The sequence below is a fragment of the Nelumbo lutea genome, chromosome 1 (genome assembly GCF_056320005.1).
Source record: "Nelumbo lutea isolate HS-2025 chromosome 1, American lotus-T2T, whole genome shotgun sequence".
NCBI classification, from domain to species: Eukaryota; Viridiplantae; Streptophyta; class Magnoliopsida; order Proteales; family Nelumbonaceae; genus Nelumbo; species Nelumbo lutea.
Window position 1 is genome coordinate 126,177,964 of NC_142684.1, and position 72,089 is coordinate 126,250,052.

The 72,089-nt window shown below is 38.4% G+C and overlaps 2 protein-coding genes and 1 long non-coding RNA gene across 15 annotated transcripts in view; 2 read left to right on the plus strand and 1 right to left on the minus strand.

Moving 5' to 3' along the window:
• Nucleotides 1-519: 519 nt before the first annotated feature.
• LOC148877394 (uncharacterized) lies at nucleotides 520-2,649 on the plus strand. The gene is made up of 2 exons (XR_016105288.1): nucleotides 520-707; nucleotides 1,872-2,649. It is a non-coding gene; the product is annotated as an uncharacterized LOC148877394 (long non-coding RNA).
• Nucleotides 2,650-5,403: 2,754 nt separating this feature from the next.
• LOC148877395 (DNA/RNA polymerases superfamily protein) lies at nucleotides 5,404-49,763 on the minus strand. Of its 9 annotated transcripts, none has more exons than XR_016113295.1 (15): nucleotides 49,523-49,763; nucleotides 28,105-28,277; nucleotides 25,365-25,538; nucleotides 25,060-25,183; nucleotides 24,859-24,959; nucleotides 24,635-24,721; nucleotides 23,265-23,360; nucleotides 23,025-23,145; nucleotides 22,457-22,585; nucleotides 10,607-10,698; nucleotides 10,226-10,337; nucleotides 8,137-8,480; nucleotides 7,825-7,992; nucleotides 7,521-7,717; nucleotides 7,018-7,152 (listed from the first exon to the last, which is right to left on the minus strand). XR_016113295.1 is itself a non-coding variant. In XM_088986316.1 (14 exons), exons 1-14 carry the CDS (start codon nucleotides 49,599-49,601, stop codon nucleotides 5,537-5,539), a joined length of 2,088 nt encoding a protein of 695 aa, XP_088842442.1. In that variant the 5' UTR covers nucleotides 49,602-49,758; the 3' UTR covers nucleotides 5,404-5,536. The 9 variants fall into 9 exon arrangements, 6 of the variants coding, with proteins under 6 accessions (XP_088842442.1, XP_088842436.1, XP_088842483.1 ...); XR_016113294.1 differs by having other exon boundaries at nucleotides 7,521-7,708; nucleotides 49,523-49,762; XM_088986316.1 differs by lacking the exons at nucleotides 7,521-7,717; nucleotides 7,825-7,992 and adding an exon at nucleotides 5,404-5,657 and having other exon boundaries at nucleotides 6,815-7,152; nucleotides 10,607-10,695; nucleotides 49,523-49,758.
• A 16,039-nt stretch (nucleotides 49,764-65,802) lies between these two features.
• The window catches only part of LOC148877396 (adenylyl-sulfate kinase 1, chloroplastic-like), a 21,703-nt gene continuing 15,416 nt past the window's right edge, over nucleotides 65,803-72,089 (plus strand). For 3 of the 5 annotated variants that reach the window (XM_088986368.1, XM_088986375.1, XM_088986392.1), the window contains exons 1-2: nucleotides 65,822-66,441; nucleotides 68,194-68,334. In XM_088986368.1, the coding sequence (XP_088842494.1) occupies nucleotides 66,144-66,441; nucleotides 68,194-68,334 (439 nt within the window). In that variant the 5' untranslated portion in view covers nucleotides 65,822-66,143. Of the gene's footprint in view, nucleotides 66,442-67,031; nucleotides 67,225-68,193; nucleotides 68,335-72,089 lie in introns of those variants that run through there. The other 2 variants (XM_088986384.1, XM_088986394.1) reach the window with 2 other exon arrangements.

Here is a 72,089-nt window from a genome sequence, read left to right on the forward strand (position 1 = left end):
AAAATTTTTAAATGTTTCATTTTGAAAATTTAAAATATTCATTTTGTAAACAGTAAGGTTAGAGTTATTCAATTTCCTAAAACTTAGGAGTAGTTTAAGAAATTTTTCCAAAGTAAAACCAACAAGAACTTTCCTTTGACCAAGCCACAAATCAAAAGGTAAAAAACCATTTTGAGCATTAGATCGTAGAATATTGTTGTTGTCAAATATGAGGTCGAGGGCAATAAGGGAATTTTGTTGGTATTCAAGATTGACGGGTCTGACTTGTAAATAGAGAAGAATACATGTCAAAGGCCCCAAGTGTTATCCTAGGAGTGGAGATTCTAATGATCAAATTAGCCAAATGCCAAAGACCAGTCGAACCAGATTAGAGACAAGGGCTTAAAGCTTAGTCCTTAATAGACAAGGATAATTCTTTTGGAATTCTAAATGCAGTGTCTTTACCTTGAAATGAACACCCCTTTTTTTAAATGACATTGCCTTGAAGTGGTTGGAGGTAATTGGTGATATACAGCCAGGATTTGATCTAGCTGATGCCACATGACGCGATTTAAGGCCTACAAGTATCCCTATATTAAATATTATAATAAAACAATTATCCACCATGAATTAACTCACATGATGATACTAACCCAGCAGTTATGGATTGGCTCAGTACTAGTGGGTTCCCTCTCGCCATGCGAGAGGTTTTCCTCTCACCCGATGAGGTAAGTTTTCCACTCTCGCTTGTGTGCGAGGTTTCTCACTCTCCCTCTCTCTCATTTCTTTTTTGTTTTTTTTTTTTCTATTATTTTGTTTTTTTCTTTATCTTCTTTGATGTAGTCGGTGAATCGGAACCACTCTAAGAACGGAGTTGAGCAGGTTTTTATTATAAGTAAAATACAAAAACCTTCCTAAAATTTCTGACAATCATTAAAACCTTTCCTATAGTTTCATTATAACAAATACCTCTCTCACCTTTTAAGAAAATCAACAAAATCCTTCCCTTCCCCCTTCCATTACTGACACAAATGGAGAACATTAGCTGATGCATCAATTTTTTCAACTGTCTTCCTATCCTATTTTTTACATATTAAAGGAGATAAGGGTTTCTGTCTTGTTTCTTTTTCATTCAGAGCTTTTTCCAACAAACTAAGCACACCTGAGAGGAACCGATGGGGATAAGGGTTTCTTCTTCCTCTTTAGTTCAAAGCTTTCCATAACAAACTTAGCACACCTAAGACGAACCGACGAAAAACCGCATGCTTGAGCACAGCATTGACGGAGAACTGAATGGCTGAGACGAAATACGCCCCTTTTTCTCTTGATTTCATTATGCAAATAAGTAACGACATATGCCCCTTTCCAAATTACCTGGAGAAAATATTGAGAAAGGGCTTTTGTCTTAATACGCCATTTTCCTCTTCTTTATGAATCTAGAGAAGATTGTGAGGTTTTCAAGTTTTCAAATTACCTGCTTGTTTTTTGTTTTTCAATTTTGTGTTACTATTTGTTAAATCTTGTTTGATTTTTTTTATGAAGTGCATGTGATGTTGTTTGTTTTTTGAAACATCATAGAGTATTGCCTATGAATGTTTTCAATATTATTGAAAGTTGAAGTTATTGATCAAAAATATATGGTTGGAAAAAAAGAGCTTGAATGGTTCTGTATTGCGAACGAGAAGTTTTTGGCACCACCTAATGCCCATATTCTCTCTCATATTTCTATATTTCGTTGAGGAAAGATTTGAATGAAAGAGGGAGAAGAAACCCTTTCTCAGAAACTCTTATTTGATATATGTTAAAAATAGAATGGAAGGACGTTTGAAACGTCCATTAATCCCACTCGCACATGTCAATTTCGCAGAGGCGTCCTTTGATTTAATGTGCAGGAACATGTCGAGGGATCAATTTGCAGGAGAGACGGAATCCATTTCGCAATTGTAGTTGAGACAAAAGCAGCAAGATAATGAGGAATAGAGCTAGCTAGAGTGATGATCACAGCAACAGTAGTGAGACTACCAGATGGGTTTCAATCTTCAAAGGTTATGAATCGAACGCTTAGAGCTTGTATTCGACGAAACCACTGGTCTAAGAACAGGTGAGTGACGTGAAAAGAGTAAAAAATAGTAACCTTGAGGTAAGTTTTCAGTTCGAGAATCACAAGCTCAACTATCTGATTCAACGAATTGAAGTTTTCTTCCAAAGTCGTGAATGCCAAGATGAAGGAAGATTGTTTAGGGAGAGTGGAGTAGGAAAGCGAGGAGAAGGCCGTTGATGAGACGATCAGGCATAACAATGTTCAAATGAATATGAACGAATTCAGCTAAGGATCCCCTCTCTCACTAGAGTGAGAATGGTTTGACGGCCATGGCCAGCGCTTCTTCGTTAGCGGAAACGAGGGAAATGGGGAGATTGCTCTATGGTATTTTATGATATCTTTAAATGATGCCCCAGTGATAATTTTGTAAATGTATACATTTTTCATCTGCGCCGGTAAGAGGGGTTTTGTCACATTTCTCAAAAGGTCAGGGGAGATTTTTGTATTTTACCCTTTTATTATTTTGCAAAATGCAGGTGAGACATTCATGTTGCAGCTAAAGTGAATCTCCATCAGCTTTTGGCTCCTTAATGTGAAGCTTCTAAGCCAAAGATAAGCTTGTTTCTATGATACTAAGGGGGTGCTTTTTAGTATGGATAAGAAATTGGTGGGTGTGGATTGATCTACACCACATCCTATGGCAAGACTAATCTACACTACACCACAGACTACAGTTGTTCTGAATTGTGGATAAATTGTGTGGATCGGACCAGTTCACACCCACAATGGCATTCTGTAGTTTTGATTCCATATATTTCATATATACTTATGAATGATCTACATTAACATTTTAAAAAATGACTTGGAAATGGAACCATTCTAACCATCAATTTTCGAGTCGATGATCTGACTGTCCAGTTCAAACGAGTGTCCCGTTCTGACAAACAAATTAAAAAACTAATAAAATAATAAAAAAAAATAAAAAAATGGTAAAAAACCGTTGAACGAATCGACGGTTCGATCGCTCGAGTCAACAGGTTGTTGTCTTTTTCAACAATTTTTGACCAAAAATCAAGTTTGGGATAAAATAGAACCACTTGCCTGGATAGTTCTCGGGCCGAACAGTTCGACCATCTAGGTCAACAGTGGTTCAAAAACCTTGATCTACACAATTAATCATAATTATCTAGTTTTTGCATTTTATATGATAAATATATTGAAAAATGCATCAATGAATTAATATTAACCAATAAATATTATTTTTTATAAAAACAATAGTCAAATAATTAAAATTAATATATATATATATATTTTTAAAATATTATTTTATTGATAAAACATTAAAATTTAAAAAAATAAAAAATTAAGTAAAATAATTAATATTTTATTAACAGAAATATTAAAATGTAAAATAGACAATAGGGTTTCAGCCATTGAGGGAAAGTGTGAAATAGGGGATTAAAAATCAAGTGTGGACGGTCCCTAACCACGAGATTTTGCCATGGATGAGAAATTGGAGTGTGAAGAGGACCGGTCCACAATATAGTTTTGATTGGTCCCATCCATAGCCTTCAGAACGGGTGTTCATCCTATGGACGGGACCAAAACACGGTGCCGAATACCGCCTAAACAGCTTAAGTTGATAACACATTTATTCCTCGTCCAGGATTGATGATCACTTGTTAGCCTATTCATTGTTTCCTTTTGGGTACAAGCGTCATTGATAACGATGGACAGGAGGTTTCAGAAATGGTTGCATTTCAATTTTATTTTGAGAGTATCTATGATGCCAGTGCTACTGAGGATGGGGGTGTTTTTGGGCTTTCTGTTTTCCAGTAATTCTTCTAGATTCAGTTGCATCAATTCCTTTTCTTGTGCTTCAATTAGGGTGGCATTTTGGACAGACATAATTTTAGGCGCAATCCATGGCATTTTGTGAGTTCACATCTCCCCCCCACCCCACATAACGTCTCGCCTCACAGCACATTCTCGCCATGTATTCAGAGCATTTCCTGATGATGACATCATCGGTTCTGGTATATCATCGGAAGATGTTCCAAATACATGGCAGGAATGTGCTGTGGGGCGTTGTGGGGCGGAGATGTGGTCTCCTTTGCACCTGGGAGATTTTAAATTGGCAAGATAGTGGCCTTGCTCCTATTTTGAAGGCATTTTGCATGCACGTTTTCTTTCTTATCTATGCTGTGGAGTGATTTGGTGGTACAATTTGAATTATTAAGCATTTGGCTCACAATTTAAATTGTTGCATATTTAGCCCATATTTGCTAGAGGGGACTTTGGGCCTTCTCCAGCATCCATGTAAGCCCTGGTGTTATGATTTTTCTATGGTTTGGGATTGCCATGGCACTTTGTTTTCTTCAAATTAAGCCCCAATCTTAAGGGCTTTGCATCTTCTTCTACTGTTATTACTGAGAGAGTTGCACTTGTTACTTTGTCTCTGTTGGGGGCTGAATGTCTTCTTTTTGGCGTTTCTTGAGTTTATGCCATTTGCAGAGATTTTCTTGAACTAATTCACTCCTGGTGCTCATGGTTACTGCTTTGCACAGCAAGCTTAGTTTGTCTTTTCATGTTTTCTTTAAATCTTCTTGTTATTTGTTGACATTGTAATTGTAATCCGAGCATTTTATGAATGAAACTTTGCCTCTTTGGGGGCAAGGTTCAAAATATCGATACAGGCTGATGTCGGTAGGGCATATCGGTCTGTATCAGTGCCTGTTTCTCTATTTTATTATTATTTTTTTTTAATCTGGTTTAGGGGGTAGGTTTATGGCCCATCTAACCCCTGAACCACCACCTGACCCAAAACATCCCCTGCAGGAGCATATCAGGAAAGCCCAAATATGATACGTATCAACCGATACGGCCTGATACATAACAAAATTTTGAACCTTGCTTGGGAGTACAGATCACCTGCAAACAAAATAGGTTCGAACACTACCAAAAACATCTGTTACCACACATCTCATACATGACAGGTTCCACTTTTATGGTGGATTCCAATTTTATAGCGAGATGTGTGGTGTTAGATCAAGTTGTTAGGGTATTGTAACTTGTAACCCTCGTCAATTTTCTCACTATTACCATTCCGTCAGTTAATTATATGAAATATTCAACACCTCTCCCAGAGTCCCTGTAGCCTTGCATTGGGAATATCTCCCATAAAAAAAGCATACAACTACGTAAATATTCCTAATGCACAGTTGTAAAAGGTATGCGAACCGTGTGAACACAGTATTGTGAGCACTGAAGCCGATCTACTCTATTTGCAATGAATGAATCTCGACTTTTGCTCCTGGGTCCTGACCACCATGAGCAACCTGACTACCATGAGCAAGAAAAGAAACGTGAAAGTCTTTTCTGGAACAAATCCCAATACTCCAGTTATTAACATAAATAATTAGCTTTATTGTTAGAAGCCAAACATCTGAACAGGCTAAAGTAAAAGGCTTTGCTACCATTTACACATAATTAAAAAAAAAAAAAAAAGAGATAATGCTACATGTTTTGATTTCTCCTATCGAAGAATACATCGATGGGTATGTGTTTGCCATCTTTTGGATGAGACTTCTGCTTCTTACGTTTTCCGACTCCAGAGCTCTTTGCCTTCTGGATAGACCTGGTGAAAAAACAAAAAGAATTGGATTAAAACACGAATACAATGGCATATTTAGATGCTTCAGACATGATTCACGGAGAAAACATATGAAAATCACGGCTGAGAAATTCAGCCAAGAAATGTAGTCACTGTTGACTTCAAATTAGCATGCAAAAAATGGAATAACTCATGCAGGTCTTGGGTAATGATATCCAAGTAAGCAAAAATATTAAGACTAATGTAAACTATTATCATACACTGAAAAAGGTAGCCTAATTCTTGGTTGGTCACAAATCCTACCTCAACACAATCTTACAAGGTGGCAAGAATGAGACCTACAAACTAGGAATTGATGTATTCTAGAAAATTAAGGAGCAACATCAACTAGCAATAAGGTTGGACAAAGTCAACTAAGTCACTTGCGAAACAAAAGCCAAACAGTAAAGTGAACCTCTCATATATTAAATGTTACAAAAGGACAAGAGATGGTTTAAGCGGTAGGAAAGATATCACAATTGATTCCATCAACACAAAAATTAACACCAGATAGAATGCAAATATCGAACATAATTTATTTACATGACCCCTACATGGGCAGTACAAGCCAATTGAGGACTGGTTGAAACAGTCCCCAAGGTTTAAAGATTCAGTCAACACATGCTGAAACAATCAGACTCTTGACTTTGGTATGTATTAAGTACTCGTGGATCTTATTTTGCTTGACTCAACCATATAAAGATCACTAATATCACTCACAAAAGCACTTGTAGATAACATGGTAATATAAATTTTTAGAAATTTTTTATGTTATATTCTTCAAAGAATATATAGTACAGTAAATATAGATAAAGAGAGCTTAATGAAGCTTATAGGTGAAAAATAAAGAACAATATTACTATGCAAAAGCTCAAATCATTTATACTGCCCTTATTTCCTTTTAAAGTCTTTTGATGTGCATACATCTCAAGTATTTCTTTTTATAAAAGTCAAATCATATGGTCCATCCAAATAGGAACTCAAATTCAACTAAGCCTTGTCCGAACTATATGAGCTTGGCTACTTGTAGCCAAAATGCAAAAAAAAAAATGAATTGCATATGATAAGAATTAAGATAACAACTTAAACCATATAATGAATGATGGATGAGACACATGAAATTGGGAATGAGGGTATCTTACCCATTCACCAGCATGAGATCTCTTGGGTTAGATTCAGATTCTTCCTTCTGTAGCATCTCCGCAAGATGATAATCAGAGTGTTCTTGCCTCTCCTCAACAAAACTAGGGGGCAGCTCAACTCCACATAATGAACACTTATAACCATCCACCCACAGTGTTTGTCCTTCCTGACTGAATGACAATACTGTTTTATCATAAAATAGATTGCCTCTCTTGTTCCTTTGATCAATGCTGTTTCCCTTGGATTTCCCAAAGAAAGCAACAGACTCCAGTTCCACCTTTTGCAATTTATCGGTATCATGGAATTCTACCAAGTCAGGGGTATTAATCTGGGAAAGCTGCACAAAAAAACTCAAATTATCAATGATATAAATTAACATTAGACTTCCTAGATAGTCTTATGTGATTTATAGTTGGTTTTCCAGTACATGTTGCATTGGATGTTTTAGTCAGCACCAGATTAAATAGGGCTGTAAATGAGCCAAGCTAGATTAGCTCACTTGTGAGCTAAATTTACATAACCTATGACTGACACTTCGTTGGGTGTCACTGTCTCACGAATGCTTGTCAAATGGTGTACTCTCAGTACAAAATGGGCCTGGATCCAATGCTTTTCAGCTATGGAGTATGGACTTTGTAATCCTGTCAGCTTGATTCTAGAGAAAAGAAAAGAACTATAATTAATGTGGGTGCAAAAACATAATACCTGAGGTCATAACATGCCACAATATATATTTATACTGTGTTGCAAGGGACAAGTCTCCCAGTTGAGTCATGTAATAAAGAAGGCTACACAACCCAGGAATCTTCCATGTTATAACGAGTTTTGGCGCTCACAAAGACCACTAGTTAATGTTTCACTCTCCACCCTTTATCTATACAGTGAGCTTCAGCCTGAAAAGTCTTGCCCAAAATAAACTCCTCATTATAGCACTTTCCAGATCAAAATTGGAAGCCCGAACATTATCACACTTCGAAGAAAATACGATACAAGACAGTATAGGGCTGACCTGGACTATGGGAGTGTTAGTGAGCACATGGACGATCCAAAGTATCCTCATCTAATGTAAATCTGGATTTGCCGTAGGATTCATCCACGTGGCAGAAATAGGTAAAGTTATCTAGGGAGCTACCCTAGTTAACCCAATTAGGAACCTAACCAATTCCAATTTAATAATCTTGCAAACAAAACAAAGTAGCAATGTAATTCAGTCATGGGTTACTGGTTCAGTTTAGGAATGATTTAAACATCCCACCAACCAAATAGGTGCAATAATCACTGAAAATTATTAATAAATTAAGATTAGAGCACAAATACACACCTTGGATGGGCACTTACTACTCATCAGTGTATGAAGATTTTTCATTTCACCAGCATCATTGCTTGGTGTACAACCCTCATCATCAGAACATGATAATTGGTTTAGCTGATAAGGTTCCATGGAGTTATAGTTGTAACCTGGATCTAAGAGATGGATCTCATGGTCATCAGTTGAAAGACCAGTTTCAGTCCCACACATGGTACAATTATCACTGGCATCTGCACCAAGGGATCTATTACAACTTGTAGCTTTTTCACAAGTATTCCTTGAGATAACAAAACCTGTGAGAGTCTTTTGCATTGGATCAGCAGGACCAAGTTTGTCAAAATGAGACATTCGCAGGCCTGCCAAAAAGAATCAGATTCCATCATATTGGATTAGTATGCCATAAATAAGGAAATTAATAAAACATCTCTTGACCAAAATATTGTATATGCCACATTGTATACATATCTTAATTTGGATGGTCAAGACATGGAAATCACAACCATTCTAAGCCGCAGTATACAAACTATGAAATCAATAACAAGGGTAAGTTTTTTAGTCAATCAGGAAAACAGACAAACAAAACATGGTCAATCAAAGGACCCATCCTCAGTTGTGGAAGACCATCCCAACATTATACTCCAAAAAAAAAAGATTCATCAAGTAATTATAAGAAGAGATATAGCATATTTAATGTGATGTCACATCTACCAAGATCCCTCCTCACAACTCTTCCAGCTAATAACTAACTGTGAGTAACCTTCCACTTCCAGCCTCCATAAATCCAGTATACATCAATCTCAATCTTTGCAGTAAAGCTAAAACCTCTGCCTTCATAGCAGTTTCATTACTTAATCCTAAAAGGCCCTACCTGCCCCCCACTATCCTTGATTTCCAAAGAGCACCCATCAAAGTTTATTTGATAGCTCTTTGAGACAGAGGGAACCAACTTTGCAAAGGGATTTCTCTCCTGATGGAAGTTCTTGAAATTTCAAGAGAGCCCCTCATAATATCATCAACCAGAAATCAATTAATTTATCTAATCATAGTTTTAATAAACTTTGAAGTCATTCCATCTATAGATCTGAGCTGAAGAGTGATTAGGAGTCTCTAGACCTATACAAGGTCACAAGGTCATATAATTGCTTGTATAGGAGTGTGTCAGTTATCTAATTGAAGTGCCATAAGAAAACAAACAGAAATACATCTATATTAGTTAAGCAAATACCAGATCAGCAATGTGCCTCCACTTAAGGTTCCATGTTTAAAGCATAAAACACAGCATATTAAGTTGGCATTTTCCATAGGAAAAATGGCGTGGACCGCGTAGCAGACAGCATAATAAATAAATAAATATGAGCATAAAGTGAAGCATCAATTCATTCTCAAATTGATTATTCTGGTCACATCCTAATGGGAATAATGGACATCCTGGATACTAATTACTCCAGTTTAGCAGCTTAGCAATAACCAAGGGTGCTGCACTCTTAGTGGAAGTTCTTTGCATTTTTTTACCTGTTAGGTACTGTATCGAACAAGTACCTATTAAAGGGGGTACCTATTAAAGAGTGATAATCAGATAAAATATGCTTTCATCAAATAAGCCACAAGCACCTTATCATATTTGTCATTCATTGGCTCCAAAATATAAAAAGATCGAAATCATTTTGCTGTCCAAATTATCAAGCCCAGGATTTAAAGTATCGATACACCCAATATGCACAAACAGGCGTATCAGGTGCTTTGATGCTTAATAACTTTTTTTGGTTTTTTTTAAATTGCTTCAGGGGATCGGTTTTAGGCATGTCTACCCCTGAAACCACTCAAAATCCAAAACACCCCTTATTTGGGGTATCGGAGACATAGATATACGATACAATACCCCCAATACATGGTGTATCATGTCAAAATTTTGAACCTTGATCAAGCCAATGATTGATAAACATAGTAGAAAATTCACACTTGGAAAAGCGAGGATGTTCATTGAATCATTAACCCATTGTAAAATACTGCAAATACAACAAAATTAAGCAGGAACTATATCCAATTTGATAACAATTGCATGACAAACATAGATCACCAAAATGCAAGTTGTTTACCCTACCAATGAGTCTCAAAGAAAGAGGAAGCTCAGACTTTAGCAACTTCAAAGCTTGATCTAAGATATCCTCACTTGAGCAAATATATTTTTGCAAAGACACAGCTCTAGTTCGAACCTGTGGATTGCAAATTTATCAGCAAACCTGGGATAACATCTGAATAATTAGATAATGTTGATGGAAATTAATAAGAATTTTCAGGAGAAACTTAACAAAGACCAACATGTAATTTGTTATATTTCCAAAATTACACTAGGGTATTTTATTACTCCCTAATGAATTCTGTAGTAACTCTGGAACTTCAACTGCAGCAGTGTAGAATTTAAGTATAAACCATAAGAAGTCACTAGGCGGAGGGGACAAGAACTTAAAGATCAGAAAGGTACCTCATAGGTTGCAGTTTTCAATTTTAGTGTCAATGTTCGACCACGAAGACCTTCTTGCTGCATGTCATTTGATAATGTCTCTGCAATATCTGCTGCAAAAGAAAAGAGTTTTAAGAGTGAGAATAAAAGCACAAGGTGGCTTACTTGACAAAAGAACCTTAAGTCAAGCGAAGGCATGGTGATTGCAAACAATAGTACTAGTGGACTATATAGTACATACTCATTTGAATGAACAAAGCGAAGATGATCTTCAAAAGAACACTATCATTTAAACAAGTTCACCCAATATCTAACCAAATAGATTATCACACCTTGGTTTTAGTGACAGATACTTCACTGACTTGTAGAAACTTCTAAACATCTTAACTTCCAACTAATGGATTTTTTTTGGATGAAAATGGAAGAATTGATTCTCTATAAAGCAAAGAACACAAGTCAATATGAAAAGAGATTGGTTGAAAGAATGATTAATATGACAAACATGTTAACAGATTGGTTGATATGTGTGGCAAAATATAGAGGGGGAAAAGGAGAAAATTTTCTTTATTGATGATAAAAACATATTGAGCATACAACTTAAATAAGAAAAGATAGGAAAGGCAAACCCCTAGAATCTCTCGCAATCATGGATTGAATAAATCTTTCCCTTGATCCTAGGATATGACTTTCCTAAATTTATTCAAATCGATTCCTTCCTAAATTTATTCAAACCTCTTAATCAATCAAATCCTATCTTTCTTAATTTGCCAACACTCCCCCTCAAGTTGGTGCAAAGATATCTATCATGCCCAACTTGCTAACTTGAAGCTCAAATGGCCGTCTCAACAAGCCCTTAGTCAAAACATCTGCAACTTGCTGCGTGGTTGGTACAAACGGAGTGCAAATTATTCCTTCTTCAAGCTTCTCCTTTATAAAGTGTGTCAATCTTAACATGTTTAGTCCTGTCATGTAGAACCGGATTATGAGCAATGCTGATAGCTTCATTGTTATCACAATACAATTTCATAGGAAAACTCACTGGTCTCTTAAGAACTGCTAGCACCCTCTTTAGCCAAAGAACCTCACACACTCCTTGAGCCATTGATTTGAATTCAGCCTCAGCACTACTTCTAGCAACTACACTTTGCTTCTTGCTTCTCCAAGTAACTAAATTGCCCCAAAGAAATGTGCAGTACCCCGAAGTTGACCTTCTATTAGTGACCGAACCTGCCCAATCCGCATCTGTATACACCTCAGCCCCTCTCTTCTCATTTTTCTTGAAGAAGAGTCCTTTTCCTGGTGTGCCTTTTAGATACTTAAGAATTCGATACACAGCTTCAAGATATTCTTCGTATGGGGATTGCATAAATTGACACACCATGCTCACAGCGAAGGCAATATCAGGACGTGTATGTGACAAGTAAATCAATCTTCCTACCAGCCTTTGGTATCTACCCGTATCTATTGGAACCTCATCTTTAACTTCTCCAAGCTTAGCATTAACTTCTATCGGAGTGTCTGAAGGTTTGCATCCACTCATTCCAATTTCTTTTAAGAGATCTAGAATATATTTTTGTTGTGAAACCACAATGCCCTTCTTTGGTCTTGCCACTTCCATTCCAAGAAAGTACCTTAGCTGGTCTAAGTCCTTAATCTCGAATTCCTTAGCTAAGCTCTGCTCCAGTCTACTCAGTCTGCTCATCTCTTCAATATCATCTCTAGTCAAGATTATGTCATCAACATAGACAATTAGAACAGAAACCTTGTCTTTGGTGGATCTCTATGTCAAAAGAGTATGATCAGATTGTCCTTGACTATATCCTTGACTTTTAACGAACCTTGTGAATCTTTCAAACCAGGCTCTGGGAGACTGTTTAAGACCATATAGAGACTTTTTTAGTTTGCATACCTTAGTTCCAAACTTCTCAGTGAAACTAGGTGGAGGCTCCATATATACTTCTTCCTCCAAGTCTCCATTCAAAAAGGCATTCTTCACATCTAGCTGATTCAGTGGCCAATCAAGATTAGCTGCAACAGATAAGAGTACTCGAAATGTATTTAGCTCCGCCACTAGAGAAAAGGTCTCAGAGTAGTCCACTCCATATGTCTGAGTAAAGCCTTTAGCTACTAGGCGAGCCTTGTATCTCTCCAAGGATCCATCTGACTTGTACTTCAGAGTAAACACCCATTTACAACCAACAATTGTCTTTCCATCTGGAAGATCCACTTTCTCCCAAGTAGCATTCTTTTTCAAAGCTCTCATCTCCTCAAAAACAGCTTCTTTCCACTCAGGAACATTTAGAGCCTCTTGGATACTGTTAGGAATGGATACACTAGACACTTGTGAAATAAGGGCACAATATGAAGGTGAAATATTTTTGTGAGATACAAAATTTGACAGAGGATGTTTTGTACAAGACCTAACACCTTTCCTAAGAGCAATGAGAAGATCAAGCTGACTAGAAGAATCAGAATTACCTAGAGGAATCTTTTCAGGAATTTTTGGAGAATTATCATGAATTTCATGATCCAACCTCTTATCAGATTCTTGTTGATGTTGCAGAATAGTGCCTCTCCTTCTCTGTGCTAGATACTCCCTTGAATATACAAGGCCTTTATATTGTTTCGCACGCATCTCTGTTGTTTTAGCTTTTTCATTTTGAGATGGCATTACCAAAGGTTGTTCATTGGTAGACTCAACATTTTCAATATTTAATTCATTTGTTTCCACTAATTTTGTATTTTCTGCCTCACTTTCTTTCAGTGACAGGTTGTGAGGAACATCATTATGGACAAATTCAAACATTAAATCAGAACCATCTAAAAAATCATCTTTACTAGTGCTGCTCTCCCCTTGAAGATGGGAGTTGTTGTAGTACGAGGTTCCTACAAAGAAGGTGACATCCATAGAAACAAACATCCTTTACAAAACTGGATCAAAGCATTTGTAACCTCTCTGATCAGTGGGATAGCCTACAAAAATACATTTATGTGCTTTTGGATCAAGTTTTGAATGTTTAGGATCATGGTTATGAACAAAGGCCACACTTCCAAAAATTTTTAAGGGAATGTTTGTCACTAGCCGAGAGTTTGGAAAACAGTCAATGAAAACCTATATGGGTGTTTTAAAATCCAAAATTCGTGTAAGCAGTCTGTTAATCAAATAAGTGGCTGTTAAAACAGCTTCTCCCCAAAGATACTTAGGAACCTTAGTTTTAAAACATAGAGCTCTAATAACTTCAAGGAGATGTTTGTTTTTCCTTTCAGCCACCCCATTTTGTTGAGGTGTATTATTACACAAACTTGGTGTACAATTCCTTTCTCAGCAAAAAAAATTCCCTAGCACATTGTTAAAAAAATCCTTTCCATTATCACTTCGAAAAATTTTAATCTGAGTCTGAAATTGTGTTTGAACCATGTTTTAGAAATTTTTGAACACAGTTTCACCATCAGATTTCTCTTTTAAAAGGAAAGCCAAGTGACTCTAGTATGATCATCAATAAAAGTAATGAACCAACGTTTTCCAGAAAGAGTTGTTACTCTAGAAGGACCCCAAATATCACTGTGAATCATGGTAAATGGTTTTGATTTTTTATATGATTGAAACTGAAAAACAGCACAATGATGTTTTGCTAATTCACAAGATTCACACTGGAAAACTGAATGATTTTTATTCATGAATAACTTGGGAAATAGATGCTTTAAATATTGAAAGCTAGGACGTCCTAATCGATAATCCCATAACAAAACTTCATTGTCACTAGAAACAGAGATAGAACTGAAACAAGTCTGTCGGTCTTGCCTTCCAAAGGTTGATCCTTTATTAAAGAGGTAGAGACCACCATCTTATTTAGCACCCCCAATCATCTTCCCCGAGGTTAAATCCTGAAATTCACAACGAGAAGACCAAAAATTAACTCGACAATTATGATCAAGGGTTAGTTTACTGACAGACGAGATTGTATGATAGGTTAGGAACATGCAGAACATCTTTAAGGTTTAGAGAAGGAGAAATAGACACAGTTCCTTTCCCAGCAACAATAGCAAAGGAACCATCTGCAATTTTAACCTTTTGATTCCCTGCACAAGGTGTATATGAAGAAAAGAATTGTGAAGTGACGGTCATATGATCAATGGCACCTGAATCTAATATCCGGGAGCCATTAAATTTGGTACAAGCAATGGCTGCAATGAAAAAATTACCTGCCTGAGATAGAGAACAGAATGGGTTAGAATTTCCTAACGACTGAAATTGAAACATTTTATATAAGTGCTCTATCTGTTCCTTTGTGAAAGGAAGAGACTCTGAGGATGATTGCTGCCTTGGATCCGAACTGCTTGCTTGAAACACGTGGACATCTCCCCTGACTTGTCACTACCTGATTTTTTCTTCCAACCTGTCGGTTTCCCGTGCAGCTTCCAGCAGGTTTCCCGAGTATGCCATGGCTTTCTACAATGATCACACCAAGGCCTCTGCTTTCCTCCTCGTCTATCTCCTTCTAAGTCTGCACATCGGGCCACAAGAGCGGACCCTTCATTCTCTGTTTTTGTTTCACTAACATTCTTCAACATCACTTGTCGCCATGCTTCTTCTCTACGCACTTCTAAAAAAACTTCTATTATACTAGACAAGGGCTTTCGCCCTAAGATACGTTCCCGAACCTCATCGAGTTCTTTATTCAAACCAGCCAAGAAAACAAATACCCGGCTTCTTTCTATCTTCTTTTTGTACCGAGCACTGTCACTCGAACTTTCCCATTCTTCTTCTACAAATAAATCCAACTCCTGCCAAACAGCCATCGTCTCATTATAATAAGATGTTACTTCACGTTCACCTTGCTGCATCTTCCACATTCGGGTATTCAGTTCGAACAGTTGTGAATGATTGTCCAAATCCAAATAGGTTTCCCTAATAGCTTCCCACACATCGCGAGCCGTCGACAGAAACACAAATGGTTTTCCAACCACCGGATCCATAGAGTTGATCAACCAGGCGGTAACCATCGAATTTTCATAACGCCACTGCTTGTACTTTGGATCATCAGTGGCTGGCGGTTTCACTTCGTCATTCAAATAGCCGAGTTTCCCTTTGCCGTCGATCACCAATCGCACGGACTGAGACCACTCAAGATAATTTTTTTCATTCAATTTGTGAATGGTAATTTGAAGAGAATTCTCAGAAAGAGAAATAGCCGTTGACTGAATACCTCCCTCCGAAGACGTCACACCGCTGGTAGCATCCAAAGAGGCTGAACCAGAGCCAACCATGGCAGCCTTAAAATTCATGATCGAACCCTAAAGCTCTGATACCATGTGGCAAAATATAGAGGGAGAAAAGGAGAAAGTTTTCTTTATTGATGATAAAAACATATTGAGCATACAACTTAAATAAGAAAAGATAGGAAAGGCAAACCCCTAGAATCTCTCGCAATCAGGGATTGAATAAATCTTTCCCTTAATCCTAGGATATGACTTTCCTAAATTTATTCAAATCTAATCCTTCCTAAATTTATTCAAATCTCTTAATCAATCAAATCCTATCTTTCTTAATTTGCCGACAATATGATATCTAGATATCTGTGTCATATTGTGTCAAGTATTTCAATTTCTTGACAGTAAATCTAATTGAAGGTTACAGCAAAGAGAAGAGAAGAGAAGAGGAGAGGAGATAAGAGAAGAGAAGAAGGAAGAAGAAGTGTTGAGGCAATGGAACAGTACTAGCGGTGCCAATTTCATTATAATATATAGGGCAAAAAAATAAGAAGGGAAATGACCCTTATGCCCCTACTGAGTGATAATGCAATAATAGATTAAAATAAAAAGGCTTTAATCAGCCATACAGACCCAAACAAACATAAAATCAATTATTTTAACACTTTCAACACTCCCCCTCAAATTGGAGCGTAGATGTCAATCATGCCCAACTTGTCACACAAATCATTATGCTGCACATGATAAAGGCCTTTGGTGAGGATGTCTGCAAGTTGTTCTTCTAAGCTGACATATGGGGTGCACACTTCTCCATTTACAAGTTTCTCTCTAATAAAATGCTTGTCCACTTCAATGTGTTTCATCCTATCATGGATGACTGTATTAGATGGAATGTTGATAGCAGCCTTATTGTCGCAATAGAGTGGCATAGGGTTGCTAACTGTAAAACCCAGTTCTCCTAACAGATTTCTTATCCACATGATTTCAGCAACTCCATGAGACATAGCTCTGTATTCTGCTTCAGCACTAGACCTAGCCACCACACTTTGCTTCTTACTTCTCCATGTGACTAGGTTTCCCCCTACAAAGGCACAATATCCACTGGTAGACTTTCGATCATCAACTACCCCTACCCAATTAGCATCAGTATATACCTCCACCTTTAAATGTCCATGTTTCTGGAACAACAAACCAACTCTAGGAAACTTCTTGAGGTATCTAACCAAGGACGCCCACTACATAAGCAATATCAGGCCTAGTCATAGACAAATACAAGAGTCTCCCTACAAGTCTCTGAAACTTCTTCACATCTTTCAAGAACTCTCCCTGACTATCTCCCAGATGATGGTTAAGTTCAATTGGTGAGTCAATTGGTCTCACCCCCAGTTTGCCTGTATCTTCTAGTAGATCTAGTACATATTTCCATTGGGAAATAAAGATGCCCTTATGAGAGCGGGCAACTTCAATTCCAAGGAAATAACGTAAGGGGCCTAGATCTTTCACCTCAAATTGAGTGGCTAAGAACTTTTTTAGTCTCTATATTTCAGCCTCCCAATCTCCTGTGATCACTATGTCATCCACATACACAATTAGAGCTGCAATTTTCCCTTCACCTTTCTTTACAAATAATGTGTGATCTGACTAGCATTGTTTGAACCCCATCTGTTGAACTGCTGAGTGGAACTTACTAAACCAGGCTCAAGGAGATTGTTTCAGCCCATATAAAGATTTTTTTAATTTGCACACTTTCTGTTCACTGCCTTTAGCACAAAAACCTGGAGGTTGGGTCATGTACACTTCCTCTTCTAAGTCACCATTCAAGAAAGCATTTTTTATGTCCAATTGGTGAAGTTCCTAGTCAAGATTTGCCGCCAGTGAAATTAGGATTCTGATAGAGTTCATCTTGGCTACTTGTGTAAAACCTTTTGCCACCAGTCTAGCCTTGTACCTCTCAACAATTCCATCAGTCTTGTGTTTAACTGTGAACACCCACTTGCACCCCACTGGTTCCTTCCCTTCAGGAAGATCCACCAACTCCCAAGTGTCATTTTTGTGTAATGCATCAATCTCTTCCTTCATTGCATCTGTCCTTTCAGGTTTGGATAAAGCTTCTGCCATATTCTTAGGAACCGGGATACTGTCAACAGAGGAGAGGAATGCACGATATGAAGATGAAATATGATCATAGGACACAATGTGAGAGATAGGATGGTTAGTAGTACAAGATCTAACACCCTTTCTCTTAGCAATAGAAACATCAAGATCATTAATGACAGGGAAATCAACATTGAGAGGAGCAGGCATATCAATAGAAGCAAATGTACCTGGCTGATGGGAAGGATCAACCTCCGGTGAAGCCGATGATGTTGGTTGCATAGTGTCAGGTTCCACGGCTCTTGAACTCTGCTGGCTTTTGTGGCGGCGAAAAAAGACATGGAATGGAGGAGGATCAGGTAGAGGAGGTAGTTGAGTCTGAGCCTATTTCTCCTCAACCCTACTCTCCCCCTGAGGAGAAACCAAGAAGAAAGGTTGATTCTCAAAGGACACATTTATTGAGACATAGTACTTATGAGAGACAGGATCATAGCAACAGTACCCCTTTTGAGATAGAGGGTAACCAAGATACAAGGAATAGCACGAGGATCAAGTTTACCCCGAGTAGGTGACAAGTTATGAACAAAGCAATGACACCGAAAAACACGCACTGGAATGGGGAACAACAGAGTTGTAGGAAACAAAAGCTGATACGGTTGATGATGTACATAGCACATAGAACAACATCCATCCAAAAGCGTTTCGGAACATTCATATGGATTAACAAGCCACGAGCTACTTCAAGAAGATGACGGTTTTTCCCTTCAGCAACACCGTTTTGTTGAGGTGTCCTAGCACGAGAACTTCATTGAAGTGATCTACTCGAAGCAAAGAATTTTGTGAGATCACCATGGAAGTATTCATTTGCATTGTTCGACTGGAAAATATGGATTTCAGTTTGGAACTGAGTGAATACCATGCGTTGAAAGTCCTTCACAATTTTAGGCACTTCCTCTCTAGATCGCATAGGGTAAACCCAGGTGTATCTAGAGTAATCATCGATCAAGGTAATGAAGTATTTATATCCAGCCTCAGTAGGTAGAGTAATAAAGCCCCAAACATCATAATAAACAATATGAAACGGAAATTCAGATCTTTTATTTCTCAAAGGAAAAGAGCTTCTACAATGTTTACTCAATTGACATGTCTGACACTGCAACTGACTCACTAACAAAGACTCAAACAACTTTGGAAACATAACTTTTAACGACTCAAAAGAAACAAGACGACTATGCCATAAATAGGCTTGACTCTCACTGGACGAACTCAAAGACTTTGTAGCCACAAGACCAACTTTATTCTCCAACACGTAGAAGCCATCCATCATGCTTCCTCTACCAATCGTCTTCCCCGAGACCAAATCCTGAAACACACATGAAGACGGATAGAAAGTAACTGAACAGTTCAAGGAGTGAGTAATACTACTAATGGAAAGCAGATTTATAGGTAATTTAGGAACATGTAGTACATTAGAAAGGGTAAGGCCGAGTGGGAGAGATATGGTTCCTTGGCCAGCTATGGTGGAGAAAGAACCATCAGCTAGTCTCACCTTATCTCTCCTAGAGAGAAGATTGTATGCCTGAAATAAGTTTGATTTACCGATCATGTGGTTTGAGGCTCCGGAGTCAATTACCCAAGGGGAATCAGATGTACGAGATGACACATGGAAGACAATGGCAGTATTACCTAAAGCAGATGCAAAAGAGGTAGACGGGGTAGGACCAGTATCCATTTGGCGAAGAGTCCTACCATATAACTCCAAATGGTCACGGAAGGAGTTGATGATCTCTTCCTTAGGGTCAGAACTGGGATGCCTTTCCTGAGTTACCATGGGACCAGTCTCTTGAGATGCCATATTAGGTGAGTTATACCTTCTCTGATTCTACTGACTTGGTTTCTTGCCCTGATAGTTGTTGACTTCTTACCCAAATCCTGTGCCCATTTAGGTTTTCCATGGAGATCTGGTGCGTCTTGCCTTCTGGCAGTGAATGCACCAAAGCTTACTCTTATCATTTGTTCTCTTCTGAGAGTCATCCTTCTTAGAACCACCTCTGACATTAGTATCTGAATTTCCCCGAACAGCTAGAGCAACTAGCTCCCCCTCTGTAGAATTCATCACATTTCTTCTACTTTCTTCTGACTGAACCAAGGCATAAACCTCCTGAACTGATGGCAAGTCTTTACTTCCCAAGATCTGCACCCTGATGGACTCATATGAAGGACTCAGCCCCAAGAGGAAGGCAAATACCCGTTGCTGAGATACAAGTGATTTATATGCCTTTACATCCTCATCATACTTCCAGTTAACATTCTGCTAGTGATCAAGTTCTTTCCATATTGATGTCAGATCTGAATAGTACACCGAGAGACTCCTTTCTCCCTGCTTGCAAGTGGACGATTCAGCTTGCAATTGGTATTTCTTGGCATGGTGTCTCTGCTCTGAATAGGTGGACTTTGCTTGTTCCCATATTTCACAAGCAGTTTCAGCCCACATAAAAGTTTTCCTCACCTGTGGTAGCATGGAAACCAAGAGCCAAAACATCACCATACTATTTTCTTGGTTCCACCTATCATATTCAGCATTTCCGCTCTTCAGTTCCTTCACTTTCCCATTGATGTATCTCATTTTTCCCCTAGCAGTGATGTAGAGTTTTATTCCCCTAAACCATCCAAGGTAATTCAGACCATCAAAGGGAATGACAGCCATGGGGAAACTCATATCCATTCCCCCACTTACCCCATTTTGATTTCCAGAAATCCTTGAAGTAGCAGAATTCTCAGAAGACATGGTCAACACAGACTTTTTTTTATCAAAAAACTTCAACTTAGGATCCCTCATTATATCAGAACGAAAAACTCCAAACACAACAAGTGATCAGTCCACCCACACTGCAGTTTTTGGACTTAATCAGAGCACAAGGCCAACACCAATTTCCAGAAGAAACAAGATGATAGATCTAATTTTCAGGCCTGTACAGAGTAGCAGTCCCAGCCTACTAGTTTTCTCAGCAGGTCTACAAGCAATAATCACAAGGGGAGATCCTTACACACAAGGCATCAAGCCAACAAGTAGAGAAAACAGGTCATACGTGACCTACAGCAGCCTTTCATTGGTACAGGATCATATGATCCAAAACAAACAGAGGAAAAACCTCACAAGGGTGTGCCAACATTCAGTGGTTCAGGTCCATTTGTTTTCCTCTTGGTACACGACCAAGGGAAGAGAATAAAAAAAAGAAAAAAAATGGAGCGGTACCAGTTGCAGGTCTGATTCGATCAACCCAGATGTACTCCTCTGTTCCGCCCAGATTCAGCATCTTGGAGAAGACACTTGATCGCCCAGATTCAATGGTCACGCTCTGATACCATCTTAACAGTAAATCGATTGAAGGTTACAGCAAAGAGAAGAGAAGAGGAGAGAAGAGAAGAGAAGGAAGAAGTGTTGAGGCAATGGAACAGTACTGGCGGTGCCAGCTTCATTATAATATATAGGGCGAAAAAATAAAAAGGGAAATGACCATTGTGCCCCTACTGAGTGATAGTACAATAATAGATTAAAATAAAAAGGCTTTAATCAGCCAAACAGACCCTAACAAACATAAAATCAATTATTTTAACACTTTCAACACAATTTTTAGAGTCAATTTCATATCTGATACCTTGTCTAGCAATGTCTTTCCCATATCTGGGTAACATAGATTGGTTGAAAGAATGGTGTACTCAAGATGAAGAGGTTTTTCTCTTATCAATAACAAAATTTATTAAAAGAAAAAGGAATACAACTTCAATAATAGCTGAGAAAAGAAGGATCCAAAGAAAAGAAAATAGCAGAAGGCCAAGGCAAGACCAATAAAAATCCAACCCCATACACCAATAAAAAAGATCCCCAACAAATAAAATGTTCCCTTACTCCCTCTGGCAAGCAAATCAGCAACAAAATACACAATTCTTGGGTTCAGCTGAAATAGGAATTCATCCCAACTGCCAAAGCCTTCACCTCTCTAGTAGATGACTAAGAATTTTTGTTAAGGTAGACTCAAACAATGCTCTTTGTTTGAGGTGGGCAGCTTTCAGGAGTACGAGTTTACTGAAGTACGGATCATCATGTTCAGCTGTAAATGTTATTTTCTGCATAATCCTTGGAAAATCTACTCACAGGATCCTAAAATATGCTAATATTTCCTATCAACGTATAAAATAAAATTGCATTGAACGTTGAAATGTAGAAAAGTTCATTTGGGTTATTTTAGCATTCTGCTTCCCTCAGACAAGTTTTGGAGGCTGATGAGTTTGAGCATAAGTGGGATTGGCTTTAAGCTTGGCAAGAACGTGCCTTATTATAAACATTCCCAGAAGAAACAGATGTGCCTTATTATAAATATCTTTAAGAGACCAAGAGTTTCACTAATTACTTGATTGTTGGCATGCTGCTTTCTATGTTTTGTCCATAAAAAGGACTCAATGACTATTTGCTTACTGAAATCAGAAGTTAAAATTTTGGCAGATAGTTATACAGTAGGCCTTCTTTGAGGAATAGGCAACTTCTTGACTTAGACATTTGATTACCTAACTTCTGATAAAGCAGATCCTTGTCCTCTGTGGCTGAAAATGTTCTTTCACTACTGATACTTTTTCGCAGCTTAACATGGGGGCTGTCTGTTCCCCCTAAGCCCAGTCCTGCAGATAGGAAGAAGTCTGCAATAAAAAAGAAATCCATTGTCTTAGATGGAGAACAGATAAAGAATAAAGCATGCATAAAATGCTTGTGATATGCATAACTATGGATCTATAAGCATTGTTTAAAATATCTACATGTTTTTTTATATTTCCGTGACATATTTGGTATTTCCATTTGCATGGATATCGATATAAAATATTACTCAAATGTATCTTGACTTATTCCCAAATGCATTAAAAAATTTTAACAAGTTTTACTTTATTAATTATATGATATCAGTGCAAGTTTTTTAAATTATATACAATATATATATGGCCACAAGCAAAACCCCTTCTGATGCTTGCCTTATAAATAGGATAAAATATTTCTACATCTCATATTGAAAGAAATTGCAAATGGGGGTATTTTCAATGAAGAATATAAAGAAAAACTGAAAGCAATAACCAGTATGTTAACCTGTCGAAGAACGAGAAAAAAGTGCAAATAGGAAAGCACTCTTTTGCAGCATATCCTCACATGTATTGATCCCAAGGACATTCCTTAATATGTGTTCAGTGACTTTACCAATGCCTCCAATCTGTGCCAAAACTACCAGAAAGAACACTTACGAACATGGCACTTTTATAAAAATTAGTTCAAATTGGAAATAAATAATGCCAAAACTGCCAAGAATACACTCAAGGATTGCAAAAGTACCTTCCTTATGGGGAGTGACGATATAAATGTCATGATGGCCATCTGATCATTTGGTAAAATGAACTGTCCATTTGGCTTGTTTATATCTGAGCAAACCTATGAAAAATATGGAAGAGAATTTCAGGCTCTAGAAAGAACAAGCATTATTTGAATGGGACTTTTGAAATCAATCGATCGAAACCAAAAAAAAAAAAGAAGAATTTTTGAAATCAGATTAGAAGGAAAATTACACATGATGCCTGTAAGGCTTTAATGTTGTTTGGAGAAAAGTGATAGGCAATCAAAAGGAGAGTAGTTCCAATAGGTGCTACAATGAGAGAAAATAAACCTAAGATGGTTTAGGCATGTGCATGGACAATACCATCTACACCAATGAGAAGAACCAATTTAATGAAGGTTGAAGGTTTTAGAAGAGCTAGAAGGTTGAAAAGAATCTAGGTTGAGGTAGCATGAAATGATTTGAAGTCTCACAAACAGAGAATATGTCCCTTGATAGAGTTAAATGGTGAAGCATTCATCCTTACAACTAACTTGGCAGTGCTTCTTCTATGGTCAGAAGACCACTCTTCAGATGCTCAGACAAATATTAAATAAATAATTGCAACTTGGCTGACTTAATGACCATATACTCATACTGCCCCCTATACATGGCAATTCTGTTTATAAATCATAAGTGCATTACTTATGGTCAATCACCATACACCCCCATTACCAGAGAGAATCTTATATATAAAATTCCAGTGCCAGTGTGCAAAGGGGAAAAAAAAAGTACATAAAATTCAACCAAGAAAAAGTAGCTGTCAGAAACTTAGAATGTTACTTGCTGTTCGTCATTCCAAACACTCATTAGAGCAGGTAAATGCTCCCTACCCCCCCCCCCCAATACCCCATGCAAGCTTCCCGACAAAAAGATACTATCACTACTCATAGAAAGACAGAAAAACAGGTTCATTAACAAGACTCAAGAACTAGCAAGTTGTTAAATTAATACATTATACTGTACTTTTCTTCAAAAAAAAGCTGTTAATACCAAGGAGATGATATGACTAACCTATATTTTTTTACTATCAACAGAAAATTCTTTTCCAATTGGCTATCAAACATAAATATTTCAAATTTAATCATGTTTTTATCCATTCAGAAAACACAAAGAAAAAGAGACATTATTTTAGTACATCAACTATTTTTCTCGATTACATGAACTGGACATTGTTGAACTCGATCATCCCTTGCAATAGTGATGCAAGAATTTCTAGATCAGAAACATAAATCTCTAAACTTCTTTTCAGAAACTGTTCAGAAAAGCATATTATTTCTTGTATTCATCATCCTTAGTAATGCAACTATGTTAGAAGGTAACCAAAACGAACCTTAGCAAGCAAGCGATTTGGTGCCACTCCAGCACTGCATGTAAGACCAGTCTCCTCATAAACACCTTTCCTGAGCTCTTCAGCAATCTAAGCAATGAGATAACAGAAGGGTAATTTGATAAAGGATTATTCAACAAAGCATATAGGAACAATCTTTATTAAAGGAGCAAAGGAAAGGAACCATTTTCTGATTGGTTAATTAGTCCCTTTATATATCAACTTACTTCTTCACTGCTACTGCCCTTTTCTTTGCAAACCTCAGTTATATCAAGGTATGCTTCATCTAGACTAGTAGCCATGAAGTTGGGATCATATTTCTGGAAAACTAAAAAAAGGAACAAAAATAAATATTTAAATTTAGTTGTTAGGAAAACAATAACTTTAAGTAGCATTTTATAATTATCCATATAAGAAGAATTTCTAACCTTTTCTAGTTAAGTCACTGTAATAAGCATACTTCTTAAAATTTGTATGAACAAATATCAAGTCTGGGCACAATTTCCGAGCAATGAAACCAGGCATTGCAGCACGAACTCCAAATTTCCGTGCCTAAACATCCAAAGTAGTAATATCATGTTTTGTTCATGCAGTTAAGTAGTAGAATTTCTATTCTTTAAATTGGAACCTATGATTAAAGTAGAGCATCTACACTGACATATAAATATTTTATGGTAAGTTTCAAATTGTATTAGCTCTTCCATTCTCGAAACTTACAGCTTGCAATTCACACCTCATAATTAGCAGTGGAGATCATGGACATGCTGCCAACAGCCATTGGTTTCCCCTTCAATGAAGGAGTCTCTAATGTCTCAACAGCAGCATAAAAAGCATCCATATCTACATGTAGCCAAATCTTTGACAGATCACGAGCAGCTTCTAGCTCTGACATTCTTTTATCAGCTACCTAGGAACAGTACAACCATGGAGTTACATGTGATCATCAGAAGAAGAAGCAGCATGTCCTTAAAGAGGAAAAAGAGAGGGGATGCTTCAAACAAATATCAATGTTGTTTGTGGATGAACAGTATAATGACAACATTGCAAATGCAAGAGGTTAACACAGATGAATTATAGAAATGCAAGAGGTCATTACATTTGTGTAACGACCAGAATTATACATTGACTACAAACTATGGATTTGTTCAGACATTTTTCCTTTGATGACATTTGGAGGAATTGGTTTTCAGTGGCTTCTAGTTCAGTGCAGAAGACTAAAACACGGTTGGTTTGGGCACCTCCCATTGAAGGCTTCATGAAACTAAACATTGATGGGAGCAGTCAGGGCAACCCAGGCCTTTCTGGAATTGGAGGGACCATAAGAGACAAGGATGGGAATTTAAGAGCACTCTATTCAGGATCAATGGCAAATGGAGACTCCTTAAGGGCTGAACCGTATGCAGTCCTACAAGGTGTACAGATTGCAAGAGAGATAGGCTTGGAGAATTTGGTAATAGAAGGGGACTCCAAGGTGGTGGTGGGCTGGCTTAGAGATCCAGACTCAGTGATATGGTGTTATAAAAATGAAATGAAGAAATTCAAATGGGTAACACAACATATGAACTAGACTATGCAATGGGTGGGAAGGGTAATGCATTTGCTGACTATCTAGCCAAGCAAGGAGTAACTGGGGATCAGTTGCATTGGTACCAATTGTAATTTTGTGCTGTTTTTTTTTTTTCTTTTAGAGTGAGGCTGCACCTCACGCCTCCCCTTGGGACGCTTGTAACGGACATTTATCTTTTTGCTGATAATGAAAAAAAAAATCCAATCTTACATTGGAAGTTGAGGCATATATTTCCATTTCCAAGGGTACCAATATGAACTATAACTGAAATCAGCATATTCCCTAGTGAAAACTACCAACAATATGTGGAGAGATGAGATGGTATTATAACATGATGGGTTGGCAATAATATCGCAAATATTTTTTTATAGGAAAAGGTAACAATATCGCAAATATGTGGAGCAGTAGTATCATTGCCTGCCAAATGGAAATAATGTTCATTTTGGTCCAGCTCAAAATTCTTTTTGGATGTGACATTAATCCTAGTTTTATTTATATAATAGATTATTCAGTTGATCTATTAGAATCATGTACACATTCTGTGAGTTTTAATTTTGCTTGAACTTACTATATTGACTATTATGCAGCCTTAGCTCTCAAAGCCTATAGAACAACTTCAAAACTTTTTTTATTGGTGACTATGAAATAATATATTAATGAATAAAATAATGATTATGTGCAGCACGCCACGCATCCCAAAGAAAATAGAACGCCATGCACTCTATTGAGGCAATTGACCCTCACCCCACATTTAGATGAAATACTTCCCAATAGAAAACTCTAATTTTAGGGGGCAAGGCCTTTCCATACTGCTTTCACTAGGAATGCCACCAAGACTAAGGAAAGGAGGAGAAAGAGCACAACAAAAGGAGAAAGACAAGAAAGAGACAAAAGATTTTAGGACCCAAACCCTATGATCTTATCCAACCGAGTGGTGGCTCGGTTGGTACATAAACTGGGTAGTCCTAGAATAGATGCGGTTTCGAGTCCCGCTATCGGCTCTCACCACCATTTGAAGAAGAGTTATATTAAATAGTTGCTGAAAAGAGTGTTGTATTATGCCAGGAAAAAAAAAAAGATTTACGGCCCCTATGGGGGCACAAGGCCTGAGTTTCAATACCAAAAAAAAAACTACAATCTTCAATTGAATTATCAAGGAAGATTTCACCAAATAATTGGTGATGTGTACAATAAGTAGAGTTTCACACTCCCCTAAGCCTCCCCTAAAACCAATGTCCCAAGCAAGCCCTGACTCACAAAAAACAATACATTAGGATAGGGTCAATGAGTTTATTGCAAGAAGGATTGGGGAGGTTGGAAAATTTCTGCTTAAAAGGCATATTCCCCTACCTTAGGTCCTTCCAAAATCTGATATTATTCCCTGAAGATACAGCATACCTGACAAAAGGTAAGAAGAGAGGCAGTGGAGCCAAAATAACTTTCCAAGGAGAAGACCAATCTAGCAGATTAACCAATGTCTCAACCATTTCCTTGGAAACCATTAATACTCTTGACTAGAACATGCTATAATTTATCTAACTCAAAAGGGAACCTCCATGACCATTTCCCTAACAAAGAGGAATTCCTAGCACTAGTCTTCCCACACCAATCCCTCTTTCCACCTTCCTCCTAATACCATCTTATAGGATTTATCATTATGATTCTGCACATTGAGCATGCACATTTTCAAGAGAAAAAAAAATGTAGAAAGAAAGAGTGAGGTAAATATTATTTTGTTCTCACCATCACCCCATTTCCGTCAACCTTTTCAAAACAAGAGAGGGTACACATTATACTAACAATAGCAACAAATACTGCCAAGTCCCTATTCTACTTAGTATAAGCAAAGTTACATACAATTACACAAACAACAGGTACACAACATGTATATGTTTTTCATGCATACCCCTTGATAATGAGATATATCCATCGCTGTGAGCTTTGCACATTGAACACGCATATTCTCAATCTTCTGTCTTATGAACTCCTCTTTGCGTTCCTCATTCTCAAAATATTTGGATCCTTTACTCATTTCATATATTATCCTCTGAACTTTCTCTTTGTCAACTCCATCCATCCCTGAAACATATGTGATAGTCTAGTATCATAATCTCCATGAGCATAGCAAAGTGACCACCGTGTTATATTATCGATAAGGAGGGAGATTAAAGAAAGATATTGCCCATCAAGAAAAAAGTTCAATGTACAAAATAGAGATGTTCTTCTAGAGTGTTGTACAATGATAAAAATCAATTAAATTGAAATCGATATTTTACAAGCAACTAGAAGATTAACTACGTTTAAGACTGTCAAGATAAATAAGTGTTGCAAGAGAAGGAAAGAAAAATTAGAAATAAATGTACTCTTGGGAATATAGGGGAAGCCAGGAACCAAGATTATTGTTTCCATATGCACCTTTAATAATGATCGAACCAACGACTGGGTAATTTTTCATGCGTTGAATGCTCAAGGACATGTGAATAAGGATGGTAATCCAGATCCAACCCGTTGAACCAGCCCAAACCTGACATATTTACTTAGCGGGTTCATTCGCCCGTTGGGTCAACTTAAATAGGTTGGGTTGTGTCAGGCTGTGGGTTCCCAACAGATTAACCGGATATGAATGATACAACTACTCAAGTCAAAAGAGACAACCTGTGATGTCATAGTTAAAAAATAAAATACAAAAGTTACAGAAAAGTTTAGGAAATGATAAAAGAACGGGACATATCTCTCATGTTATATACTCATCATATTAAACAAAATTAAGTGTGGTAAAAAAATTATTTTTATCTATTTGTATATGTTAAACATATTTAACAAAATTAGATGACATGCCACAGTAGCAATGGCCAATTCACTGACCTGTTGGCAAACGCAACCAACTCAGTCAACTATTTGAACCAGCCTATTGGCAAGGATAACTGGTTCAGTCAATTGGTTGAACCATCCCATTGGCAAGACCAACTGGTTCTTTCAACTGGTTAGACCAGTTGGTTCAACTTGTAACCATCATTTTAGACTGGTCCAACCAGACAGGTCACTATGGTGATGGAGTTGACAGTTCTGGATTGACCAGTTCTCTGAACCTTAAGCAAGGTTAATCAGTCCAGCCAACCGGTCAAACCATCCACTTCAACATATGACCATAGTTAGACTGATCCAGCTGGATGACCCACCGATGGAGTTAACCACTCTGGACCAGCCAGTTCTCTAAACTGCTAGCAAAGTTTTCTTTTTATCAATAACAGCAACTTTCAGTAAAAAAAAAAAAAAAGAAAAGGAAGTACAATGGACTAGGGAGGGGTAAACTCTCTTAACCCTCCCCAAGAAAAGTACATACAAGGCAATTACAAAATGGCCCAAAATAAATGTTCCCTTCCCACCCCTTGTTTAGCAAGGGTATCCACAAATGTATTAGCACACCTTTTTACCCAATGTAACTGAATCTCCACACCTTGTGCTAGCTGGTTGAACAATCTTTTTTCATTACCATACTTCCATAGACCAATTTCCTTTCCTTGCAGCCATCCTATGACCAGTTTTGAATCCCCTTCAATAATGAGCTTTTGGCAGCCCAACTCTTTTGCCCTCTTAATTCCTTCCATCACAGCTAAGATCTCAGCTCGAAGAGAATCGCCTACACCAATAGGACCAGAAAAAAGAACAATGCTTTCCTTTCTCCATCCCTAAAAGCTCCTCCTATTCTAGAAGGTCCCAGATTACTTTCACTACTCCCATCAAAGTTCAGCTTAGTAAAACCAGATACTGGGGGAGACCAAAGGGGGCTAGTCTTGGCTTTAACAGGAGCTGAGGTGGCCACTTCTTTCCAATTTCTTCTCAACATATCTGTGGAGATATTCTCAAATAATTCTAGAGACTTCGCCCAATTTACCACTCTAATAGTAATTGTTTCAATAATGGCCTCCTTATTCCTCTCCTCATTAAAAATCCTTGAATTTCTTTCCTCCCAAATTGCCCAACATATGGCAGCTCTGACACATCTCCAAAGAATTCTTCCCCTCTTCTTTGGCCACCTGAAAAAGGAAGAGGAAAAACAAACTTTGTACATCTTCCGGGGGTGTCCATCTACAACCAAACAAAGAGAAAAACCATTCCCAAATATGTGAAACAAAGGAGCAAGAGAATTAGTAAGTGATAGCAGCTCTCACCATTTGCCTTACATAGGATGCACCAATTAGGTCTTTTTTCTGGAGCAAGTCACAAGCATTACATCTTCCCATAAAGGCTTCCCAACAAAAAGCACCAATCCTTGGGGGAACCGGTTTACCCCAATTGGAAAGTCTATACCCAAGCTATCAGAGGGTTGTGTTAAGGCCTTAAAAAAAGAAGCACAAGAAAACTCACCCGAAGGGATCAGAGTCCAAAGTCTACTATCCCTTCTCCCAGGGTCCAACACCACCCCACCCAAGGTCTGAATTAAGGCAGAAACCCGGTTGGCTTCAGCATCCCTAATGCCCCTTCTCAGACCTAAATCCCAATCCAAACCAGGAGAAGAATCTGAAGGTACCACAAGGGTGGACACTGGCTCATTTTTAAACAAAGAAATGGAATACAAGGAAGCAAATTTTTCTTTCAAACTCACAACTCCCACCCAAATATGTTCCCAAAATTTTACCCGGTTTCCAAAACATAGGTCATACCTGATGAATGACAAGAAAGAGGGAAGAATGGCATGTATAGATTTCCAAGGAGAAGCTTGTGTAGCCCTAGTCAAAACTCCAGCATCCCAACCATCAACCATTTACCCATGAATGCTCACAATCACTTTAGCCCATAGCTTGTCCTCTTCCATTGATAACCTCCACAACCATTTTCCAAGTAAAGCCCCATTAATACTTTCTAAACCCAATCCACCCACCTCCTTACTTTTGGTAACCACCTCCCACCCAACACTATGATCTCTTTTCCCTTCCATAGGTTCCCATAGGAAATCTCTCATCAATTTTTCCAAGACCCTACTCACTCCTTCCGGGATCCTAAAAACCGATAAGAAGTAAATCAGCAAGCTATTCAAGGTAGACTTAATCAAAGTGATTCTGCCACCCAAAGATAGGTAGTTCTTCTTCCATGACATTAGCCTCTTAGTGAACCTATTCACCACCGGATTCCAAAAGCTATTATTTCTCAGACTATCTCCTAAAGGCAGTCCCAAATAATTTAGAGGCCACTCAGAGGTTACACATCCTAGAATTTCCGTTCTCTCTGCCACCTCCCTCTCATCCAAATTGACTCCCATCACACAACTTTTGTCAAAATTCACGCTTATGTTTGACATTTTTTCAAAGAGTTGCACCACCAATTTCAAATTCTTGACCCAACTAATCTCCTCACCCTCACAAAACAAAATGGTATCATCAACAAATTGTAGATGAGTGATTGGTACCCTATCTCTGCCCACTCTCTAACCCTTCACTAGGTGTCTAGAATCTTCCCTAGTAATTAGTCTGCCCAAGACTTCAACAATTAAAGTAAACAAAAATGGGGAGAGGGGGTCCCCTTGCCTAAGGCCTCTCACTGCAGCGAAATGGTCTACCACTGCTCCATTCACCAAGATAGAGTAATTACAAGACTCTAAACAACCTTGAATCCACTTAAACCATTTAGCCCCGAACTGCAGCGAAATTAGTCCACCAAGTCGTATGCTTTCTCTAGATCCAGCTTGCACACGATTCCTTTTCCCCCACTCCTTTTCATGTCCTCCACACTCTCATTAGTAATTTGCCTATTACTAACAAAGGCACCTTGGTTCTAGGAAATGATGTGAGGAAGCACAACCCTAATTCTCCTTAAGAGAACCTTAGCAATAATTTTATATAAGTTGTTTACCAAACTAATAGGTCTGAACTCCTTTAAGTGAACAGCACTACTCTTCTTTGGAACCAAAGCTAGAAAGGTAGATTTCAACCTAGGGTTTATCACACCTCTCTCAAAGAACTCATTGAAAACTCTCTAGAGGTCATGTTTCAAAATGTCCCAGCAATCTTGGTAAAAAGCCATTATAAAACCATCTAGTCCCAGTGCTTTAGTTTTTTCCTTTTTTTGATAGATAATGATAATGAAAATTTTATTAAATAAAGAACTAAGTATTCATCATACAATTCCCCACAAAGAGGCGCGAGGTGCAGCCTCCAAACTACATCATAAAGCTTACAATTGAGCCCGGAAGAGTTGATTCCTATGTACTCCTTGCTTAGCTAGAAGGTCTGCCAGCCCATTTGCCGATCTTCTTTCCCATTGAACTGTGACTTAAATATTTGAAGTCAGCCACTTAAATCTTCTCAAAGCCCCCCTATACGGCCAGGTGGTCGTCTCTAGTTCTTTTAGCCATCCAATAACCAATTTGGAATCACCTTCAATCATTAAACGCTTCACTGCCAACTCTCTTGCATATTCTACTCCTTGTAATACAGCTTGGAGTTCTGCATTTACAGAGTCTCCCCACCTATAGGACCAGAAAATGGAGCTACAATCTGACTCTCATCATTTCTGAAGACTCCCCCCATCCACCACCGGCTTGCTTCTGATTGCAAAACTTTTAGCTAGTTCCCAATTTCTCCTTATGTCATCGAAAGTGTAGGTGGAAAACAGATCCAAGGATTTTACCCAACTTATGGCCCTACATAAGATACTTTCTAACACACATGTTTGATCCCTCTCCTTGTCATTAAAGATTCTAGCATTTCGTTCCTCCTATACAGTCCACACCACAGCATCTCTAACACACCTCCACAAAACTCTTCCTCTTCTCTTTGGCCACCTAAAAGTTGTAGGATCAAAAAGAATGCAAATTTGCACCAATTTTGTCCACCTACACCCAAAAAGATCAAAAAGCTTTTCCCAAAGGCCTACAACAAAAGGACAAATGATTAGTATATGGTAGCAACTTTCCTCATTACCTTCGCATAGGGTGCACCAGTTAGAAGAGATACAAAGACTATGTCTTCTTTTTTGCAAAACATCCAAAGTGTTGATTTTCCCGAGGGAGACATCCCAACAAAGGGCTCCAACCTTAAGAGGGACAGGTTTGGACCAAACTTCCTTGTTATGAAAAGGTTGAGGCAATGGAGAGGAGCACAAGGAAGCAAAGAAGGAGGCACAAGAAAAGGAACCCGAAGGTAATGGCTTCCAAATACGGGAGTCTACAGAATCTCTCAAACCTCTTCTAAAACCCAGATTCCAGTTTATGCCAGAAGAAAAGGATAATGATACAAAACCTTTAAATTGGCTCGTTTTTAAAACACGAGATGGAATACAAGGAGGGAAAGAGGTCCTTGAGGGCACAATCACTAATCCAAACATCCTCCCAAAACAAAACCCTGTCTCCAGTACTAACATCATACCTAATCAGGTTCAGGAAAACGGGAAGAATACCATGAATAGCCTTCCATGGGGATTTCAGCGTAGCACGCCAAGATACACCAGCATCCCATCCATTGTCTACAACACCATGCACACTCCTTGCCACTTTATGCCAAAGCCTCTCCCTTTCTAGAGGCCACCTTCATAGCCATTTACCTAATAATGCTGTATTTTTCTTCCTTATATTGCCTAATCCCAATCCCCCCTGCTCCTTCCTCCTACACACTATTTCCCACCTAACCACATGATCCTTTCTCCCTTCCCCTAAATCCCACAAGAAATCCCTCATGACTTTCTCTACCTTCAAAATCACCTTTTGTGGCATCCTAAAGATGGATAGAAGGTAAGTTCGCAAGCTCGCAAGTTCGCAAGAGTAGCTCTAATTAAAGTGATCCGACCTCCAAGGGAAATGTAGTTTCTCTTCCAAACTGCTAGCTTCTTTGTGCATTTTTCTACGATCGAATTCCAAAATCTTCCTTCTCTTGGATTATCTCCTAGAGGCATACCCAAGTACTTCAAGGGCCAGCTAGATGTAAGGCAACCTAAGGACTCTGCTACCTCACTAAATTCCTCCATCTCCAAATTTACCCCCACTACACAACTCTTTTCAAAATTGACCTTCATCTTCGACACGCATTCAAACAATTTTATTACTACTTTCAAGTTTCTAGACTTTGAGGAATCTCCAGACTCACAAAAAATGATTGTCATCTGCAAATTGCAAGCGTGACACCACAATACCCTCTCTTCCTACTCTCCATCCTCTAAACATATCCAACCCATCAGCTCTCGAAATGAGCCTACTAAATACATCGGCTACCAAGGTGAAAAGGAAAGGAGAAAGAGGATCCCCTTGTCTCAACCCTCTAGAGGCTGGAAAGAAGTATCTAACCACTCCGTTAACTAAAACTGAAAAATGGAAAGTTTTTAAACAAGCCTCAATCCAGCCACACCATTTCTCTCCAAACCCAAAATTCCTCAGGGCTTCCAACAGAAAAGACCAATTGACCATGTCATACGCTTTCTCCAAGTCCAGTTTACATACAAAACCCTTCTTCCCCCTTCTCTTGAAGTCCTCCACACATTCATTTGCTATCAAGATTTGATCTATGATCTGTCTACCTTGAATAAAAGCCCCTGTGATTGGCTTATTAAAGTTGGCAGGGCTGATTTTAACCTTAACGACAACACTTTGGCCAAAATTTTATAAATGCTAGTCACTAGACTGATGGGTCCACAGTCTTTCGATTGAACAGCCTCTACCTTTTTAGGGATCAAAGCCAGGAAGGTGGAATTGATCCCCGGACTTATAAAGTGAGTCTTCGCAAACTACTCAAATACTACCAACATATCTAACTTGATGATATTCTAACAATCCTGAAAGAAAGCCATAGTGAAACCGTCAGGTCCAGGAGCTTTAGATCTATCCATTGAAAACATGACTCCCTTTATTTCTTCCAATTCAAACTCCTTTTCCAACTGATTTGCCACCTCTTAGTCCAATCTAGGCCACTCTAACCCATCCACTCTAAGCCTCACATCCCCCTGTCTTTTGTAAACTACCTTGAAATGATTCATGAAAACATTAGCACTCTCCTCTTAATCATCCACTACTTCGCCATTAATCTCTAACTTTTCCACGAAGTTTTTTCTCCTTCTTCCATTAGCGATTGCATGGAAAAATTTAGTATTACCATCCCCTTCCTTAATCCATCGATGCCTTGATTTTTGTCTCCAACACATCTCTTCCCTTAGCACTATCTCTTCCAATTCCTCTTCAGATTCCATCTTAAGGTCCTTTCTTCTTCTGAGAGAGAGTTGTGTCCTTCTTTTTCATCCAAAAGTTCAATCTGGGAAATAACACTTAATTTCTTCTCTCCACTCTCCCAAAATGCTCCCCGTTCCACTCTTTAATTTTACATTTTAGCCTTTGAATTTTCCTGTGAAATTTGGCACCCCTCCCAAGGGTACCCACCACTTCTTCACTCCACCGCTCTTTGGCCTTTTGGGTAAAGTCTGGATGTGTTAACCACATATTTTCAAATCTAAAAGGTTTAGGCCCACTCAGGAAATTCCTAGTTCCAATGCTTATCGGTCAATGATCTGAAGTGACTCTTGGCAAGGCCCTAGCTGACAGACCTAACCAATGCTCTCCCCAATCTGAACTAGAGATGAACCTATCCAGCTTAGAGCATCTCGGGTTAGATTGTAGGTTGGACCAAGTGAAGACAGCTTGTTGGAGGGGGATTTCTAACAAACCACACTCATTAATAAACTCATTGAATCTCCTCATGCTAATTGTGATCGCCTAATTGGGGTTATTGGTCTCATCTGTAAACCTAATCACGTTAAAATCCCCACCTAAACACCACGGACCCTCCCACAAACCCATTATATCATAGAGCTCTTCCCACATTTCACCTATCTCTCCATATCTATTCAGGCCATAGACATTCGTCATCACCCAGGTAAACTCTTCTCCCACACCCTTAAATTTCAAAGAAATCGTAAACCGACCTATTAGCTCTTCCATTGTCTCCACTACCTCTTTCCTCCACAAAGTCACTAAACCTCCTGAAGCCCCGTAGGACGGCAAAAAAGACCACCCTACTCCTCTAGAACACCACACACTTATGACCCATTTCCTATCCCAAACTGCCACTTTTGTTTCTTGAAGCAAGACTATATCCAGGTTTTCCTTTCTAATCAAATCCTTTATTACCCTCCTTTTCCACCCTAGACACCACCATCCCTTACTTGGTTCCTTTCCTTCTTTCCCCCCTTGTACTGAACTCTAAGTCTACTGCCACATCTGATTTTAATCTTTTTACCTCTGAAAGCTTCCTCTTTCTTGGATGATCTTTTTCCTTCTTCCCCTTCTTTTTGGAATACGCTATGACACTCACTACTTCTTTCAGTTTCAAGCCCATCTCTTCAGCCACTTGATTCATCGGTTGCTTCCCCATTCCCTCACCCTCATTCCTTTCCTTCCCTTTTCTCTGGCTAGCCTCCTGTAGATTCAAGTCTTCTTCAATGTATCCAACTTCTGCATCCCTCCTAGTCAGCTCCTCAAAGGAATCACAGACTAAATCCCAGATTTTATCACCTTGTGCCTTCCATTCAGCTTCCATACTCCCTCCATTAAACCCTTCTTCCTTATCTCTAATCGGAACTTACTGGATTGTGGCAGACAATGGAAGGGTCTGGATGAAATTTGTTGCACTCATAGAAGGCTCATTAGTATTCTTAAAATCAAAGACTAACATACCTAGAGAGGATGGTTTTGTTGAAGGACTTCCAAAGAAAGTTTTTGTCTTGGGACTAAACCTACAAGAACTGGTTTCCGGAGGTTCAGTGTTAGACTGAAGTTGAATGTGCGGCTGAACTTGAGAAATCGGTGCCCCCTTACTGGTTACACCCCTACTTTGCTTAGAAGAACAGTTAGAAACCAAAACCGCAACACCCTGCACCTGTTGAGACCTCGAGATAGCTTCTGGATCCCCCGGGCAGTGTCCAATACCCAAGCTGGTTGGCCTCTCTTCTTCCCTACCCACCTCCAAGGTGGCTTCAGAGGTGATGATAACAGTCTCACCGTCATCTTTTTTGCCTTCATCTTCCTCCAAGAAAAGCAGCTTTGTGTCAAAACTTCCATCCCCTCAAAACCCAAGGGATTTCTCTAGCCGAAAACTCCCAATACTTGAAGTTTCAAATTCGTCAAACTCAAAGTCTTCCTCACTGAGTTCCAGAAAATCGTCCTCCTTTGCTACGCCCCCTGTTAAATCGGCTCTCTTGCTTCTTGGATTACGTCTTTCCGGCGAGCCTAGCTCCGACGCTGACACAGGTCTCCACTGCAACGAGCTGAAACTCCTAGGACCTCCCCTCCCTGTGTCCCTTTGAATTGGAGAAGATGATGGACCAAAGTTAGAGTCCATCATTTGTCCCTTTAGTTGGCCCACGTGACCACTTAAGTGGTCATATGACTTAATTTTAAGTGGGTTGGCTAGGCCAGACCCAAACACTCCTTTAAGGACATGTTGACAATCAGTCTTTGAAATGACTCAACCCACCCCACCTGCCCTCTTTAGGCCCATTAGAACAACTTTCCTATGGCTAAGACAAGTTCCCTCTCTACTTGTGCCCACGTGTCCCTCTACTCTTACCGCCTTACCCCCTTTCTTTTTTAAAGAATGTTTTTGTCCTTTCTCTCCACTTTAACTAGAACCACTCTTATTTGGTGAAACCTGTTGAATAGCCTTCTCCCTACTCCCTCTTTCTGTCAGAACCTAAGCATAAGACCTGTAGCTCACCACCTTTTCCTCTTCTCCTAATGGCTCTTTCCCCTTGGTTGCTGGTAACTTTCCTTTTGAGTTATCCTTTCCCAAGAATACCATTTTAGTGCAAGTGTCAGCCAGATTTGAATACACCAATCCCTCACTTCCACATGGCCTTTCTTCTTCAACCTTCTCATCCTCCTTCCTTCTCCCCTCACTCCACAAGGCAACTTCAATGGCTATAACCAGCCAGGCTACATAGAACACTCCATCAACCATCAGCTTTACTGAACAAGGGATATCTTGAAGATGCACATTACTCAAGCAAATTGCAGCTGAATGGAGGTCTTCCACAAAGGAACCTTCCAGTCTTGCCTTACACAGAGCAGCTATAGAATCAAACACCTCTGAGGTCCAAAGATGAAGCTAAACTACAGCTTCTTTCCCGACCAGTAATACCATAACCTTGTTTAGTTCTCTGATTTTCAGAGCTTTCTTCCCTTTCACCCTAAAGCTTTCAAAAAGAAACTGCTTAGCCTCAACCTTCAAGGTCCTTCTCCAGCTTGTTGCCATGATAAAATCTCCTTCCTCCTTCAATCCTCCCCTAGCCATCTCTAACTCTTCTAAGATATTCTGCTCTTCCCCTCCCAAGACCCCACACCCCAGATAGTGTGCTTTAGTTCTATCCATTGAGAAAACAGCTTCCTTTATTTCCTCCATGTCAAAACTCCTTTCAAGCCAAATCTTAAGATCCTCAGGTACTAGGCCAATCCAACCCCATCTAGCCATATTCTTCCAGTTAGGGGTCTCCTATAAATAGATTTGAAATGATCCACAAAGGGCCCTGCTATCTCATATTGTTGAGTGTTACATCATCAACCACCAATTTAGAGATTGAATTTTTCTTTCTTTTACTATTTTCCATAGCATGAAAGAATTTTGTATTCATGTCTCCTTCCTTTTTTTTGAAGGATCAAAGAAATTTCACTAAAATAAAAAGAGAATACAAAGAGAAAGGTGACTAGAAATCACCCGAGAGAAAAAACAAACACTAAAAGACAAATACACCCAAAGACATTGACATATCAAAATATTCAAAACAAAGAAAAACAAAACTCCAAGATGACCACCTACACCCTTCTCCTAATCGAATGACCCTAAAGCAAATCCCAAACACCAAAGCTTCCTAATCCTCTTCCTCAAAACTTTCCTCTTGCCTATCATCTTCTTCATCCCACTTGTCTCCTCTTTCTCTAGCTTCCAATTTCTTTAGCCTCTCTTCTATCCTCTTTCTCTCAAACTCCTCAAAGGCCCTGTTGGCAAACTCCTCGCCCCCCCCCAAAAGCATAGACCAAGACTTTTACTTATTTTGACTTCTCTCTCCACAACTTTCTCAATAGGGATTCTTCTAAACCTCTCCTCCTTTTCTAGGCTTCTAACGGGATCACTTATTTCAGCACTGCCAACTAAAACAATTTCTTTTTCGTGACGGATTCCTCTCCTCCCTTACTGTCTCCTTCCTTCACCCATTTGTGTCTGGATTTCTACCTCCAACTGACTTCTTCCTTGTATAACAGATCTTCTAATTGCTTCCTTAAAATCCATCTTTCCTCCTTATCCCTCTCCACAAAAGTCCCTTCATTCTCCTTGTTGTCCAACTCCTCAATTTTATCTATCACTTCCTGTTTTTTCTCATCAAGCCTTCCAAATCATTGAATATTCCACTTCTTGAATTTAGATTTCAGCTCCTTTAACTTCCAATGAAATTTTATCCCTTCCCAATTCACCCTTGGGTTACTTTCAGCCCACCAGTCCCTTATCTTTCCAACAAACCTCGAGTGACATAGCCACGTGTTTTTGAATCAAAATGGTGTTGGACCCCAACCACCCAAACCTTCTTTGGCAATGGAAATAGGCCAATGGTCAAAAGTTACCCTAGGCAAGGCTTTGGAGACCAAGTTTCCCCAATGCTCCTCCCAATCAATAGTAAACAAAAATTTATCTAGATTGGAGAAAATAGGGTTTGTGTGAAGACTAGACCAAGTGAAATGGGTATGTAACAGAGGCAATTCTTTTTAGTTCAAAGGAATTAATGAACTCATTAAACTTCCTCATACTTATTGTAGCTCTTTGCCTCAAATTATTTGTCTCCCCTGCAGATCTGATTACATTGAAATCAACACCTATGCACCAAGGCCCTTCCCACAACCTTCTAATATCTCCCGATTCCTCCCACAACTCCTCTCTTTTTCTATAGCCATTGAGACCATAAATGTTTGTCAAAACCCACTCAAACCATTCGTTAACTGCCGAAACTTAACAAACACTATAAACCTACCAATAAGCTCTTCCATCCCTTCTAAAACCTCATTCTTCCAAAATGTCACTATGCCACCTAAAGAGCCCCAGGATGGACTCATTGCCTAGTTTATTCCCCTTGCTCTCCAAACACTTCTGGTGCACCTTGTATCAAAATTTGTTAACTTAGACTCTTGAAGGATCACTATGTCTAGGTCTTCTTTCCTCAACACTTCCTGTATCAAAGATCTCTTTCTTGCATTCCCAAATCTTATCACATTCCAACTTATCAATTTCATTTCCAATCGGCTTCCTATTGCCCCCCAAACTCTACCCCTAATTGCTTCCTCTTCTTCTCCCCTTCCTTTCACTAAATTTCTTATCACCCTCCACATCTAATCTCAGTCTCTCAGCCAATGTTTTAAAAGCGCAAGGCGCAAAAAAGACACAGGGGTCAATTTGTGCCCGAGGCACAAGGCGAGGCGCATGCCTTTTTGAAGCAAGGCACAGAATACAAAAACAAATGCTAAAAAATCAAAAAAAAGTCAAAAATTCAAAAAACAAATGCCAAAAAATTCAAAAAATATTAAACATAATACTAATAAAAATATAAACTTAAATTTTAAAATAAATGTTAAAAAAAAAACAATTATAACATAACATGTAAAGTGTATTCAAATGAAAATTTAAAAATAAAACCAAACATATAAAACATTTTCAAGCATGTAAAACCCATAATCTCTTTTTTTCCTCAATTGCATTAATTAAAGTAGCTAATGTGATATAAAACATATTACATTCCAGATTCTACGAGCCACCTTTGTACCATGCCCCTCAAGGCAAGCCTTCATGTTAGGGTCTTAAATTCTTAGTTCTTACACAAAAATAATGATTTTATAATTTTAATTGATTTTTAAGAAGATTTTTATTATGATGAATGAATGAACAACATTAGCAAATAAGGGATTCTCGGAGCTTCGGTGAGCGAGCAAAGCCCCTGGCCCAACTACTAGGTACAGGGAGTGGGGTCCGGGGAGCGGAGCCCCCAGCCCAATAGCTAGGTTCAAAAAAACCAAAAAAGCGTGGAATTTTCAAAAGGTGCACGCTTGGGCTGAGGCACAAGGCGCACCAGGCATGTGCCTTTTGAAAGGGTTGTGTCTAGGACCTAGGCGAGGTGCATACCCTAAAATGCGCCTTGCCTATGTGCCTACACGCTCCTTTTAAATCACTACTCTCAACCTCACTCAACTTCCACTTTCTTACCTGAAAGCTGAAATGTTGTAGCCGAAGCAGTGGAAGAGAGGAGAAGACCAAGAGATGCTGAGAATGTTGAACTAAATGACCCAGTCGACAATACTATTATTTATATTAGAGTACAGTACAATGTTACAGGAAATGACTGGAATGCCCTTGATTAGTGATGGGACACTCAGACAATTTAAAAACACTAAACAAATTTAGGCCCATTAACACAGGCCCAGTACATAACAACTTAAACTCAAATACAGGCTAATAAGAACTCTTATCAGCCGAACCATCAATACATGGAAAACTTCAACCTAACACTCCCCCTCAAGCTAAGCATGGATGTCAAATCATGTTTAGCTTGCCAAGAAGGTCCATGAACTTTGTTGCAACCAACCCTTTAGTCAATACATCTGCAATTTGCATCTCAGATGGAGTATAAGGAATGCAGAGTTCTCCCGAGACTATTCTCTCTCTAACAAAATGTCGATCAATCTCAGTATGTTTTGTCCTGTCATGTTGCACAGGGTTATTTGCAATGTTGATGGCAGCCTTGTTGTCACAATACAGTCTGAGAGGACCCTCAGCTTTAACGCCAAGCTCATTAAGAAGGGTCCTGAGCCATAGGAGTTCAGCAACCCTGTGAGCCATAGCTCGATATTCTGCTTCCGCACTTGATCTAGCAACTACATTCTACTTCTTATTGCGCCATGTGACTAGGTTCCCTCCCACAAATGTACAATACCCTGAAGCTAATTTTCTGTCTCCAACAGAACTTGCCCAATCTGCATCAGTATAAGCTTCAATTTCAATTCTATTGTTTTTCCTGAATAGAATTCCCTTTCCTGGGCAAGTCTTCAAGTACCTGAGAATCCTTTCAACTGCTTTCATATGAGGGATCTTTGGAGAGTACATGAATTGACTAACAACATGCACAGCATAAGCAATATCTGGCCGAGTGAGAGATAAGTATATCAGCTTTCCTACCAATTTTTGGTATCTCTCTCTATCATAGTAGTCCTCCCCTACTGATTCCTGTAGGCCATGATTTTGTGCTATTGGAGTATCTGCTGACCTACACCCTATCATGCTTGTTTCCTCTAGGAGGTCAATAATATACTTCTGCTAACATATGTAGATTCCTTCTCTTGACCTAGCAACTTCAATCCCAAGAAAATATCTCAAATGGCCCAAGTCTTTGATCTCAAATTCCGAAGAGATTTGAGGTAAGACTGAGAACATGTAGAACTGATTTAAGAGAGAGGTCCTTGCTTAGGTCAACCACCCCCTTTCCAGAGATGGTGGAGAAAGACCCGTCAGCATCTCTCATCTTATCCTGACCAGACAACAAATGATATGAAGAGAATAAAGACATATGTATCATGTGGTCAGTTGCACCGGAATCAATAACCCAAGAAGTAGAGTCAATAGAGCTAGTTGCACTAAAGGCAGAGACTGTACCTGATCTAGCAAGAGAGGTGGAAGCAAAAGAATTATTCCTTGGATGGGTTAATGCCCGGGTAAGGACCTCTACCTCACTAGCAGTGAAGCCCAAAGCACCAGCTCCAGAGGAATCAGCAACTTGCCCCATAGGAGAAGAAGACACAGTTGGTATATTTTGTGAGTTGTCACCATTGTTGCTGGTGACAAGAATCCCACTTGCCGCATGACCCTTCTGTTGCTTCTTGTCCTTTCTCAATGCAGCTGGCTTTAGGTGAGGATACAGGACCCAACACTTTTCTTTTACATGTCTCTCACCACCACAATGAGTGCACTTAAGGTGCTTCTTGTCTGGATGTTTGTTTCCCTCAGCAGAGACCAGGGCTGAATGTTCTCCAAATTGTTCGGTTGGTTGAGTCTAAGAGTCAACTTGCATCTCCTTTCTCCTGACTTCTTCATTCCTCACCAGATAATAAACATGGTGTAACTCGGGCAATTCAATCTGCTTATCATGTCTCTCCTTGTCCCTGGCATTTTCCTAATCCAATATCAAGTGATGGTCAAGTTCTTCCCAAAGACCTTCCAGAGTTGCAAAGTATGTTGCAACTGTCATATCCCCTTGTGTCTTGATTCAATCTGTAGATTCTAGCATTGTTTTTCTTCTGTCCATAGGTCTTACACATCTTTTCCCAAATCTTGGCTGCTGTAGGAAAGTGATGAACAGTCCTGGCAACCCGAGGAGTCATAGAGGCAAGCAACCAGGACATAATTGTGGCATTCTCCTTGCGCCACACAGCATACTCTGCACTGCCGACCTCAGGTTCCTTCTTGTTCCCATCTAAGTAGCCTATGAGATCACGGGAAGTAATAAAAAGCATTGTAGAAACGGACCACTCCCTGAAGTTGTATTCATCCAGCAGCACACTTGTAATCTGCAAGCTGTGCAGATTAGGGTTTTCCAGATTTGAAGACCTTGCAGCAGGTCCGTTATCTCTAGAAGAAACCTCTCGGATATTGAAGACATCTTGACTGCAGCCTCTATGTAGATGACACTGTTTAAGACTAGCCAAAGAGATCACAGTGCTGAAAAAGAGACTAGTTGCAGAATTGAAGAAGGTTCTGACAGCTCCCAACACTGTTTCAGACTTGCCGAGACTGTCACAGTTCTGAAGCAGTTCAGTTACAGCAGCAAATGAGGTGTTCTGGGCTGGTAAACGACCTGAAACTGAGGGCTCTCCACCACTGTGCTATGCAGACTCCACTTGAGCTTCGAGTATTGCAACTGTAAAGAGAGTTCTCCCCCTTACGGCCAATACTAGGACTGCTAGAATCAGTCCTCAACTAGGTCTGTCCTATACAGACCTCTCTTAGTAGCCGATAGCTACTAACTAATAGAAACAATCTAGTAGGACATCAACTTCTGGGTCTTACTTCCCTTGCGCCCTACAACCAAGGGAAACCCTAGGTTCGAACCTTGTGTTGTTCTCCTACAACCCTAGGGTTTCACGACAGCAACCCAGATAAAAAGAAAAAAGAAAAGAAAGACAGCAAGAGAGAGGAGATGGCGTCGGCTGTAACCAGGAAGGTGCTTAATGCTCTGATACCATGAAAGCTGAAATGTTGTAGCCGAAGCAGTGGAAGAGAGGAGAAGACCAAGAGATGCTGAGAATGTCGAACTAAATGACCCAGTCGACAGTACTATTATTTATATTAGAGTACAGTACAATGTTACAGAAAATGACTGGAATGCCCCTGATTAGTGATGGGACACCCAGACAATTTAAAAACACTAAACAAACTTAGGCCCATTAACACAGGCCCAGTACATAACAACTTGAACTCAAATACAGGCTAATAAGAACTCTTATCAGCCGAACCATCAATACATGGAAAACTTCAACCTAACATTACCTTCCCCTCTTCTTGTCTTTTCTTCAAGTTTGTTTTCAACTCATTCAGGTGCTGAATTCTACACCCAAGTTTCCCCACAAATTCAGCCATTGAATCTTCCTTAGCACTCTTTTCAATTTCCCCATTCTCTTCCTTCCCTCTCTCCCCCTCATTGTTTTCCTCCACTTTCTTCAGATTTATAGAAGAAGATTCACCACATGATTTTACAGTGTCTCTTTAAACTACTAGCAAAGTTAAGTGGCCCAGCTGACTAGTTGAACCATTCATGGAAATGAAGATGGACCAAGTGGACAGAATTTAGAACAAGAAGTGGCAGCTTATGCAATTCAAGTTCTGGACCTGAATTTGGAGACTTAGGGGCCAGCTTTGTGGGCCTTGGACTACTTAGTGATTTGGGCCTCCAAGTGGTTGGGCCCACTAGAAGATTCGTTGTTGGAGCCAAAGTTGTCATTATTCAGACTTGGAGATTGCAGCCATTAAAAGAGTAGGTTCTGTCCACACAGAATACTGCATCAACCATCCACTCCACTGTGTGACCATTATCAAGCCAATCCAGCTTGACAAGTCGCCAATGGAGTTTATATATATATATATACATATGACAAGTCGCCAATGGAGTTCATCACTCTGAACTGGTCAGTTCACTGAACCATTGGCAAGGTTGGGCAGCCCGGCCAAGGATTGAAAATACACCTCTATTAATGTAAAAATTAATGCTTTCAATGTGATTTGAACCCAAGACACCCGAATGATAGACAAACAATTTTACTATTAGGCTATGTCTTGATAAGTTTATTAGAATATGTTAGTTTTAACATCTTATGTAACTAAACTTGCTAAAATGTTAATGGGTTAGGTGGGTTGAGTTGAAGCTTGACCCAAACCTGCCCAATTGCCACCCATACATGTGAAAGGCCAAAAAGGGAAAAGATGGTTTGAGTATTGTCATTGAAGCCAAAAAGTAGTTGTGCCAATGAATTTTTAATGGTTTAACCGATGGCATGACTCTTTTGTGTTTTTTTTTTTTTTTGATATCCAAAAAACAGAGAAGAGGGTGGAACCGGCCCATACAGTGAGCATCTCTGAAGCAGAAATCTTCTCATATTTACTTACAAAAAAGAACAAAACTCAAAAGAGGGAAAAAAAACTGAGGGCTAAAGTAGAGGTATGAGAGGATTTTTGAAAATTTCTGTAGACTGAGGTCCAGGGGAAGATCTTAGCTGTGAATTGTGATGTCCCCACCCCATATTCTAAACTTCTAAAACTATCATAACCCTAAATTTTTGTAATAATGCTTTTTATTTTAGCCCTGAGAAAGCTGCCATAGCCAATAGGGCCTGAATAGGTCAGGAAGATCTCCTATGATGCATCTCTAAAAGCAACTTCTCCGCAGGTCCTAAAATCCCCAAGGAACAGCCATCAATTTACATTCACTATTCCGCTAAGTGGGGAGATCAATTTTGGTTATGTCCAGATGTAGACAAGTTCACAACATACAACTACCCCAGGTCATTCCATCCATATGTTAGTATAGATAACTAAATAGCCTATCTAATGACCGATGTTACATGGACATGGACACAGGAACCATAATCCGACACATGTCCTGGAGCCTGGCTCAGCAAGACAATGAAACAAGGACTCATGAGCACATTTATAGAAAGAATAAACTACTAAAATAAATTGATAAAAAAATAAACTACTAAAGCAATCCATATTTGTTGAATCTTAACATTATAAACCTCTAGAAAAGGTCTAGAAGTTTGCCTTTGTTACTTGATAACATTTTATAGGAAAATAGCATTCATTGTGTACATTAGCTGTTTATTAATGTTGAATAATTAAAGAGAAATAAAAAGTGTCACATGGAATTGTCACTCAAGAATCCATGGAGCATTGGAGTTCAACAAGTGTTCAATACAGACTTCATCCATTTAGGAGAGTCACTGCATGAAACACAGCTAATGACACAAAAGCATGCCAATATGGCAAGTTTTGCCAACCTAAAACTTAGGCTAAAAGAAAAGTGACAAACCTGCAATTTCAACTTCACTAAATTCTAAAAAAAAAATTCTCTAAGGAAGCTCTAAACTTTTATTAGAGAAAAGGTACATGAGAAAGTGTACAGGAATGCAAATTCCTGATTTAGCAAGCCCATCAACTATTACATTTAGTTCCCTTGGAATCAATCTGATCTGAGCTGAAATAATAAACTCCATGGCTCCCCTTATCTTGTTGAAAAATAAACAAGTCTCCATGGTCCACTGCCAACTTTCCTGCTCCACCCGATTGCGTTTAAAGAGTCAAGGCCTATTCGTTTGCTCTGAAGTCCAGCATCTAAAAGTGCAATAATTACATTAAGAGGTATATTGGTATTGGTGAACTTTTCTTTCCTCTGAACTCTGAATGCAAAGAATGTTGTTTTAAATTCTGAATTCTGAAAATCATCCAATGTCCATTTTGACCCTATATATGAGAGTTTTTGTTTGTCTTTTGGGGGTATAATTGGAAAACAAAAGGTTGTATGATTGCACTTTAAGAAATAAGAGATAAAAGGAAACGAACACCCAATTTTCTCTTAAAATTAAAAAATTCCTCTTAAGAGACAAGAGTTTAGAAGAAACAAACAAGCCCTCATTTTTTATGAAAGTGGAGAAGCATTTCTGCTTTACAATCCTAACTCCCATAAGTTATGTTATAACCTCTGCCTTTGGTTGCTGAGCAATTTTAATGGGCCCATCATTCACCCTAAGATGCCTCATCCTGCATCAAAAGGCATGCCACCATTACCAATTGGTCATGGAGTGTCAAGAGAGATGCCTTAAGAGCTCTCATTGAGCTAGAGGCATACATTGTCCAACAACTTCACCTAACCAACAATCAGTACTAGAGGAATAAGCCTACAAAAGATTTTGGATAAGGTCTTGTCCTTGAGGATCAAAAAGGTGCTTCCCTCTCTCACTAGTCAAGCTCAAGATGCTTTTGTTCAAGGAAGACAAATAGTTGATTAGATCTTAATAGCAAATGAGTGTGTTGAGGAGATGAGAAGATCGGGAACTCAAGGTTTTGTCTGCAAATTGGATCTTGAAAAGGCCTACAATTTGGTAGAGTGTAGCTTTCTATTAGAGGTGCTTTGGGAGTGCGGCTTTGGAGACAAATGGTGTAAATGGATAGATGGTTGCCTCTCCTCTTGCCATTATTCAATTTTAGTCAATGGGAGAGTGAATGATTTCTTCACAGTCCGAGAGGAGTCTAAAAAAGGCACGGAGCCTCGACACTACGATTCCGACCTTTTCACGATAGTTGTTGGGAGCAGTGGTGTGCGGGTATCACATTTCGCTACAAGCTATGGTGACTCTGTTGCTATCTGTGAGCTTCCCTTTGCTACAATCTCTAGAAAAAATGCTGGTAGTGTCAACAAACCTAAGTTGCAAGACTTCATTCGCTTCACTTCTTTGTGGATTGTAGCTACATGAGGGGAGAATTGAAAAACTAAGGAGAAGTTTTCACTTATCTATTTATTTCATTTTGAACCAAAATGATTTGAATCTGGAAAGACAATTTGGAGAATGGAAAGTTGCAATTTGGAAAGTCGCAATGTTTGTTCCAAACTGTCGCCTTGAAGTCACGTTGCCCCTGCCCACTTCCATTTTGTTTCTAGCCTGTTCGGCCTCCACTTGTGCTTCTGTGCTTCTTCTAAGATCTTTTTTCGGAATAACAGATAGAAAATAAATGCATTAAGTATCGTAGGGAGAGATATAAAAGATGAAAAAAAAGGAATAACAATAGAAACAAATGCATCAGATTTTGGATTTTTTTGACCGAAGATAATACGAGGGATTGGATTTTTCAATTTTCCCCCTTTTTGATTGTTTTATTTGTTATATCTCATCGTGGACCTCTTCTTTACTCGTTATACGTTTCTGGCACCCACGTGTGGAGAGGTGGTTTTGATTTCTCATTCTCTTTCAAAGAAGTTTTGTCAGTTGTTATTCAGTCCATATGTTTGTAGATTCATCAGTTGTTCCTGATTTGATTTTTTTCTTCTTTAACGTCTGTCATTCATCTTCTGGAAATTTTTTATCAATTGAGTTTTATTTTGAAATTTTGAAAAATAGTAGAGGGCAAATTCGATATTTTATTTTTTCCATTATGATTTAACGATGGCAAGTCAGAAACAGTAGGGGTACTTTAAGACAATTAGACAATAGTCAAACAGTAGGGATAGAGTTAGTCAATTATTTGCTGATACTACTGCCCATACAAGGGTGTTCTGAGTATTTTCGTTCTCTATTGATATTAAACTGCGGTTAATGAGAGAACTATTGTTCTTCAAGAGCTAGTAAGAAGAAGCTAGGTTTGTAATTCCAGTTGACAACCTAGTGAAATTTTGGCGAGGTTCATCTGTGGACGTAGGAACAGATAGCCAAACCGCGTTCAATCTAGTAGTCCTTGTCTATTTATTTGCTCTGTTTCTTGTTTACTAAAACAAACGAATAATCACAAAAGAATGTAAGATCTAATGATTCATTCTGCATAAAGAAAAAACAAATAAATAAGTTCATAATGATTGTAAGTGCCACCAACCTGCCTTCTAGAGTTTCAACTTTCAACGAGATATTGTTTCAATACCAACCCCCAATTGGTATATTTTTATTGAATATAAAGAAAATGTCGAAAAAACAACACCGAGATGAACCCATTTGAATGATAAATTTCTTCGATAGGTTTATTTATTCGAACCGTAAAATTGTACACCGATCAAGAATTCTATACCTGCTTTGGCATTTGTGTATACGGTGTGGTAAGATAGCCATGGCCTGGCTCCTTGCTCTGATGTCTCGCCCGTCTGCATCTTACCCCAATTGCTGTCTGTCAGACTTCAGAAACCAACGGGATAAAAGGAATGAGAAATGAGGAAAAGATATACAGCCCTGTACTATAAACCTAGAGACTTTTATCCATTTCGCGGTCTTTTTGGTTTGCCTCCGTTGAATTTCCCATTCGATCCTCGACGTAAAATTCAAAGCTACGTTTGGTTGTTGAGAAAACTGATAAACAATTTTGTGTTATTTAATAAGGAAAATAGTAAAATACTTATACCTGCTGACGTTTTTGATAAATGGGTAAAATGCAAAAACATCCCCTAAAGTTTCTAACAATCATAAAAACCTCCCCTTTAGTTTCATTTTAACAAAAACCTCCCCCAAACTTTTAAAAAATTTGACAAAACCTCCCTTCCGTAAGGAAAACGTTAAACCATTGCATCAATTTTTTGAAATATCCATTTTACCCTTTTGTAAGTTAATATACTTTTACTGAAATACCATCATTTGAAAATCGACCAAAAAACTCCCTTCGACCTATTTCTAATCCCAAACTCAATCGTACAAGGAATGCAGCTCTTTGATCTTTCATCCAAACTCTATCACTCCCAGAAAAGAGTAATCCTAAAAAGTCTTTGTCATTTTTTCATCCTCTTTCAATGTCTCTTCACTCCATCGACTCAAGAAGAGGCAGTCATTGACTTTTTCACCGTTGAATCTTACTCCAGCCAGGTAAAGAAGCAACATTCGATGCTTGGGACAATGGGGTTTCTTTGAACTCCATTGACCTCTCTAACAACTTTCTTCAAGGTGGGTTTTTGAATTTCTTCAGAAACATGTCAAGTTTACATAAGATTAAGCTCACATACAACCAATTGAGGTCGAACATTTTAGAGATTGCATTACCAAATGTGCTTTCCTCTATTGATCTCCACTCAAATTAACTCTATGGGCCATTATCAACGCTTTTAGACACTAACAAAATCAGATCTATAGAGCTTGTAGACATCTTAAACAATCAAATCACATGTGAGATTCTAGAGCTCAGTAAAGGTTCGGGTTTGAAACTGGTGAACTTGGCAAGCAATAGAATTTCAAGTCAAATCCCAAATTCAATCCCAAACTTGATTGAACTAGAAAGGGTTGATATTTCAAGGAACTAGATTAAGGGCACCATCCTTGCAAGCTTAGGCCAATTACCAAAGTTGCAATGGCTCGACTTGTCCATCAATGCTCTTAGTGGCAAGACATCAATGCTCTCAGTGGCAAGATCCCAAACAGCTTTCTAGGCCTACAGAGTCTCAGGCATGCATATTTCAGGGCAAACAAACCTTGTGGAGGGATACCACAAGGGAGACCATTCAACATTTTCCTTGTGGCTGCTTATGCCCACAACCAATGCTTCAGTGACAAGCCATGCCACCTTGCAAGATAAACAACCTAAAGGAGTAGGGTCAGTGAAATGCTGACTCAATTGCCAATGGGCATTTTTCATGTCCTATCAACATTATTAGATCAAAATATCAAATTAAGAGACAATTCTATTTCATAAAAATTGAGATCCTTTATTTTTTTTACTGAATACACTATTAGACTTATTCCTTGCTTGTTTTTCAAGGGAAGCAATCCATTGGATTTGATAGTGAATTTAGTTGGCTTTGTAATCAATACTATCCAGGCTATTCAAGAATAAGAATTACATCATTCATTGTATTAGTAGTCGATCATTCCATTAGAATTGTGAAGACACCAAAGAGCCCATTTATAGGCATGTTCAACTGTTTATTATTAAAAATATATGATGTAAAAAAATAATAAAAATAAATAAAGCTCGATGAGGACAGATTTGATAAATTTTGGTTATGGGGGGAGTTAAGCAACCACCCCATGTATGAAGAGTGGGGAGGTTGCTCTAAGCTCCCTACCCCATAATAGTCTCCCTCTATATAAGAGGGAGAGGAGAAGAGAATTGGGTGGCAGATAGAGAGAAGGGAGGAGAGAAAGAGATAAGAAAGAAAGAGAAAAAAACAAAGAAGAGAGAATAATAAAAAAAAAGGAGGGAATTTGAAGTTCGGATGATTGAGGTGTAAGGATAGACTTATACATGTATAAATCTTATTCTTTCCTACTATCTCTTTAAAATTTTATCTATTTCATTCCTTATTTTCTCTCTCTCTCTCTAGAGTTCTGTTAGAACTCAAAAGCTTATTTCAAATTAAATATATATGTATATTTGGGGAGCCTCTGATATTTTAATGGATTCTATCCACCTCAAAGTATTTCAGTAGGCTAACCCAGTGCTGTCAATACACATAAAATGGGACAGGTGTGCTGATCTATACAACACTTTGCCACTTGTTGCACACTACTATTTACCTAAAAATAGAATAAGTGTGTTGGTTTAACGCTTTGCCACCTGTTGCAACACTGTTGGAGACTTGAAGAGGGGGACACATGTTACTATTGCAGCATACCATGACTATGAGATTTGGCAAATGGATGTCAAAACGGCATTCCTGAATGGAGATCTTAGTAAGATATCTACATGCAGCAGCTGCAAAACTTCATTGCTGCTAGTCAGGAACACATGGTATGTAAACTTAATAGATCCATATATGGACTTAAGCAAACTTCTAGGAGTTGGAACATCCATTTTGACTTTGTCATCAAATCGTTTGACTTTGAGCAGAATCCAGATGAGCCCTGTGTTTACAGAAAGTCCAGTGGGGATAAGGTCACATTTTTTGTGTTATATGTGGACGACATCCTACTCATTGAGAATGATGTAGGAATGTTGACTTCGGTCAAGGTATGGTTTTCGCAGCAGTTCTCCATTAGAGATCTTGGAATTGATTCCTATATACTGGGTCTTCGACTCTATAAAGATAGATCGAAGTAGATAATTGGATTATCCCAAGCTGCTTACATTGACAAAATTGTCAAAAGGTATAGCATGGAGAACTCCAAGAAAGGAAATGTTCCTTTCAGGTACGGAGTCACTCTCTCCAAGAAGATGTCTCCCAAGACTTATGAGGAGATTGAGGGCATGAAAGACGTTTCCTATGCCTCAGTCGTAGGGAGCATCATGTATGCCATGCTGTGCACTCACCCTGACACTCAGGTGGTGAGTGTCATAAGCAGGTTCCAGGCCAACCCAGGGCAGGAGCATTGGATAGTTTTGAAAAACATACTTAAATACCTTCAAAGGACAAAAGAGTTTTGTCTGGTATTTGATGGTAGTTCACTGCAAATTCTGGGGTATACCGATACCAATTTCTAGTCGGATCTAGATGATAGAAAGTCTACATTTATGTATGTTTTCACGATATGATCGTGTGTTGCTTGCTAGAAAAGCAGCAAACAGGGGTCCACGGCAGACTTCACAATCGAAGTCGATTACATTGCCGCAAGTGAAGCTGTCAAGGAAGCTGTGTGGATGAAGAAGTTCATTTACAAATTAGGAGTGGTTCCATCCAACACATCACCTATCCCGTTGTTGTGTGACAACAATGGAGTGATCGCCCAGGCCAAGGAGCCTCGGGCTCACTCGAAATCAAAGCACATCAAGAGGAAGTACCATGTACTGCGGGAGATCGTTGGTAGAGGGGACGTCCTGATTCAGAAGGTAGCATCAACGGATAATGTGGCAGTCTCATTAACTAAGCCACTTACACAGAAGGTGTTTGAGAAACACGTGGAAAGTATGGGACTTCAACTTCTACCAGATTAGACCTAAGTGCAAATGGGAGCTGTTGGACAGTTTTTGTAATTCATGATGAACTGATTGAAGGAAGGAGACAAAGAATTTATGATGGCATTAAGCTTAGTGACATGATCAAGCCCGGATCCAAGAGCCTCAAGTTCATTGATGTATCCCAAAATCTTAAGACAATGGTCATGAACTTGCTGGTTCATGGACATCTACGCGGTCATTAACTATTTCAAGACCTTCTAACAAGTAGAACGATTCTGCTCTTCATACATCGCCCTCAGACTATCGAAGATATCCTTGGACAATTCGATATGATCGAACTGTCGCTGTATTGGATCATCTAAGGAGGCTATGATGTAGCACCGGGCAAGGGAATTTTTCTCTTTCCATTCTAGATAGTCTCTCTTACATGCCTCAGAAGCCCTATCACCCGGACGTTCTGGGGCAAGTTTTTAGCTACCTTGTCCAATTTCTTGGACGTCAGGACCAACATAAGGTTACGATACTAGTCAGCGTAATTTGGGCCCTTAAGTTTGTTGTCGTCCAACAATTTAGCGAATTGTCCATTTGCCATTTCTGATAAAGGGCAAAACAAATATTAGTTCACAACCTTATTTGATTCATGTTATCTACATAAATATGGCTTTTAATCTATGTTTCACTTCCATTTATTCATCTTTGAGATTTCCCTCTCATATCAGTGACGGAGACTGCGAATTATGTCTCTATAAATGTGGGAAATCACATAGGGTGCATGGAGCCAACTGTTTTCAACTACATAACCCCACCACCTTTCTGTGAAGAATCATATCCAATCATCTTATGAGCTTTTCCATTGGTCTCTGTCAGACAAGGTTCATTGCCATTTTAGGTTAAACCTTTTTGTCCAGTGAGTACTCACCCATCATATTCGTGAACGCCAAAGTACCGTGAGAGAGTCTTCCATTTTAGGATAGGACCTTCCCACATTGGTCTATGACGCCCCTATCATCTTATGAAACAATCCAACAAATCCAACAACAAATGGATAACCCAATTTTATGGTGGGTTTCCTCATTACTGAATGACCCATCTTCATGCTAATGATGAAAGGCCTTTTGAGAGTTCATCATATGAATTTCTCTATCACATGCACTCATATTTTAGTGGAGTGAATGAAATATTACGCCCTAGTTTAATTTAGGTCAAACCAAAGTGGCTCCCACTCACTTTCATAAAGCCATATTTAGATGGGCTCTAAATGGCTAGAGTTCCGCATGGTTCCTCTTGGGGAGGAAGCTAGTGTGGGGCCTACCATGAATGGAGATCATCCAATGATCTTTAGGACACCATAATGATGTGCATTTAGCCATGGAGTGCACAAGAGCCATTATCGTATCAACATGGACCAAGTGCTTATGGCCCATGAACGTTGCACATCACACACTCATACATCACATGTCGAAAAACCATAATTGATCCAATCAATTAAATAACTATAAAACCCATGATTTAAGCCCATAATAATTCATAATATTATTGATTAATACTATCTAGGTATATGAGCTGAATTGCAAAAAGTTGTTCAACCCATATAGCTTTTATGCTGAAATGGGCTAAAACAGTTTTAACATATTAAAACTAGATTTTACAGGTGTGGGCAGAATTGCATCTTGCAATTAACCATCAACTCCTGGACCTGTGAGTGAAAAATTAGGGCTGAGAACAGCCCCCATCGAACCACATATTCAGTCCAACCAGTTTGGTCCAATCTGGTTCGAATGGGTCTAGGGTTTGATTTTTAATTCAAGATTTAATTGAAGAACATGATCTGAAATTAAATTACAAAAACAAGACATTCAAGAATCAGTAGGAGGGTTGTTCGTAGGATTGCTACCCGGCAAAACAAAAGTTAGATCGCATCATGTAGTTTCCAAAACTACAAATCATAGATAGTCGAACCATAATCTGCGAAAATCTCCTCCTTGCGCTTTCTGCTTCAACTTTGAATGGAATAAAATAGAAAACCTATTTTCTATTAATATTACATCAAAAATTGAATTCCTATACATTTCATCTAAAATTAAAAATAATTAATTACAAACCAAGAATGAAAAAGAACAGTAGATGTGCAGATTTATTGCACCATTAAAGATTTCAATCTCCACCATTCAAACAACCAAAAAATCAAGAAAAAATATGTAGAACAATTCTAAATATAATTCAGATTTATAAATATTTAATTTCAAATCAATCGCCTACTCATGGGTATAACCCACTAAGAGTCCAAGTTGATAGGATTGCTTATAATGGCTATTGGGTTTAACCCTTACAAAATATCTCTTTCACATAAAATCAAAATCAAAGGGTATTTCCTTCAAGGCATATAATTAAGGGGTTTTAGCAGACATAGTGCATACTTACACACCGTGAATAGGGAAACTCTAATTCTACTCAAGTTCTTTTTTCATGAATTATGATCAAAACATAATTTTGGCATGCCTGGTGGGACCCTATTCTCCCTTTCATCTTTGACTTTATTGAAAGACTTCTTATTTCTTTATAACACAGGTTAACAAGCATGGCTCCCAAAGTAATTGTGTATTATCGTTGGCTTACTACCGCGGATAAGGGAAAGGTAGAGTGTTCGAAGAAACCTTCCTACAAGGCAACTTTTACAGTGGAAATGAACCCCTTCATTGTTACTTTGCCCTCAATTCCTAAGGTTGAGAAGAACATCAAGAAGGAGAAAAAGAAAAAGGTCGTTAAGACACCTCCTATAAGGAGAAGCCTACATGTACAGGCTATGCTTAACTCTGTTAAGGTTGTAGGGTTTGAGCCTCCTAAAACTATTCCACTCAAGAAGGTTGTTTCTACAACCTCGAAGATCTCAACATCAAGGGTAAATGCTCCAATTAAGATCACCAAACCTAGGTTTAGGAATTCCACCTGCCCAAATCATGATTGGTACCATTCCAGTTAATTTACACATTCCTCCAACTGCACCAGTCATGATGGTGACCATCTCTGAAGAAAACTCTATTTCCAAAACCTCTACCGAGGTTTCAAAGGAAAAGAATGAAAATGCTTCCACTCCATTGCAACTAAAACCTCGAGTTATTGAACTCGGGTCATCAAGTGGAAACGACTCTATCCTTCGTAGAAAGAAAGTTGTTTTCAATCAAATTTCTCCCCATACAAAAGTGGCATCAAGAGAATATTCTAATACCGTTCGCAGGTCTAAAAGATCTTCGAAGACTAAGAAATCTCAAGCTGAAGTATCTATGTCACTTGCTGGTTTTGTAGCAAAACAATCACAAAAATTAAAATCAGATATGGAAGCAAAGAAATGGGCATTCATATTAGGATATATGTATGCCAAGCAAGCGGAGATCTTTTTCAAGTTAGGGGCATACACATGCCCACCGAAGAACTTAGACACTATAGAGGACCCATTACAAGAGTGAAGGCTCAATTATTACAAAGTCAGGAGGAGACCTCGAGTGTAAGTTCAAACAGTCAGTCAAAATCAATTGATGGGATGTCCACAATTCAAAAAATCAACCCAATGTATGAAGATCCTGAATCATTAATTCAAGACATAAAGTCTATGGAATAAATGTCTTCTCAATTTCAAAAGAGTGTAATCATTGCAGATGAACATGAACCAAATTCTATGCCAATTCTTGCAACAGGCACTTCAAGCCTAGAAGAACAAATCCAAGAAATGCAACAAAGGCTGGCTGAAAATGATGCTAAAATTGCATCCTTAGTTGCACAATTGGCATCTCAATCTAGCACTTCCACTAGGGAAACTTTACAACAGTCTATTCCAGCTCCTACCCCTACTTCTCAATCGGACATAAAAGCATTGATTGCAAAAGAAATTAAGGAGTTTCAGGCATCATTGACTCCACAAATCACAAGGCTTAACAAATAGACATTTTGATAGCCCAAAAATCTCAGATGAACAGAACAATTAAATAATAGATGAACTACTTATTGAAAAGATGAACCATAGAATCTAGTGAAAGTGCTTCCATCCTTAGCACATTTCAGAGTACTTTTCTCCACTTCGACCCTCTTTCTTGATCTCAGAGTAGACTCTGATGAAGCTCCCGGCATTTTTGTTCAATAGAGAGACCAAGCTAGAGAGAGAGAAAGAGAGAAAGAGAGAGAGAGAGAGAGATTCAACAGTGAAACAGTCAATGGTTGCCTCTTCTTGAGTCGATGGAGTTTGAAGGGACATTGAAAGAGGAGGAAGAAAATGGCAAGGGTTGCTCTTTTCTTGAACAGATAAAGTTTGGATGAAAGATCAAAGAGATGCATTCCTCGTACAATTGAGTTTAGGGATTAGAAAACGATATATAAGTCGAAGGAAGTTTTTTCAGTCGATTTTCAAATGGGGGTATTTCAATAAAAGTATATAAACTAACTTACAAAAGGGTAAAATGGACATTTTGAAAAAAATGATGCACTGGTTTAACATTCTTTGTCTGGGTACAGTGATGCAAGGGAGGTTTTTGTCAAATTTTTTAAAAGTATAGGGGAGGTTTTTATTAAAGTAAAACTAAAGGGTAGGCTTCTATGATTATCAGAAACTTCAGGGGAGGTTTTTGTATTTTATCCTTGATAAATACTTAAATCTTCGGTTGTGTTTGGCTTGAAGGAAAAGGTAGGGAAAGGAAGGGAAAAGTAAGAAAACCAATACAAGGTTTGTAAATGTTTCCCTACCATTTCCTTTCTTTCCCTACTTTTTCCTTCAAACCAAACATAACCTAAATGTTGTAGACACCTCCCTGACCTTTAGTACATGCTTGCTTTTCATAAGTTACAGAGAAACACTTATGCATTTACTCATGTTCTTTTATTTGTATGTAAATAAGACAAGGGCAAATTTCTTAAAGTACCCCTAAAGTTTAGCTAATCGACTAACTCTACTCCTATCATTTGTGACAATTGACTAACTCTACCCCTATGGTTAACATTTGTTAATGCTTTGTCAAAATCCGTACGTACGTGACGGAAATGTTTTTAAAACCCAAATACTATCCTTCATTCCCTACAAACCTGGTTCCAGCAGTAGACACCGTCATTATGCCTTGCATGGTTAGTTCACTTCCATTTCCAAAAAAGGAGAGCATTTCTCCACCACTATTCTTTTTCTTCTTACTCTTCTTCGAGTCCTCTTTCGAGCTGGGCTTTTGTAGTTTGAAATGCAAAGCATCCATGCCTACCACCCAACAGGGAGAGAGAGAATGATGACCTCATTGATTTGGGCACCGAAGTTAACTTTTTCTTCTTCAACCCTTCAACACCTTTTCAAAAAAAAAATTCCCTCCTCGTATCTTACCAAGATATCTATCACCGAATTCCTCGTCGTGATTTTGCTTCAAAAGCATAAAATCTCCCTTTGGTGCTTCACAGTCCGAGTGGAGTATATAAATGACACGGAGTCTCGACACTACGATTTCAACCTTTTCATGATAGCTGCTGGGAGCGGTGGTGTGCATGTGTCACATTTCACTGCAAGTTATGGTGCCTCTATTGCTATCTGCGAGCTTCCCTTTGCTACAATCTATAGCAAAAATGTTGGTGGTGTCAGCAAAATGTAAGTTGCAAGACTTTATTTGCTTCATTTCTCTGTGGATTCTAGCTACATGATGGGAGAATTGAAAAACTAAGGAGAAAATTTCTCTTATCTATTTATTTCATTTTGAATCAAAATTATTTCAATCTGGAAAGACAATTTGAAGAATGGAAAGTTGCGATCTATTCCAAATTGCCACCTTCAAATCATGCTACTCCTACCCACTCCCATTCTATTTTTAGCCAATTCAACATCAACTTGTGTTTCTTCTAGGCTTCTTCTAAGATCTTTTCAGAATAACAGATAGAAAACAAATGCATTAAGTATCGTAAAAAGATTTGAAGAAGAAGAAAAAAAGGGAACAATGATAGAAACAAATGCATTAGATTTTGGACTTTTTTTTTTACTTTGATTCTTTTCTTTCTTTATTCATCCAAGGTTCACATGTGTATATGGAGAAAGATTGAAGATAATATAGGGGATTGGATTTTTCAAAATTCCTCCTTTTTGATTGTTTGATTTGTTATATCTCATGGTGGGTCTCTTCTTTACTCGTTATCTTTGAAAGAAGTTTGTCTATACAATGTTTCATTTGGGAACGTTTTTGGCACCCATGTGTGGCAAGGTGGTTTTCATTTCTCATTCTCTTTCAAAGAAGTTTAATCAGTTTTTATTCAGTCTATATGTTTGTAGATTGATTAGTTGTTCTTGATTTGATTTTTTCTTATGTAACGTCTTTCATTCATCTTTTGGAATTTTTTTATCAATTGAGTTTTATTTTAAAAAATTGAAAAATAGAGAGGACAAATTTGATATATATTTGTTATGATTTAATGACGGCAACAATTGTCAGAAACAGAAGGGGTATTTTAAGACAATAGTCAAATAGTAAGGGTAAAGTTAGTCAATTATTTGCTAATACGACTGCCCATATACAAGGGTGTTTTATGTATTTTTGTTTTCTATTGATATTAAACTAGGGCTAAGGAGAGAACTATTGTTCTTCATGAGCTATTAAGAACAAGATAGGTTTGTAATTCTAGTTGACAACCTGGTGAAATTTTGGCGGGTTCATCTGTGGACATAGGAATAGATAGCCAAACCACGTTCAATCTAGTTCTCATTGTCTATTTATTTGCTTTGTTTCTTGTTTATAGTTTGCCTCTATAAGTACTTGTAGAATTGTATCTTATTAGTAAAACAAACAAATAATCACAAAAGAATGTAAGATCTATTGATTCGTTCTACATAAAGAAAATCCAAATAAATAAGTTCATAATGATTGTAAGTACTACCAACCTGCCTTCTAGAGTTTTGAACTTTCAACAAGATATTATTTCAATACCAACCCCCAATTGGTATGTTTTTATCGAATATAATGAAAATGTCGAAGAAACAACGTCGAATTGAGCCTATTTGAATTAAGGCTGAGCAAACGACTTGTTCGGTTTAGAACCAAACTAGAAAAAAAATGAATTTTCCAAAACTGAATTAGCAAAATTGAAAACTGAACCAAAACCAAAGTGTGATTAAATGAAACCAAAATTTTTCCAATTAATTCAGTTGTTTGGATTAAAACCGAAATGGCTAGCTTTACAAGCCAACATGTGGATCTCTGACTTTGAGTGGTTCTAGTGAAGGTTAAACCAAAAGGTAAATATAATAAGGTTGTGTTTGGTTCTCAACTTTCTGGTCCTCTCATATTTTCTATCAAGAAGATGCCAAGTGAGAGCAACATCTAGTCATCTATTGCAACTTTGCAACCGACTACAAACTACAGTCCACAATTCATATCTAAATGGCTAAAAAAATCAATAAGAGAATAATTGAAGAATAAAAAAGGCGAAAACAAAAACAAAGAAAAATTACATTACCTTAAGTTGTAGTCTCACCAATGTCGGATGAGGTAGGTTCATGGTTATAGACTCGTAGATGCTTATAGTTGAAGAGTGCATTCTTCACTAAAAAAATACATAAATAATCACATATTGAGGCTGAAATAATCTAGAGAAGTTGAATTGGTAGTTGCCGATGCTGGACTAACTGACGTCACTGGTCGCCGGTGGTAGATAACGGAAGAGGAAGCCTAAAGGTCACCGATACTAGGGTTTTAACTATAATCTTTGGAGGGTATTCAAGGAACTAGGTGGGAAAATGAAGGGGAAGGGGTTTTGCGCTTTTTTGGAAATTGCATAATGCCCATTACTATTAGGAATAAGGAGGGAAGCTATTTTACCTATTTACCCCTATACATATATACATTATATATGTATATATTTATATATTTATAATATATATTATAAATATAAAACTAAAAAATAGAAGAATCTAAGTGGTCAAAAACCAAATCCGATCAACTACTGGTACTGGTTGTTATGGAACCAATGATAAGGCCCTACATAAGTAATAAAATATATGGAATTGAGAAGTTGAGTGGATGTAGATTTGAAGGTCTAATGTATTTCAATCACAAATGTGTAAGGCTACTGGTGTGTCTGGAAGTGTGTCGTCAACCACTTCAGAACACCAGTTTCAATATTTGTAAAATTTCTCCATTTCTCATAACAATTACAAACACAATAATTGGTGAGAACGGATTGTATCCACAGGGAAGCGAGGGAAAAATCCTTACAAACTTTAATCAGGATAAAAGAACACAAAGGGAAGTTGCAGAATCACAAAACTTTAATTAACTAAATTGGAATTCATTAAAAATAAAATTTGAACACTACTGAAAGTGAAAAGTGCATAGAAATAAATGAATAATATAAATTAAATAAAAAAAATTATGTAATCCGGTCACTCTTTCCCAAGTCTTACAGTAACTTTTTTTTTACTCATCTTTTTGTCCTAATGTAGGTTTTCAATTTTGGAATATACTTTCCACCAAAAGCAACTCAAGACCAGCCAACAAAAGCTGAAGCGCGGACATTTCTAACCAGTCGTGAACCCAGGCTTGGATACGACTCTGTATCGGAGTGTATCATATCGACACCGATGATCGGCACCAGAGTGTACCGATCGTAAAGTATCTCATATCCCTGCTCTGCAATACCGACACAATATGCCCTGTATCAGATGTATCGTATCGATATTTTAATCCCTGATAACTACTATATAGGATTACTTAGAGAGAGAGCATTAATATAGATTTCCTTACATTAAAACTTGTAGTAGACTTTATTAATTAGATTTCAGATTTATAATGTTTTTGTAGATAAATCCTTAGATGAAATTCAAATTATTAGAAACCATATAATTTTACATTTTTTAAAGTTTATTTTAAGAATTTTGGATTTTGATTGTAAACGATTAAGGCCTTAATTTTAGAAAGGGTAATTTACAAAGACCCCCTATACTATGAGGTCTGTGACAAAGGCCCCCTATACTATGGGATCTGTGACAAAGACCCCCTGTACTTTGTTTTGTGACAAAGACCCCCTTCCATTAGCCTTTCGTTGAAATCCGCCATTGCAATATTTTTAAATCCCCATACTACCCTTGTAATAACTATTTGGAAAACACTATTCATGTTCATCGATCTCATGACTCTCTCTCCTCCGATCTCTCTTCTTCCCCTTCCCCTTTCTCTCCTCCCTTTTCTTCTACCCGATATCAAGGAGAATAAGCTATGCATAACGATCACTACGAGCTAGCAGTTGTACAGTCAAAACATACGGATTTGGATGTACTTTGAGTTTTTCCACAGTCGCACTCCGTAAGTACTCAACAATGATGGCAACCAAATAAGCAGGGTCTCCAACCATCTCTTCCTCAACGAGAGCAAATACAAAACTGTACATTTCATCAAGTGAAATTGCCACAAAAGGAACTTGTGACTACACAAAAGCATTAGAGTCAAATCGACAGTTGCTAGGAATTTTAACCTCATTTTCATATGTGAACAAATCCAGTCCACTAGTTTTTACAATTACAACATCGCAAGTTGGACAATCTATCCAAAAAAAACCTAGTATGCTCTGAGACTCCAACCTACATCTATGAATTAGAGCCTTACCAATTTCTCTGTTCTTGAACTGAATCTCATGATTTTATTGTCTCTGAGCTTTATAATTCCGAATATCTTTTGTGGAAAGACAATTTCAGCTCTATCTTGAGCAATCACAGAAAATCCAACTCCACAATACTTCATTGGAAAAACTTCCGCCCTAGACCCCCAGTTCATTCAAACTTCATAGAGAAATTAGAGGAGTATTTCTTTTTCTATAGTTCCACCTCTTCGTTAGTCATTACTCATTACCACACATGGAAAGAATATCCTCTTGTCTCCATTCTTCTCCTCCTCCTCCTCCTGCTCCTCACCTTCTCTGCTACTGCTTCTAACCAGTCACCCATCAAAACCATCGTAATCCTTGTCCTAGAGAACTAGTTCTTCGATCACATGCTCGGATGTGAAGAAATCTGTCAACCCATCAATCAATGGAGTCACAGGCAAGGAATGCAACCCTGTGTCAACTAAAACCCCACAGTCCCAATCAATATGCTTTACCAATGATGCCAAGTTTGTTGATCCGGATCCTGGACACTCATTCGAGGCTATCCAAGAGCATGTCTTTGGACCCAGCCTCATTCCTTCTATGTTAGGATTTGTCAAACAAGCTCTGACAATGTCTTCCAATCTCTCAAACATCGTGATGAAAGGATTCAAACCTGAATCTGTACCCATATACGCCTTCTTGGTGCGTGAATTCGCCGTCTTTGATTGATGGTTCTCTTTGATTCCTAGGCCAGCCCAACCAAACAGGCTCTTCGTCTACTCTGCAACATCTCACGGTTCGACCAGCCATGTCAAGCAGTAGCTAGCTATAGACTACCCACAAAAGATCATCTTCGATGAGCACGGTGGGTTCATGTAAACAATAGGTTAAATAGGGTTGGGAGAGAGAAATAAAGAGAGAGGACAGTGAGGGAGGCCATAACAGTTCATTTCGGAGAATTGGGAAAGAGAAAGAACGTGCGAGGACGGTGAGGGAGGGGAAAAGAAGAGAAGAAAGGGAAAATAATAGGTTTTAAGAGAAAAAGGGCAAAAAAAGAAAATAGAAAAAGTTTAGTGGGGTATTTTGATAATTTAACTCATTCTATCATCTAATTTAATAGTCAAGGGGGTCTTTGTCTCACAGTCGTAGTACAGAGGGGTCTTTATCGCAAAACAAAGTATAGGGGGGTTTTTGTCACATACCCCATATACGGGGGTCTTTGTAATTTACCCTTTTAAAAACAAGGCGTGGGCATGTATCATAGACCGTTTGCTTTTACCTCTTTTGGTCTTACCGAATAAGCGCAAAACTATGTGCCTTTTGGCAAATTTTTTCCAGAAGATCTATTACAAGATCTGATAGTTAAAAGACAATGAGCTTTTGCAAATAGATATTGGAAGACCAAAAACTGTTTGGTTGAAATATTTTTCATAGATCTCATGAAAGACCATAAAAGTTAGAAGACTCTTTGGTAATGTAATGAAAATATATGTGTTATGTATATATGAATGCCTTGTATGTGGGCCAACAAACCTTTCATTTAACAAGTGGGATTCACATGCATTTTCTAAGGTGGGCCCACATACCATTGGTGGACATATATGTGGGGCCGCATATATTTTACAAGGTGGGCTCGACATACCATTGGTGGGCATGCATGTGTGGATATGTATGTGGGACCCACATACATTTTTTGGATTATAACAAATAAGGGCAACTTTATGGCCCTAATATCAATAAAAGAAATATTTTAAAAAAATAAAAAATAGGCTAACTTTTTTAAAATAATATCAATTAAGGGCAAAAACACTGTTCATCTTCTTCCTCTTGCAATCTATTCATTAGCATCGCCGTTCGCTGCCGCTGCCTTTGGCAATGCCTCTACCTATCTCTGCCCTCCTCCACCTCTGTCGCGGCGGCGTTGTTGGTGGTCATTCCTCAGCCCAATGCCGCCACCTTGGCCCATCAGCACAGTCGCCACCTCTACCCACCTCTGGCAACGTTGCTAGAGGTGGAGGTGGCGGTGGGTGACGGTGTTGATGATTAGATTGCAAGAGGAAGAAGATGAATAGTGCTTTTGCCCTAAATTGATATTATTTAAAAAAAAACATATTTTTGTTTTTTTTTAAATCTTACTTTTATTGATATTAGGGCCCAAAAGTTGCCCTTATTTGCTATATCCCTACATTTTTAAGGTGGGCCCACATACCTTTGGTGGACATGTATGTGCAGTTCATGTACATTTTACAAAGTAGGCTTGACATACCATTAGTGGACATGCATGTGGGATCCATGTGTGAACATGTATGTGGGGCCCACACATATTTTTCAAGGTAGGCCCCACATACCATCGATGGACATGTATGTAGGGTCCATGTGTGGACATGTACGTGGGGCCCACATACATTTTACAAGGTGGGCCCGACATACCATTGGTGGACGTGCATGTGGGGTCCATGTGTAAACATGTATTTAGGGCCCACACATTTTTCAAGGTGGGACCACATACCATTAGTGGACATGTATGTGGGGCCCACGTACATTTAACAAGGTGGGCCCGACATACCATTGGTGGCATTGCATGTGGGATTCATGTGTGAACATGTATGTGGGGGCCATGTACATTTTACAAAGTGGGTCCAACATACCATTGGTGGACATGCATGTGGGGCTACATATTTTACAAGATAGGCCCCACATGCCATTGGTAGACATACATGTGTGTCCACGTGTAGACATGTATGTGGGCTCACATACATTTTTAAATGTAGGCCCCACATAATACCTATATTTTTCAAAAGTGAGCCCCACATATCAATTGGTAGGTCCCAGTTATACATTGAAATAGTTTTTTGTGAAAAAATAACGGATTTTCTGCCAAACATGTGCATCGTGCCACACGTTCGAAGATGGGGCGCGCTAAAAGATTGCAAAAACTTCATTTTAACGCCGACTGTTAGCCTCTTTTATGGACTGGAGCTTTTTTCCAATACATCTTTTCATACGAGTTCCTGCCGTCGCTCGAAGCCTTAGACCATCCGTTTGCATTTTCATTTCTTCTCCCGCCAGCACCTAAATGATATTCACTCTCTTTCTGAAAGACCAACAAAAAGAAAATGGATCTAAATAAAAGGACAACAAGACCGTTAAGTGGATCTCCTGGAGATAGATTAGCTTCGATTCATGTCCTGATCCAGTCATCACCACTTGTTGTAATATAAATTCTCTCTCGTTTCTATTTTTTAACCAAATTCTCTACTTCTTCCCATTTGAACAGCTGCTCCCTTTTAATATGACTCCCGCCGGAGTTAGGCCTCTGCCAGGTTGTTATTCGTCGTCGGGCCTTGATAATTTAGTTTTCTTCGCGTCTTCCAAGATGAATTCAGGGCTCCTGAATTTTCCCGAGTCCAATGTGGTTGGATTCCACCGCAGGGATAAGAATGTGGGTCTATCCTTTGTCAATGCAAAATCACCATTCTTGCAGCCAATGAAGGCCACTCAAGAACGGAGAACGGATTACATGAATGGAGAGGCAAGAAAAATTGGAGGGTCGGAAGAAGAATTCAGGGACGATTGTGCCGGAGCTTATGGTATTCTTTGCTCTGTATACCACATTGTTTAGTTCTTGCTAGTTTTTTTAATTATATTAGACAACACTACTTCATTTGGTCCCCCCCTCCCCCCGGCGAGGTAGCCACTCCATGATCGTGTTTTTTTTTTTCGTTAGCTATGTTTTTGACATAAATACAATTTTCAGTTTCATTTTCAATTCCTGCTTGTTGCTTATTCCTCAAGTATAGTGTTTTAGTTTCTCTCTCTCTGGGTTATTCCGTCACCTTTAGTTATTGCATGCTTTTTTAATGGTCTCTATATAGTTGCTTCTGGGGTTCAACTTGCAGAAATGACTTTTTTCTTTCTTTTTCTTTCTTTTTTTTTTTTTTTTTTTGAAATTGGCTTTATTCTGACATTGCTTATCTGCAATGATTTTATTTATTTATTTCCTATAAATAAAAATTCTAATTTTTTTGGAGCATTGCTAGAAAGTATCTGAGACATGCATGCATATGTATATGGTATTGGTTACAGTATTTTATATATAAGGTGTTGTGCTTTTACTTCAAGGAAATAACTTTACCTTCAGATCTGTACAATATATTATGAGGTTGGGTGTCGGTGGAGTAGGTGCGTTTCTACTGTAATCATATGATTGAGAAACTAGAGATGGCCTTCAGTTGGTTCTTTTGCATTTTTTTGGCTGAAAGTTTTTCATGCTCGCTTCAAATGTGTTCAAAATGTTGGAGAAGTGGCCTGCCTACATGGTTCTAGGAGCTAGGAAACTCCTACAGGAGTTGTGGTTTGAGTTCTGTAAATTTGTAATACTCTTGTTCTCCCAGGCTTGCGATCCATTTAATTGGCATTGCTATATTTAGATGTTCATTTAATTGTTGTTTAGTTATACTTGTTAGTTGGTCTGGCTTTTGGTTCATGTTTTCTGCCTTGTTGATTTATTAGGAATATTAGTTCCTCTCTTAATAAGTTGTTAGGCATCTGCTATGCACACTTTATTAGATGAATCTAGTTGCTATGAATTCAGATGAATGAAGAAAGTGTCCCACAAGTGGTTCATCAATATTTCTACCTCACATGCGTTTTTTAGGTCCATGAAAAGTTAGTATCATGACACAAGAACAACAAAAAAGCATGGATGGTTAATCTTAACTATCTGTTGAATTGGCTTTTATCTTGGTCAGACACTAAATTTTTTCTTAATTTTCAATGGAATTACATGGGTTGCATGATGAGGATAATCCAATTGAGATATTAGCAGAAGAGGCCATCATCTTGATGGGTTTGTTCATAGAATATCTGCACCCCTGTGCTACAGCATAATTTGTCATCAATTTGTTGCTATTAAGTATTGACAGGGAAATGCAAGCCGGTTAGCTGAAAACATCAATATGGTTAATTACCAAATTAGCAAATAGATCTGGCAGATTCAGGCCATATCTACCTCCCATATCTGCATTGCATATGATTCTAGATGAGCTTACTAGCTGATCATAAATGGCTTGGACAAGGTAGGCATTTTTCTCCAGTTCAGACTACTTTTTCTTTTTATGGTTTCTTGGGCCAAAGCTCCGGTACAATGTAAATGGTGCTACTATTCTGTTTGAGTTTGAGAACTAAAGCCCTTATGATAATGTCAAAAGATCTATCAATTTCTATACTGTTGTTGCTGTAGGAGGCATGGTTATTTGATATTATCTTTAAAATCCATACGGTTCAATCATTTAGTTTTTGTTATCTGGATCCTACAGGGTACTAATATTCTATTTGGATAGGGAAAAGTAATGGAATAATGTCTACTGTTGGAAACTCAACAAACATTGTGTGGCATGAATGCTCAGTTGGGAAACATGAAAGGCAGAAATTACTTCATCAAAGAGGATGTGTTGTATGGATTACAGGTCTGAGTGGTTCAGGTTTGTTGATATAACTTTTAGTAATCACCATCCATCTTTGGCTTATGGATACTTTTCTTTCCAACTGCTTTCAGGGACTTCTATTTTCTACAATGCATTCTTTTATGACCTTTTAGATCTTGAGGAGAGGTGCCTACTGTAATTCTTACCTATATTCTAAAATCGTGATGCAACTTTCTTAAAATACCGGGTTTGCCAGTATTTGTCTGGCAGGCCCAAATAGTGGATATAAGACTTTGTTGAATGATTGGTTTGATGAATAAGCATATCGGTGCAAAATTCATTTCCTTCTTATTCCTAGATATTAAAGTTAATTAATACTTTAAGGTGGTTCTTTATCATTTTAATTCTTAATATTTTTCTTCCTTTTCACATTTCTTTCAGTCATATGTTATTTTATAAACAATTTTTTTTTTTTGTCATTGCACACACACATACCTTTCTGTATCAAGGTTTTATATTTTGATGAGGTTTTGTTTATAGTGAACTTTGGTTTGACAGTGGTAAATTTTGAAAATTTTAATATTTCAAAATTAAATCAATTCCAGATATTTTATTTTCTATTCTTTTAAGCACCACTACATTTCTATATTGAAAGCCTATGAGATTTGTACCATAGAGTTGGGTTTTCACTTCTTACAACAACCAATTCTTGTCACCTTGTTGTGACTTGCATCACAACGTAAAGCATGCCTGGTTCTGGTAATCCAAGATGTCTTGATATTTTTTTGTGGTAATAAATAAAAAAGAAAAAAATTATTAAAGAAATAGAAAAACAATACAACAAGGTGACAAGTCATCACCCACACAAAACTCAACACCCAAAACTCAGAACCCTCCAGCCCCTTAGATTACAATCTTTTTTCTTTCCAATCCTAAAACAAACTACAACCTCACTACCAAGACCCAGAGCCTTCAGATCCCAAGAAACTCTTCCTCCTATACCATCAATCCAGGAACTAGCCCTCATATAATCCCTTTATGACTTAGATCTCCACTTTAAAGTTTTCCATGCTCAACGGATATTTCATTTTCAATTCCCTAAACATATTCCTTGGAAAATCTTCCCCCCTCTAACACAGATAATCCGCAGCTTGCTTACTTGGACCTCAATTTCCACTACCTTTCCCCCTCCTGAAAGTATTAAGAATGCCACCAGGCCATCAGATCCATAATGTTGAGGAAAAAGAGACAAGACAATTCAACAGTATTGAGGAGGTGAGATTAAACTGGGCTAGCTACTTCATAGTTCACAGAGAGATGTTTCATTGAATTTCCATCCTTTTTACCCATTAAACAAGTATTTAGTGACAGGGCCTTTAGTTTCTCATATTCTGGAGCATTCACATATTGATTTGTTGAGGCATTCTAATATGATCTATCTCATATGAAGTTTCTTGCAATTTGGCCAACTTTTGATTTGAGATCTAAATATAGATTTTGACCAATACTAGGAAAAAAAAATCTCCTCTTGTTTTCATTTTTTCATGTTATAAGTTCTTTTTGTTATTTTTATATTCAGGATTCTAGCTGAGATGCACTCTAAGATGCATTGTTTCTTTGACCAAACCTGAATTGTTGGTTTTTGTTGTGCTGTTTCATAGTAACATTTGAAAATTTTATTCAGCCAAGCCATATAGGAATTTTTTTGGGAGGTGCGGTGGGGTGGGGATTTTCAGTAAGTATATGAAAAAAACTAACAAAGAACAATGCATTGAAATTAAGTTTGTATATGCATGATATAGTTTGGACGATTAGACAAACCTAGGGCTGTCAATGGGTTGGGTCCAACTCGGCAGACTCGATGGATTTGAATCGATTGGGTCGGTTTTGGGTCCATGAACCAGAATTGATGTGTTGGTTCTAGTTCTTGATATATCGTCCTCATTATTATCAGTTTGGAACCGGTTGTAAAATCCGACCCAATTATATTCAATAGGTTTATTACAATCAGTAGTAATGTTTAGAGATGTTGAAGAGAGAAGAAAAGGATTGACAACATCAGTTGCAGGAATTGGCCTACAAAAGGGAGTCCGATCTTCACTAACATCCTCCCCCTAAAGAGAAGGACGAGAGACAGAGAAGAAGAGAGTAGACTCAAAGAATGTGACATCTTTGAATACATACCTTTTTCCAGAACAAGGGTCATAACAATGATACCCCTTTTGGACTACAGAACATCCTAAGAAGACACACTTGATAGACTTTGGATCAAATTTCAGCCTACAAGGACTCATGTCATGGACGAAGCAAACACACCCAAAAACCCTGGGAGGAAGATGGAATGTATCTTCATCAGGAAAAAGAAGTTGATGAGGAGACTGAAGATGCAGGGTCCGCGAGGGAAGTCTGTTAATAAGATATACAACTGTTTGAGCAACATCCCCCCAAAACCGAGTTGGAACATGCATCTGGAATAACAAGCCTCTGGAAACTTCAATCACATGTCTATTTTTCCCCTTCGATACTCTATTTTGTTGGGGAGTATGGGGGCAAGAGCTCTGGTGAATCACTCCTTTTTTTTCAAGGAAGGTTTGTAAGTGCTTCTCAAAGTACTCATTGGCGTTGTCAGATATAATAATCTTAATCTTCTTCTCAAACTGTGTCTCCACTATACTAAATAAGCCTTTCACAATTGAAGGAACTTCATCTCGACTCTTCATCAAATACAACCAAGTATACCGTAAGTAGTCATCAACAAAGAGAATGAAATATTTGTAGCCACCCATACATGGAACGGAAGAAGGTCCCCAAACATTAGTATGTATTAAATGAAAAGCAACATTACTTCTTTTGTTACTTGCAAAAAAGGTTGTTCTACATCACTTTGATAGTTGATAGACTTCACATTGCATACCAGAACTATACAAGGGCTCAAAAAACTAGGAAACAAAAACTTCAAGGAACCAAAAGACACATGCCCAAGACGATGATGCCACAATTTCAATTGACTTAGTTTCTCATAATGACAAGACACAGACTGACACATCAACCCTAACATTGGAGATTGATCAAGAAGATAAACTCCATTGGCTTCATTTCCACTGCCAATTGTCTTCCCCGTACTCAGGTCCTGAAAGACACAATGAGATGGAAAGAAGGTTATATAGCAATTATGAGACTTTGTAAGAGAACTAACAGATAAGAGATTTCTATGCAATTGTGGAACACGGAGTACAAAGTTCAAACAAAGGCTATTGGTAAGTTTAACTTCACCCAAACCCGATATTGGGGTCTGGGATCCATCGACAACTGTAATCATACCTTTCCCTAAAAAGAGTCTATATGTGGTAAAGTAGGAGGGCATACCAGTCATATGATCATTGGCTCTTGTGTCAATTATCCAAGAGCTAGAGGGTGGGGCATGACACGCAAGTGCAGTACCTGATTTTGTGAAGGCACTAGAAGAAGCATTTGAACTAGCAGATGTAGGCAACCTGCTCTTTTCAAGATGGAGTAAGATGCCTTTCAATTTTTCCATCACATTAGAGGTGTTATGAGTAGATGTCGGAGCAGGAGGATTTCCCTTAAGCATGTGAGTCTGAGAACCATGACTTGCAGTAGCAACATGAGCATTTACTTTCTTTCCAGTTTTAAACTTCTCAGGTTTCAGGTGGGGATTTAGTTTCCAACATCTATCCTTGGTATGCTTCGGCTTCTTATAGTATTCACAAAAAACCTCTTCATGTTTACCAAAACTTTGCTTAGGCTTTGTGGACACAAGAATAGTGTGCTCACCTACAGACACTTGCATT

What these genes read in the sequence shown, in the direction of transcription:
- LOC148877395 (XM_088986310.1), bottom strand. Translation starts at nt 49,601, where the DNA reads ATGCAGACGGGCGAGACATCAGAGCAAGGAGCCAGGCCATGGCTATCT. An exon ending in ATACACAAATGCCAAAGCAG is followed by an intron (nt 28,278 to 49,522) that starts GTATAGAATTCT and finishes CATATGTTTCAG; the next exon opens with GGATGGATGGAGTTGACAAA. An exon ending in CGTCACTCCCCATAAGGAAG is followed by an intron (nt 23,146 to 23,264) that starts GTACTTTTGCAA and finishes GTTTTGGCACAG; the next exon opens with ATTGGAGGCATTGGTAAAGT.